Here is a 72089-nt window from a genome sequence, read left to right as displayed (position 1 = left end):
TGGTTTTCTTCCATCGGTCTAACCATCCCCAGAGAGCATTGGCCACCATCCATGAGTCGGTGTAGAGGTAAAGCTTTGGCCATTTCTCTCGTTCAGCAATGTCCAGGGCCAACTGCACGGCTTTAAGCTCTGCAAACTGACTCGACCCACCTTCTCCTTCAGTAGCTTCTGCAACTTGTCGTGTGGGACTCCATACAGCTGCTTTCCATTTGCGATTAGTCCCTACAATGCGACAGGAGCCATCGGTGAAGAGGGCGTAGCGTATTTCCTCTTTTGGCAATTGATTGTATGGTGGAGCTTCTTCCGCACGTGTCACCTGCTCTTCCTCTTCATCTGCTAGACCAAAATTTTCACCTTCAGGCCAGTTTGTGATGATTTCCAGGATCCCAGGGCGATTTGATTTTCCTATACGGGCGCGCTGCGTAATCACGGCAATCCACTTGCTCCAGGTAGCATCAGTGGCGTGATGTGTAGAGGCAGCCTGTCCTGACAACATCCACTTCAGCACTGGTAGTCGAGGTGCCAGAAACAGCTGTGCTTCTGTGCCAATCACCTCTGAGGCGGCTTGAACTCCTTCATAGGCGGCTAGGATCTCTTTCTCTGTGGGGGTATAGTTGGCTTCAGATCCTCTGTAGCCTCGGCTCCAGAATCCAAGTGGTCGGCCTCGAGTCTCACCAGGCACCTTCTGCCAAAGGCTCCAAGACAGGCCATTATTCCCGGCAGCGGAGTAGAGCATGTTCTGTATGTCTGGTCCTGTCCTGACTGGTCCAAGGGCTACAGCCTGAGCAATCTCATGCTTAATCTGGTCAAAGGCTTGTTGCTGCTCAGGGCCCCAGTGGAAATCATTCTTCTTACGGGTTACCAAGTAGAGAGGGCTTACGATCTGACTGTATGCTGGGATATGCATCCTCCAGAACCCTATGGCACCCAGGAAGGCTTGTGTTTCCTTTTTGCTGGTGGGTGGAGACATTGCTGTGATCTTATTGATGACTTCTGTTGGAATCTGACGGCGTCCATCCTGCCACTTCACTCCCAGGAACTGGATCTCTTGGGCTGGTCCCTTAACCTTACTCCGTTTGATGGCAAAGCCAGCTCCCAAAAGGATCTGGATGATTTTCTCTCCTTTCTGAAAAACCTCTTCTGCTGTGTCCCCCCACACAATGATGTCATCAATGTATTGCAGGTGTTCTGGAGCCTCACCCTTCTCCAGTGCAGTCTGGATCAGTCCATGACAGATGGTGGGACTGTGTTTCCACCCCTGGGGTAGTCGGTTCCAGGTGTACTGCACGCCCCTCCAGGTAAAAGCAAACTGTGGCCTGCACTCTGGTGCCAGAGGAATGGAGAAGAACGCATTAGCAATGTCAATAGTGGCATACCACTTTGCTGCCCTGGACTCCAGTTCATACTGGAGCTCCAGCATGTCCGGCACAGCGGCACTCAGCGGTGGGGTAACTTCATTCAAGCCACGATAGTCCACAGTCAATCTCCATTCTCCATCAGACTTATGCACAGGCCAGATGGGGCTGTTGAAGGGTGAGTGGGTTTTGCTGACCACCCCTTGGCTCTCCAGTTCACGGATCATCTTATGGATGGGGATCACAGCATCACGGTTCGTTCGGTATTGCCGACGGTGCACTGTCGTGGTGGCAATTGGCACTTGCTGTTCCTCAACTTTCAACAGTCCAACAGCAGAAGGACTTTCTGAGAGACCTGGCAATGAGTTCAATTGTTCAATCCCTTCTGTCTGTACAGTGGCTATTCCAAAAGCCCATCTATGCCCCTTTGGGTCCTTAAAATATCCATTCCTGAGGTAGTCAATGCCCAGGATACATGGGGCGGCTGGACCAGTCACAATGGGGTGTTTCTGCCAATCTCTCCCTGTCAAGCTCACTTCAGCTTCTAGCACAGTCAACTCTTGAGATCCCCCTGTCACCCCAGTAATAGAAATAGTTTCTGAGCCCACATGTCCTGATGGCATTAATGTGCATTGAGCGCCAGTATCAACCAAAGCCTTATACTTTTGTGGGTCTGATGTACCAGGCCATCGAATCCACACAGTCCAATAGACACGGTTGTCCCGTGCCTCTACCTGGCTAGAGGCAGGGCCCCTCTAACACTGATCCTGGTCATAGCGGTCAGAACCTTTTCTCGATGAGTACACCTGGGAGGTGCCCTCCTGTGGGTCAGATTCTTGCCCGTGGGAAACTGGGACTGCACTTACTCTCACTGACCTTCTTCCATTCTCCTTCAGTTCTTGTACTCGGGCTGCAAGGGCACGGGTGGGTTTCCCATCCCACCGTCCCATGTCTTCTCCATGTTTGGCCAGGAAGTACCACATCTCAGTTCGTGAGGTCTGTCCACTTCCTCTGGCTGGGGGGCGTCTGGCTCTGACTTCAGAGGTTCTCATTCGCACTGGTGCCACTTGGAGACTTTCCCTAATTTCCTCTCTGATCGCTTTTACCTCTGCAGGCAGCGTCTTGAGACTCTCAACCAATGTCTCTACAGCAGAAATACGGGCCTGCATTGGGCTGTGGGTCATGCTTTCATATATCCGGAGCTTATTTGCTACAGCGCCCACTGTTTCATGGTTCTCTTCCCTATACATGGATGCCAGGAAATCGGTGTATTCAGCTGGCCCCGAGCGTGAAAGGTCCCACCACATATGTGGTGTGCATCTGACCTTGTCAGGGTCATTATTGGCTTGCCCACCTCTTCCAAAAAGCACGTCCATCATTGCCATCTCCCTCAGACGTAAAATTCCTTCTTCCATCGTCTTCCAAGTCTTCCTAATATGATGTTCCTGCAGGATTTCTCTATAAACAAACTTCTCTCTTACACTCGTTAGAAGTCGTGCCCAGAGTGAAAGGGGCTTTGATTCCCTCACGAACACCTGTTCAATAGCCACGTCCTGGGCCAGAGCCCCCAAAAACCTGGCTTCAGCACCATCCAGTTGTAAGGTTTCACCCATAAGGTCCCAAACTCGGATCAACCAAGTCAGGATGGGCTCACCCGGGTGTCGAGCAATGTCTTTCCGCAAACTACGGAGATTATCAAATGACAATGACTCAGTGATGATCTCAGGCTCTGGGTCTGCTTGCTGTGGAGGTGCAGCAGCCCCCTCATCGTCTGCTGGATGGTCTAATTTGGTCTTATGTTTCCTTTTCTGAATAGGGGCAACTTCCATAGGCTTGGCCTGTCCTCCTGGTTTAGCCTCATCCTTTTCTCCCTTCACTGTGGCATCAGGGGTTTTATTCTCTCGCTTTTCCCCCTTCACTGGGCTAGGTTTCTGAATGCATTCTGGAAAAACCCTGGCCCTACCTTCAAACATTCTGTAAGCTGCAGGGATACAACCTTGCAGAAAAACCATAAAGAGCAAGATATCTCTGGCATCCAGGGAGAATTTAAACATCTCAAAAGCTGTTGTAGCAGACTTGAATGGGGAATGGACAAAGGGTTGGGAGAAGAGATTCCCCTTTGTTCCTTCCCAAGGGTCCGTACTATTATCACTGAATCCCCAGAGGTAGCAGCTTAGGTTGCGGCAGGAAAACAGCCTGGAGAGCACCACCCACATGACATCCAAAGGCATCGAATTCATGGCACCATAAATCCAGAGTAAGAACTCAATAATAATTGCGGCTATTTGAGTTTTGCTCATTGATTTGTTGATAAGACTTAAACCTGCCGCTCCTTTTGGCATGAATTTGTACCAACAAAAAGCCAATATATTATACAGGATGGTCCTGATGAACCCTAAGCTCAAGACCCACATGGTGCCACAAAATAGCAGTTATCCTTCTTTGTTTACAAGTCCCACACGTTGGGCGCCAAGAAATGTCTCGGTTTGAGGGGAAAAACCAAAATGTTTTACCCACAAGCAGGGGAGGGGCCTCCTCCACAATAATCACACCACTCTTTATCAAATTTAAGAAAAGGAATTTTAATACAAGAAGGATAACTGCTATATATATATATATATATGTAAACAGACTAGTGCAACCCACTTCCCCAACACCATAAGAGAAAAAAAAAAAACAACAACAAAACCCAGCAGGTTTTCCTCCGGGAGAAAAGGTTATACTTAAGTGTCCTTGTCACAGCTCGGCTGGCTGCAGAGTGAGTTTCAGTCCCTCTCCAGCGAAACAGACGAGCAGTGGGCTTTCAGATGGACTCAGTCTCTTCCCCCTGTGTTCCCCGTCCAAGAAGCCGAAAGGTACGAGCAACCAGCAGCAAATCCAAGGCAGGCAGCAGCACGGCAGGAAAAGGTGGTCCGAAGTAGGCAGCGGCAAGACAGCCAGGGAAAAACCCCAGCAGTAACCAGCAGGGCAGCCTGCCTCCTTGGAGTCCCCACTCCCCCCTTCCGCCAAGCCAAGACCGAGGAGAATATCCAAAAAAAAACCCAAAAGAGACAAACCTGCCCCCACCCCAGCGATCACAGTTAACTGCTTCTTTTGTTAACCGCTGGCCTGGGCAGTTAAGTGGCAGGGGAGAGAATTTACATAATAATCCCAAACTACAACAGCATTTAACAACATACACTTGTGCTGACAGAATGATTTGCTCTGTAGAGCTGAGAAAGGTTGGGAACAAGAAAATGAATTAATTGGGGAAAGGCAGACCAGTGGAAAAAGCTAAAATACAAATGAATCAAATGGAGTAGTTTCCAAAGTGCATAGATTTTCTATCACTAACTGCTAAGATGTTTCAGCCCTTAAAAATGTGCCTGATACATGTACTTAGGGTGTTATTAATTCAGTTGCTGCTGTAACTACTTTTCCCTTTTGATTGTTTTTTTCTGCCACGAACTACACTATAATTTGAATATATATATTGCAATCTAGTAGAGGACATAGTATACTATGGCACCTGGAGAGAAGCAATCATCTGTCCATAAGAAATATATACTAACACCTGGATCTTGAGATTAATTTCCATCATCTCATGGAATGTCATCATGTTATCAAAACACCTTCAGGAGTAATTATTAAAAATCCTGGATGTAGTGGTACCTTGTAAATGAATACTACATCCCAAACTGGTTCAAGTGGCAGCACTGAAGCTGCAACAGCTGGTTCTCATGGAGGATCTGACCTGACTAATACATAATTTTCCAAATAATCATGGTCAGAGTAGAATGCAGGTCACCAGCTGAGCTCACTTTCTGACAGCTGAGATAGAACTGGAAGACATTTTTTAATGACTGTCCCATCACTGGCTAGAGAACAGAGGAGGCAGCTCATGATCCAGTCCCACCAGCAGCAGCCTGTGCCCTCACCAGTCCCAAGACTGGCTCTGCTGGCTCATAACCCATGTATCAGTTAGGAGAACAGAACTGTTCTTCCTTCTCCAATTCATCGTGTGATCCCCAACCACATAATTCTCACTGTCATTCTTATATGTGTTATTTTCTAATACCTGTATGTATTTTTCAGTTATTACATAAATAGGACTTCTCCAGTGAACTGTGCTCAAGGCATTCTGCTGACTCACAGGCAGAGCTTTTCCCACAGGGATGTTTAAGTTACTTGAAATGAGAAGACCATGTTAGGTGAACAGCTTTTCTTTCCTGCCTGATTTCAGTTCAGTTCTGGCTACAATGACACTCTGGTACGTGCTCAGCTCCTCATTGAGTCTTGCTCCTGTTCCTGCCCTGTGGGTCGCTGACTCACCCCTGCTGGCTGAGTCAAGGTGTATGAATGGTTAGTGAAGGCTGCCAGCTGGACTAGTAGGAAAAAGAGTTGGGCCCGAGTTTTACAACAAATAGCAAAGCAGTTGAGCTCAGATGGCCTGTTCTATTTCTTGTCCTCAAATGAAAGTTTTCACTGTTCTCTCCACTCTTGCACTTTCCTTTTGTATACTTCTTTGTCAAGGTTTGAATCCCTTGTTCTAAAAGTGAACTGACTTGGGCAAGCACATGGTGAGACTGGGGAAAACCATCACCAAAAATCAAATAATAGCTTGAAGGTAAAGGCAAAGAATAAAAAACTATTGCTGGGGTTCTCACACTGCAGTTTCTTTCCCTTGCAGAATATTTACTTCCGCTGTCCATGTTGCCTGCTTTTGATCAGCACCTCATTTTGCTATTTTCTACACAATATGCAGGGACAGGGACATGATTGTATATCTGAAACTGTCTATCCATGGCTTTATTCCCATTTAGAGGTTACTGAAATAAAACACATAAAGAGCAGAGCTCTTCAAAGAGTGGCAAAAGATTATCAGTATCATTTTTCAACTGAGTGGGATTCCTGTGAAGTGCTTGTGACAGGGCTCATTTTGCTCAATATTCTTCACAACAGGGTAAAGGCTCTGTCCTTTCATGTATAATCCATCTCCAGTGATTTGTTGTTCTCTACAAAGAGAACCCTAGATTTCAGACAGGACTGTACAAATCTTACCTTGGTTAGCATCAGCAAATAAACCCATGGCTTTTTCAGCTAAAACACGAAAGTCTTTATTCCTTACACTGAGGATCTGATAAATGAATAATTTTTCCGGGCCCACATCCTCTGTTATTTGGGAGCAATTACACACACATACCAGTGGCTCACACAAATGAAAGAGAAATTACTGAAACATGATTCCCATTAATCAGGAACTCCAGATTCGTTCTGTGATTTTGGTATAGGACCATGGTTTATAGTGAGCAGAGGCTGAGCCCTCAAAACAGAATTTGTAAACATTAGTCTTCAAGACTGGCATGATGCTGTTAAAACTGAATACATTATGCAGCTGAAAGATATTTCTTGCAGAGCGTATATTACATCTAACTGGTCATTTCGTGTTCATACAATGTTTTGCAGCATTACCTGCAGCATTTTGTCCAATAAATTATATTACTCCAAAGTCAACATAAGTATTTAGAGATGTCTCTGCGTTGTTGCCTTTGGAAATTCAGGTACCATCCAATGACAAACCAGCTTGGTTGCAAAGAATGCGTTAAAAAATCCTGTTATCCTGAAGTCAGTAAGGAACAAGAAGGGCAATTTTTCTTTTTCCTTTTTTTTTTTTTTAAATGAGCACCTGCTCTAAAAGAAGCCTCTTCTGGCCTTTTCCCCCATGCCACACTCATTGATTCTTCACCTCTCTGATCCTGTCTATTTCTGCTGTACAGGCAATTTTTAAACATATATGTTTTCAACAATCAATGCCAATGTTTGCCCTGCAAAGGCCTGTAACTAAACTTCCTCCTCCAGCAGGAGTTTACCTTTGTTCAGAGCTTGTTTTTATTCTGACAAGTTCTTGTTAGAGTGAAAAGCAGGAATATGCTTAGGATCTGCTGTTTTTCTGTGCCACTATAATCTAGCAGGTAGACTGATACACTTGAAAGTTATGTTAGGGATAAAATCTGCAGAAAACCAGTATCAGATAGAAAGATCACTCGTCAGGAATCAGCCCAATAAAAATAGCAATAACAACAGTAATACATAAGTTTATTTTATTCTATTAGTAATTGACATTGTTACCATATTATTCAAAGTTGGCTTTAATTAACTGCACATCTCTTTTCTTGTGTATTGCTCCGGGCAAATTGTTAATACCTCATATCTGCTGTCGCTACTTCTTCTGTTTGCTTTATGATTTCCTTTTTCTTTCCTTGTCACTGTCCTCTCCTTGATCCACGGCCTAATCTGAACCTTATTAATCAGTCTTTTTTCCTGCCATACATGCAACAGTATAAGACTTGGAAATTTCAATGCATAAACCTCTGCTGCTGTTAATTTTTTGGTGTGGTCAGTGGTCTCCTTTGGTTTTTCAGCATTAGGTCTTTGGTAGTGTCCTTTCAAATGAACCCTTGTGATAGGTTTTCAATTTTTATGTTCTCTCACATGTAGACTTTGAGTACTTCATGTTCTTTTTCATAGGTCTCACCTTTATCTATAGCTCTATTTGTACTCCAAATGTTCTTCAACTGTTATCCCACTACTGTTAAGGTATAAAAAAATGAATCACCTACAGTGCTTGCACATGTCAGTAGTTTGATTCAATTTTGCTGATGTCTGTGTTCTTCATTACATTTGTAGGAATCTGCTTTTCTGATAAAACAGTCTTTGCAGTTAATTTTTTAAAGAACGCATTAAGGGCATGTGCTTTTCCCTCCTGCTAGAGTCTGCAGCTAAGATGTGACAACACTTTATTTTTTACCTTTCCTTTAATTTCCATTGTGGTTTCATAACTTCATGATATAGAGCAATTCAGAAAGCCAACATTACTGTATTTCCATTTCATTTGCTCAAGCCATTTTTCCCTTTCTGCCCCATTTTCATTTGTCAAGCATCCTAAAAGAACCATCTTGTCTTGACATACCATTCAAAAGTAAGGGAGAAACAAAAACACTAAGAGAAAGAAACTGCAAAGCTTTATCCTTCTCCTAAATTAGGTCAGACTGTAGGAAGAGTTGGTAACTTCATGAGAGATAATCACAGAATGCTGAAACAGCACTTTTCTCATCAACTTAGGCCATTATATCCACAACAGCAATACTGTTGCTGCCTCTCTGCACTTTGCCCTCTCTCAAAGAGCATACCTTGAAAGCAGTTCTCAAAGTCTCTATACCACTACTGCATAAGGGTTAAAAAACTTAAAGGCTTGTCACCTTGCCAACCTCTCTCAGTTAGTGAATGCTACTACAAACTCACCTCTTTGATCACTGCTTTTATTAAGGTTTCTGAGGCCTTGCTATGTCACACACACGATTTATGTGATTTATGGTTCTGCAGAAGGTCCTATTCCAGCTAATTTTTTTTTTGGCAGAATTTCACTGAAGTTTTGCTTGCTTTTTATTTCGTTTTAATGGTTTGTTTTGTTTTTCTTTGTTCGTTTTTTTTCTTTTTCCTTGTCTATCTGTTGCAGTAACCTTCTTATCTTACTGGAAAGAAATCATTAGGCTGCTTGTGTTAACCTTTAGGCAGCTTGTCTACATGCCTTGTGTATGGAGCTCACTCCTCAGCTTCCCTTGATCCACAGTGCTCTCCTGCTCTTCTCATTTAGACATGGGTTATGAGCACTGCTTTCTGCTTGCTTCTTCTTGGGGTAAGCATAGAAACCCAGTAGTATTCAGGATCCAAATTCATGCATACAGCTTGAAGCCCTTCATCTTTGTATGTTATCTGGATTTAAAGTGCTGTTTTTTAGAGGCTTCTGATAGCTGAAACAAATAGTAGCCTAAAAAAAATTCTAAACCCTATATTTTATTTTATATATATATGTATACACTCACACACAGAGTCATTGCATCACTCTAGATAACATAGGAGTATGTCACCAGTCACACAAAATTGTAAGATTGGGCACAACCTTCTCTGTTACAGGCATTTTGGGTTCTCACTCTCCACATTCGTAAGTATTTTCTAAATTCAAGTCAGATTACTCAATGCATCTGTCATCTTGCCTCAGCAAATGTATTGATTGTGTTTGGGGCACAACTCTGCTCCTTCAAAGACTCACAGCCTTGTCATGCTCCATCCAGCTCTGCCAACCAGCTCTCCTGAGTAGTCCATTCCCATACATCTGTCCAGATGTTTAGCTTGACAGGTGGAGGTGGGGTGGAAACAATTTTGAAATTTCCAAAGAGATATGGAAAATTTAAGTCAAATGGTTGAGATCTAGAAAGAAAGAAGAAAAAAGTAGTGGAAACCAGAAAAAGATTTCAAGTATTTCTCTTCAGTTTAGGTCCTCAGCAGTAAACACATAGTTTGTTTCCTGTGCCGCCTGTCTCTATATATGACCAAGAAGATGAAAATTGAATTTTATTTAACAAACTTAATTTTATTTCATCCAGTGAGTCACTTTTATCTGCCTACTTATTTTTATGACTCCCTTCACAATTGTATATGTAAACCTCTCAAATAATTATGGTTTGTCATCACAACACTTCTCCAAGGTAGAGAATTATTATGAGCTTATTGTAACTGGAAAACTGAGGTGCAGAGAAATTAGCCACTTGCACAAGGTCCAAGAAGGATTTTCAAACAGACTGAGCTTCAGTTCACTGACTTCTGTCTTGCATTTGTACAGGTGTATATATATGTATATATATATATAAAATATGTATATTAGAACACTTAGTACTGCTTATAGATACACCTATAGATACACCGAATTGGGATTCTTGGCATATGAGTCACAAGTTACGTGTATTATTCAGAGGTTTCATAGACAGGCATATGACTGCTGTTTATAACCCTGCTCTCCCAAGGGACATACACTAATTTGCAATGATGGAATGACCAGGGGGAAATAATATAGGTATTTGTATCCAAACTAATGCTAGGAAGATCAATGGTTTTGGTATCTGAATGTCCTCTACCTTTTTCTGACTGCACATCCCAAATATGTTACTGTCCTTCGCATATATCATTATATTTCATTACATATCCAGTTGTCATTACGGCTACAATAACTAAATGTGAAAGGTTGAAATTGCATTAAAAACATACTTTTTAACCCATTTCCATTCCACTAAAGATCAAAGCATTAAAAAAATTATAAAGTAGCTTTAATTTTCTGGGTTCTCTAGAAAAGCGTTTCAAGCCAAACTTAGCAAAAGTAAGGAACTACTTAAGTAATTTTTTTGTTCAACGGCTGACTTACAAAATGCCACTATCTTTAACATATTCATGTCTTAAATACTAATCAAAATAAAATTAATTTTAAATATTTGAATAAAAGTGAGGACTTTGCTGGATTGGAAAACTGAATAATTTATAGCATTTGAAATAAAACCAAATAAAATTCAGTAAAAAATAAGGTACTATTTTCGAGTTCAGCACTGGTAACTTTGCTCTGAAAAGGTGACAGCATTTGATTACAGTGCAGTAGAGAACATAAAAGTACCTTCTCTAAGCAGCTTTAAGTATCAGTTGCAACTGTTTCTTTCTGGAACAGATTGAAGCTGTTCTGCTTTTTAGATTCATGTAGGGCCTGAAAAAGTGTACAGGTGTTCACATTCTTTCCTGTTAATGAGTGTTTGAGTGCATTGTCATTCTCTTTTTCTCACTGACCCACCCTCACCAAAATGATTTCTAACCAGGTGACTAGACAGTTAATACATGTTGGTATTCTAGTTTCTATTTTTAATTGACAACCTCCAAATTTAGGGGCTCAGTTCCATGCTACACCTTGCTGCAGAGGGTCCCCAGTGCCAGGCTGAAAACACAGATGCTTATCTACAATAACTTTCCTCCATAGGCAACCATGTTTTTTTTTCTCATTTCATTTAAGTTCACTTTGTATGACTCTTCTTTGTAATTTCTAAGTATTATTGATGGACCCTGAGCATGAATGGCTGAGCATGAAGGAGAGTTAATTCTCAGATCAGAATCAGAATTGTTGTATTAAGGAATGACAAAGATTTTCCTTATCTCTTTGAAGACAGTTTCTGTTGGGTTGTGATGTGTCTCAGTGGTAAGAGTTGTATTTCAAAACAAGAGTCTTACAGCATTAGACAGAGACAGTTTTGATGAGCTACTGAAACATGCATTTTTGGGGATAAATACAGTTGGTAAAATCCTGGCCCAGTTACATTCAACAGGAATTTTGTTAGTAACTGCACTGGACTTGCAAATTCACCCATTTAAAGAAATGAAATTAATCAACAAGCCCTTTTTGTTGTTGTTGTCATTATTATAACATTTTTCTTACATAATTTTCAAAATGCGAAGTGACTGGAGATTTCAACCAATTTTCTTGAGCCTCTTGGAGTGTATGTTTCCCAAGGAGACCTCAATTCAAGCCCTAATCATTACCTCAAAACCTCTGTCTTTGTCTGAACTGGCCTGCTTGGGTTTTCCTATTGGAGACTGTGCTGTCCTCATCCAAGAGCACGTCACTGGGAAGAACCCGGTTATGGCATGTTCTGAAGGCAGCTCACCCAGGGAAGGGGGTGGGGCAGAGAGTCGGGTGTTTATTTCCATAATGGCCAATTGTGCAAATGAAGAACCTAATTATTCATCTCTCATGCTTAGTTTATGCCTGTGAATACAGCAAATGTATGTCAGCTGTGATAGAGAGGGCCGGTGGTCCCTGCTGCTCACTGAAACTTGTTGGAGTGGGGTCTGCTGTTGAGGTGCCCTTGTGTAGTACAAAGGGAGGTTATATTGTTGGGTACATTTTAATTTTTGCTGGTATTAGTCATAGCCTTGGTGACTCATCAATCTGGCTCACAAAGTAAAAACAGATTTACCCTTTATAGGGTTTGGCAGTTGGCAGATGATTGTTTCTCCTCTGTGAATCAGACTTTTATTTATTTAGTGTAATCAAGAAGGAACTGTCTGTTTTGTGACCTTCTAGGTTAGTGAAAGGGAACAAAGGATTTCTCTTTATTATTATTATTTTTTGGCATCATGCAGTTAGCAGAACAATGCAAAGCTATGATAAAGGATCATGCTCTGGTTGGCTGGCTGCTTGGACTGTAGCTGCATGCCACATTATTATTCCAGTTGGTCTGAGGAACTCTTTTACATGAGCAGAAATAAGCTATTTATGACAAATAAAGTAGAACCCATATGCTTTAGAATCAGTCAGGAAACACTGTTCCCTTTTAACAGATACCTAGATAACCATTTAGGAAACACTGTTCCCTTTTAACAGATACCTAGATAACCATTTAACACTAAGGCACTGAAAGTTCCTTGAATAAGTTCATTTGCTAAAATGGAAAAAAATAATAAGAGGTATTTGCAACATGCTTGGCTGTTGGACAGAGAACATCCTGCCAGTTTATAGACATATCTCATGCAAATTAAAAGAAAAAAAAATCAGATGGTAGTCAGGGACTGTGGTACGCAACTCAAGGACAGCAATCTGGATAACAGACATAAAATACATTTAGAGACTACTCAATGACAGTGGAGCTGAAAGAAATTAGAAAAGCTATGAATAGCTAATCAGAAATGATTAATTGGTTACTGCTTCTTATCCAGATAAGGAGAAAATGCCTTGGAAAGTTCATGTAGTTCCTAAACTTTGCATTTTGTTTAAAGAAAACGGCTTCACCAGGATGAAGCACACTTATTCACTCCCTGGGCCTGGCACTCTGTAGGAATTTTGCTGAGACCTGTAAATGATCTGCAATATGTTCAGGGAATGCCAACAAACATTATTCCTCACTGCAGCTGCATTTGTTACATAGTTTTCTAAACTGGTTGTTTCTAAATGTTTTTCCCTTCTGTATTTAGCTGGCAAACAGTTTCAAATGCCATGAAAAAACTTGGTGCTGAGAGAAGGTGCAGTGGGGCTCTGCAGGGCTGGCTGGCAGCGTGTGGGATGCACCTGCCATGAAGGAGTTACTGGCCTCCCTGATGTTGGTGGGACTTTGAACCCATGAGGAGGGGGCTTCTTGTCCTCACTGCATTTCTGTGCTGCTATACTGTGAAGGTCATAAATGTGCTGTTTTACTGAGAGCCTCGATTGAGGAAGGGAATGTTAGGAAGAAAAGTTAGAAAAACTCTAGTTCCTCAAGTTACATACTTGAAAAAGCACATTGCAGAGTAATCCACACTTCTTTTAAATCAGTACTTTCTAGGACTTTAAAAGTCTTCAGTGTTGAGATGGGGAAAATTCTGTTAGGTATAAATAAAGCTGACTGCTCAATTGCTTTAGCAGGGTTGGAGACATTGCAATAAGAACTCCCATAAAGAACTTCTTTATTAACAATAATCTGCTTCTTTATTAAGTAATATCTTCTTCTTTATTAGGCAGATCTCACTTACCAAGTTACCAAACTGAGAGTGTTTTTCAGCAAACAGTATGCTTTGCTTAGCAGTGTATGGTCAATGAGTAACATCATATGATCAAGGGATACTGCAGGTTATTCCTCACTGGGATTTGTAAAGGCAAGATAAACAGTCATCAGTGAGGAATGGTTTCAGTGGAAAGTGAGGCAGTGATATCTTGAGACCTCTTTCACCTCTCTGTTTTTATCTATTAAGGGGAAGATAAAACGATGGAAACCATGTTTGTTGGTTTGATTTCAAAGATGCATAATTTGATCTGAAAGAAGATTGATTCAATTACTATTTGAAATAAGTGAGTCTCTGAATATACATACTTCTATTCATTCTCAAAGCTATAGTGTTTTTGACTTAAAAGAAGACATACAGAAGTGTTTATCTTGAAGAACATACTTAGGGCACATTCCCAGATTCTTTAATCTGACCTGATAATACCTTGACACACTACTGTGGCCAAAATTTTAATTTGGCTTCATCTGAAATACTCCCAAAGCAAATGTTTTGGAATTTGACCTTATAAGTTATGAGATTACCTCTTACAAGTAAAATTATCATGAATACAACTGTATCTATGGCTCGGCTTTGCAAATGAAGATTTGGGAAGGGCTCTACCCACGTGGGTGTGCCCTTCGAGCCTGTGCAGTGGATTTTTTAGGTGAGGCACAGCATGCACAGAACTGGCCCCAACCTTTAACTCCTAAGGTTCATTTGCCACGCCCGAGCGAGCTTGGACGGTTACAGTGAAGTCCTCAGGACTAGAACCTACAGACCCCGGTATTCCCAGGAGGTCTCCCATCCAAGTACTAATCGGGGCTGATCCTGCTGAGCTTCTGAGAGCTGATGGGATCGGGTGTCAGGGAGGACCAGAGAGAAAATTACTTGCAGACACACAAGTGAACTTTCTTTTTCCACTTTCTTTTCTTCAGAAGTGTAAAACTCCTGAGCTCAGCAACTAGCAAAAATAAAACAATAAAAATAATACATAGTACTAGTTGTACTAGGGACTGTGTAAAGTTATAGTAATTGAAGTTGGCAATGTTCATGATTTGATTATGGCTTGCAGGATTTTTAGTGTTCTTCTTCAAGCCCTTTTTTCCTCACTTCCTTATGCCATGCTAGAGTCTCAAGTATTACTTAATAAAAAAAGATTCTAATCCACATAACTGTGTAGGAAAACCTTAAGAGTTCATAACCAGATAGAGAATAGAAAGAAGAAGACAGGTATTTTTTTCTTTTTCATTTGAGTCTTACAATTTTGAAGTCAACATAAAAGTTTATTTGTCCTTCCTTTGGATTTGGGGGCTATGTATACTAAGAAAAAAGCAGACTCGCTTCCAGACAAACCATTCTGTCTACATATACAAGATAACAAAGTGTGGGGGAAGAAAGCTATTGTTAAAAATGAGGAAATTAAGCATAAAGAGATTAAACTGCCAGCACTTTCAACACTTGATTATACAGATAAGGTCAGTGCCCAAGAGAGTGCAGAGACAGCCTGTGGGAGAGCTGGGAACTGACCCCAGCTACTCCTTGGGAAGGGACACAAGTGGCATCAGGTGTAAATGAAGCAGTGCTAAACAGTGCAAAACCAGTTGCAAAGCTTAGTACTTTCTTAATGAGTGTCATGTGAAAATCTCAATGGTCTGCCACAACTGTCTGTGCTCTTGTCTCTAGGTTACGGGACATAGATGTGAAACAAAAAAGCTCAGTTATTGTTCTTCATGAAATAGTTCAGTTTGGGAACTACTTGACACAGGATGCAGAGAATTCTCAAAGGTTGCACAGCATTATGGGAAAATTGAACAAGGCCATGGATAAGAAATTGGTAAATATTACCAAACAAAAACCAAAACTCCCAAAGTGAATCAAACAACTGACCCAAATTGATCTCAGGAAATCTAATTAACTTACATTTGAAAATGACTTAAGGGTGAGAATGCATTGGTAAGAATGCATTTCAGTGATATATCTTCTGTTTTCCATGTTTTCACACTCTTAGACATTGACTTGTCACTGCTGGAGACAGGATGTTGGTTTAAATCTGGCTTTGTTATGACCTACCTACAACTGTCCCATGGCTATGATGTTATGAGGGACATGCACTGGCAGCAGCTGGAGATCTAAGCCATCAGCTGTTGGAAGTTTTCTTAGATGCTATGTGGGTTTTGTGGCTATTCAATAGTTTCCAGAGATAGTTTTCTCCAGAATCTCTTATCCCTAGAAATAAAACAATTCTGCATGGTTTGAACTACTTTAGACTCTTTGTGAGTCATTTGTTGGGATTTCAGTGTATGGAAGGGGTCAAACGCTTTGTTAAAAAGGGTAGGCTGTACCACACTGGAAATTTTTTCTTCAGTATACCCCTGACATTTCTAAAATCTAATAAATGGCTATCTACAAATAAATAACATCTGCGTGTTATCAGCATAATCTGTCTTCAAGATAGAACATATTCATCTGGGTAGAGCCTGAAAGCCCTCCCAGGAATATTTCAAATCCATTTCCTAGGTAAAGCAAACAAATACTTCTGCCCCAGCCCTACATCCCACACTGACTCCTGCATTCACAAGGAACCCCAGTGACCTCTCTGGGTCCATACAGGCTAACCATACTCCAGGGCAGTGCATTACCTTTCAGAATTACTACCAATTGTCTTTCTGATGGGTGTACTTCAATTTTGCCACTTCTAATGAGAAAATTCAATTTAAATTAACATTCAGAAATGTTGAAATGTACAAAGGGTTTTAAATGAAAAAATTAAAGCCCCATTTTGAATATTACCATGTTTGAGGGAGATAGAAGAAAAGGCATGTGACACTTCCATTTTTCATCTTGATTCAACAGAGGGGAGTCTATGGTTAAAAAAATAAAGCTGGAGGATGAAAATAGAATGCTTTCCTGAAGTCTTTTACTCAGTCAGAGTTTACTCTTCCTAGTGACTAACCATGTGTGAATTATTCCTTCAGCAGACTGACTTATGGATTCACAATGACTCAAACTTACAATGTAATATCATCATTTGCCAGCTAAAAAAAAGGGAAATGTAGCAAACAGAAAAATCTTATTATTTTCCTCCCAAAATCGACTGCTGAGAGAGTCAGTAGTTCTTCAGGCTCCCATTTCTAATTCCATTTGCGTTCTTGACTGCAAGACATTACTGATTTTCAATGAACTGGTAGTGACTGACTGCTCCAAGAGCACTCCTAGACTGTTACAAATGCAAAGTTAAATGGGTTTTTAAGAAGTCACCCCTAAAGATTGGTTAAGCTGCCAGTTTGAAATGGGATAGGACCATATGCACAACCAGTCACTGCCATTTGACTGACAGGCAATTAAGATGCAATTGAGGCAACTGAGGTTGTGGGAATATGTAATAAGAATTCCTTATCCAGTACTTCACCACACTAAAAATATATATTGTGTCCAGGTTGTGATAAAAGTTTTATTTTATTGATACTACATGTAAGTTAAAAATATGGCCAGGTACCATGCAAATTTTACATCATCTATCTGTGTTTTACTCATCTTGTTTTTTTATGATCAAGCTTTCCGTATCTTCCTTTTGGCACAAAGTGAACTTCCAGAGAGAAAGACAAAAGATATTATCACTTTTTTTAGGGTTTTTTTCAGCATTCAGAGGATCTCAAGACCACACAATGGGGTCTCTGGCAAATCACAGAATATTCTGACTTGGAAGCGTCCCACAAGGATTATCAAATCTAACCCTTAAATGAGTGGCCACCCCAGGGACTGAACCCATAACCTTGGTGTTAGTAGCACCAGGCTCCAAACAACTGAGGTAATCTCAAATGTCAAATATAGTTTCCCACAATGCTGTGTGGCTGCTTTTTTTGAGAATCTTTAGCTTCAGTTGTGATTCACTTGTCAAGAAATTGCTTTGATATATAAGATCTATAAGAGATCATTGATATATAAGAACTAAAGAGCTGTGCTTTTCTGTTTCAACAAGTTATTAATTCATTTTTAGCTGAGACTCCATGTCTGGATTAGAGCTCCACTTCAAATATGCACCTACCTATTATGGCCTGAATTCTTTCCATCAGAGAACTAGGTATAAATTTATCACTGTAGGTGTGACAGCAATCTGCAGATTCAGTAACAGATAAGAAGAGAAGGAATTATTCCTCTCTGACAATTTGGTGGCTAAGTGTTTTCATCTCCTGTATAATATTAAAAAAAATAGAGCTCGAGAGGCTGATAACTTTTATTTTCTCTTTCTGCTTACTTGTGATAACTGAGGGATGTGGGCCTTAACTTTGCATTTAAATTATATCAACATTTTGGGCTGATAAGGCTTGCTGTTTTAAATGTGGTCTGTAAAATACATAGATTAAAAGTGAAATCAGCACAAACTCTGAAGAAATGAATGGGTAATTAACCTGAATTCCTTTGACTCTCTGAAAGTCAAGTGTGTAGCTGAAGCTAAAGAGAAAGAGAGAGAGGAATGAGTGGACAATTCACAGAATTACAGAACATGCCGAGTTGGAAAGACCCACAAGGATCATTGAGTCCAACTCTTAGCCCTGCACAGGATGATCCTCAAGAGTCTCACCATGTGACCAAGAGCATTGTCCAAACACTGCTGGAACTCTGCCAGGCTTGGCGCTGTGACCAGCTCTCTGGGGAACCTGTTCCAGCACCTATCCACACTCTGGGTAAAGAATCTAAGACTTCCCTGACACAACCCAGGCCGTTCTCTTGGGTCCTGTCACTGGTCACCACATAGAAGAAATCAGTGCCTGCCTCTCCTCTTGCCCTTGTGAGGACGTTGTAACTGCAATGAGGTCTCCCCTCAGTCTCCTCTTCTCTAGGCTGAATAGAACAAGTGCCCTCAGCCACTCCTCGTATGGCTTCCCCTCAAGGCCCTTCACCATCTTTGTTGCCCTCCTTTGGAGGCTTTCTAAGAGCTTGCTATCTTTCTTATGTTGTGGTGCCCAAAACTGCACACAACATTCAAGGTGAGGTTGCCCCAGTGTAGAGCAGAGCTGGACAACCCCCTCCCTCGACTGGCTGGTGATGCTGTGCCTGATGCCACACAGGACATGGTTGGTCCTCCTGGCTGCTGGGGCACTACCGACTCACATTCAACTTGCCATTGACCAGCACCCCCAGGTCCCTTTCTATGGGGCTGCTTTCCAGCATCTCATTCCCAGTCTGTCATATATCCAGGGTTGCCCTGTCATGGATATAGAATCTAGCATTTATCTTTGTTAAATTTCATGTGGTTGGTGGTTGCCCAGCCCTCTAACTTGTTGAGGTCTCTATACAGGTACTCCCTGCCTTTGAGGGAGTCAACAGCTCCTCCCAGTTTTGTATTATCTGCAAACTTGCTTAGTATTCCTTCCAGTCCTGCATCCAAGTCCTTTATGAAGATGTTGAAGAGCACAGGGCCTAAGATGAAGCTCTGTGGAACCCCACTAGTGACAGGTCACCAGTCTGATGTTATGCCATTCACTATTACCCTCTGTGTTCAACATGTGAGCCAATTGCTCACCCACCACATGATGCGTTTATCCAGCTGTGTGCTGGACATTTTGTCCAGAAGAATACTGTGAGAGTCAGTATCAACCTTTTACTGAAATCCAAAAAGATTACATCCACTACTTCCCTTGATCAGCTAGGTGGGTTACCCTGTCAAAAGAGGAAACAAGGTTTGGCAAGCTGGACTCGCCTGTCATGAAGCCATGCTGGCTGTGACCAGAAAGAAATGTCTAAGATAGTATCACCCTCTGGAGGTGCTTTAACCTCCTCTCTTAGTAACAAGCTGAGCTTTCACGATTAGCTTCAGTTTGACAACTTGCTCTTAAATGGTTAAAATTAGGTGAGATGCACCTCATCTTGCCATTATGTATTTTCACCCAATGCAACACCAAAGCATTTAATAGCAACCTTAAACGTAAGACAAGTGCCATAAATCTTTCTAAGTGTATTGCTGGATCAGGTCAAGAGCACTCATTTGTTTGCAGGATTAAATACTGTATATCTAATGGTGTTTAGCACTTGAAATTCCTATTGATAGCATTGCTTTAATGTGCAGTTACAGTTTCAAAATGTGAGGGCCAGATCTGAAAGGATTTATCACTTTACCGTGAATGCGACTTTACCAAAGGGAAGTGAAGGTGTAGAGAAAAGAGCTTGTACATCTCACATCTGGCTGAATACGAGCACCTGAAAGTTATTTTCTTTTGTGATCTGAAACAGTAAGAAAAAAGAAAAATACAGACAGTGAAGTGGGAATAGATTGAATATACAATTATTAAATTTACTTAGCGATATACTTTAGGCATCTACCTTAGGTGCAATTAAGAAAATGCAAGTTTAGGATTCCAGATTTCTTTAATAGTCCATGCGAAGAGACAGTCAAAAGGCCATTAGTTCCAGTAATATCCAATGTTACTCATTTTGCTATTTAATTGCAACATTAATGCCTGGTTGTTTCCTTGCAAGGTATAAAGTACACATGGAAAAATAAGATACTGCAAGAACACAGAGCACCTTTTTGAGCCCATTTAACTTTCCTGTAAATTAGCAAGCAAACCCTGCTTTCACTGAAGTCCTGTGTTGAAGCAACACACAAATGTTTTTTCACACTGTATTTACCATATTTTACAGTACCATTTCACAGCAATCTAAGTGAAATAAGTGTCCTGCATAAACTGTGTTGCATTTTGAGTATGAGAGGCTAAACTCTAAAGGTGTACATATCACAAAGATAAAATAGAAGTGTCTAAACCATGTTGTACCTTGACTTTTAATACGGTGAGTATAGCATGTTATCATCCTCCAAAAACAAATATGTTGAATTTGTGACAAATATACAGAAAATAAAATTTTGATTCACCCACCCAGTTTTGTTTCCAAAATGACCTGAAAGAGTAAAATACTTCTCTTGCCTATGTTACTGTTGTTTTAGGCCAAAGAGAGGATTTGTTTCAGCAGCTCTGCTCTGACTTTCATTATACTGTTTGACTCATTACAAATCTAGTCAAAACAAAGGGAAGAAAACAGTTCAGATTTTGAAAACTATTACATACTGACTTATTTGCAGCTTATATAAAACAGGACTTTGCATTTGCTTCTCTGACTCTAGTTGCACAATAGGTGTTTTTTGGTGCTGCTCAATCAAGTTGACTCACATTTTTTGTGAGGTTCCACTGCAAATAGCTTCATTGTGAGAAAAGTCTTGTCTAGAATAGTAGCCTAAATCTTCAGTCTCCCACGCATAGTGGGTAGTGAAATATCTGCTTAAGCCAGCAGATGTTGCCTGGTCAGTGCCCTAGAGATGTGTTCTAGCAAAGTAGAAATTTTCTGAGGTATGGACCAATTTCTTCACTTATATAAAGGGGAATGGAAACTACTACCTCCATCTACACTTTGATGTGAAGCATTGTCTATTAGTTTAAAGAAGTTACCTTATCCTTACACACTTATTAAAGTAAAATATGGATGTCAGTATTTCTGATAACTCACAGACTCGCCAGTTTGAGAGCTGAAGTCTGAAATCAAATGTCTCACAAGCAGCCACCTCCACCATTCTGAATAAAGAGTGGCAGCAAAGCAGGCTTGCTGCAGTTATCTGCAGGATCCTTTCACCACCTCAGGTATGGCATTCGTAGCAAAAACACAATAAAGGACATGTCAAAGAGGATCCATTTGTGATACACTCTTTTTAATGAGCCTGTTACATAGGTCTGGCCTTGCAGTGGTGCACTAGAAGGTGCAAAAGAGAAACATAAGTTTTTGCAGTAGTAGAAAGGGTCCAGAATCAAACCTGGAATTCAATGGTTTGGATCTTCACAACCCTTCTGACACCAGAGCCATCAGACTCCAGCATCCCATAAAGCTGAGCCTTTGAATCAGAGTGAATCAAATGTTTAGATGTGTGCTTCCATGCCTACATATCAGAACAAAGGATATAAAGTATGGCCTCAGCAACTTGAAGAAAAGTTCAGAGTTCCTCTTCATTAGCCCATCATATGTATGTGATTGTGCTGGCCTTGCGGAGTAGCTATAAAGTAATGATCTAATGTCAGGTCATGTCTAGGCACCTAAATAAAAAAGACCAGAGACAAAAGTAAAGCACTTTTCTCCTTATCACCCACAATGTTCAACAGTTTTTTCCTTGTTCTGTTTTGGCCATCTTCTAATAGCTCCTTCTAAGTTAACACTTAATGCAGTCTGCTGGACTAAGAGACAGTTCAAGGACCCCAGAGCAACATTCCAAAGGAAATCTCTTTTGGCTTTTCTTCCCAATACAGTTTTCTAATATTATTTTCCAGTCTTTGCATGATTGCTTATCTATAAATTGTTCCATGCTACTTTTCCAGGTGTAGAGTGTGTGCAGCCTCAATATTGTGCTTGAGGTAAGCTGCTGCACAGGCCGGAGAGTATGAGCACCTGGCAAGCTTTGTTTTAACCCAAGAGAAATGGTCAGTCACATGCAGACATTCTGGACAATGGGATTTCATTTCTAGTAAAGCAAATTCTTCCCCCACAACATTTTCTGACTTAAGCCCATTGGGCTGACGTAGAGTTCGTTTTTCTCTCAGTGGCTGGTATTGGGCTGTGTTTTGGATTTGCGCTGAAAACAGTGTTGATAATATCAAGATGTTTTTGTTACTGCTGAGCAGTACTTGCACAGAGCCAAGACCTTTTATGCTTTTCCTACTGCTATGCTGGCAAGAAGAGTGAGGTGCATGTGAAACTGGGAGGAGATACAGGTAGAACAGGTGACCCCAACTGACCTAAAGGATATTCTAGACCATATGGCTTCATGCTCTTCATAAACCTAAGAGAAGAAGAAGGAAGGAGGGGACATTTGAAATGGTGATGTCTGTTACATGAGATAGGGCCCTGCTCTCCTGGGGATGGCTGAACATCTGTCTGCCCATGGGAAGCAGTGAATTAATTCCTCGTTTTGCTTTGCTTGTGTGCACAGCTTTTGCTTTCCCTACTGAATTGTCTCTATCTCAACCCAAGAGTTTACCAGCTTTTATCCTTCTGATTCTCTTCCCAATCCTGCTGGTGGGGCAGTGAGCAAGTGGCTATGTGGTGCCTGATTGCTGGCTGGGTTTAAACCTCAACAGCCCGAAAGAAAGGAGGCCCTCCTAAACCTGAGAACTTTCCCCCTGTACTCAGCATTGGTAAGACTGCACCTTGAGTACTGCATTCCATTCTGTGCCCCTCATCTTGAAAAGGACATGGAAATACTGGAGTGTGTCCGAAGAAGGGCAACAAGGCTCATGAAAGGTTTAGAAGACATGTCTTATGAGGAAGGCTGAGGGAGCTGGATTTGTTTTGTCCTGAGAAGAGGAGGCTCAGGGGGTAACATCAGTGCTCTCTACAACTACCTGAGAGGATGTTGTAGTGAGATGAGGGCCAATCTCTTCTACCATGTTTGCAGTGAGAGGATTAGAGGAAATGGCCTTCAACTGAGTCAGGAGATTCAGATTAGACATTAGAAAAAAAAAATTTTCACTGTTAGGATGGTCAGGCTTTGGCATAGGTTTCCCAGGGAAACCATCATCCCTGAAGGTGTTTAAGAGGTGTCTGAATCTGGTGCTGAGTGATGTGGTTTAGGGGTTACAGTGGTAGGTTGATGGTTGGACTTGATGATCTTAAAGGTGTCCTCCAACCTTGATGATTCTATGATTTTATCAGTCAGTTGAATTGTCTGCATACTGGTATGTGCACACAGCTGGCCAGGTCTCACTTCTGTACCTCCCCTCTGACAATTTTCTTGTAAAGGTCTGTTAGTAATTATTCTCTATTAGCAATAGGAGATGTGATGGCACAGGCTTTGTGTAAAAGAACTGTGCTTGCAAAATAATTATACCTTCATATTTCTTGTCCACTTTATGTGAAGCGGAGAATCCTGTGAATATAATTTCCTAGATTAGATGACTCAGATCGACTGTTGCTTCAATTGTGGATGTCAGCCCTATCCCTATGAATTACCTCTGCTAATGGGACTGAGACCTGTATACCACCATGAATGATGAATGCTGGCAGGGTCCTTCGAGGTGGGACTCAAAAATTCTGCATCCTATTCCCTTTCCACAGACTTCTGCAGCAGGAACCTCTTCTTATCAATTTGAATGATGCAATTTTTTTCCTGAACTAAGGGAAATAGTTGTAATAGGTGCTGCTATAGCAAGCAATGCTTAGAATCAGGCAATCTTAATGAGACCATTTGGGATTATTTTGGATTAAAGTATGTTGGGTTTTTTAAAATTTGATTTTATTTATTTATTTAAAATGTTGTCTTCTGGCAAGTCAATAAATAGCTGCAGTTAACCCAGTATGCAACCTAATTGGCTGAACTAATCAGTAAAAGTTACCTGCAGTAACAGCATCAAGGTATTTCTGAAATACAAGATACTGCACTTTGAGCCAAGATTCAGAGCAGGGGAGTGGAGTGGCAGCATACAGTGAGAGCCTCAAGGCCCACATGTAATAGCCAGGTATTACTTGCCACAAAAAACATCTATACTGAGTTTAGTGAAACTGGAATGCTGAAAACACAGGCAGTCACTGGGAGTAAATATTTACCACCTTTCATCTGCAAATTACTTTAAAGTTATTCATTGGCTCCAGAAGATTCCAGAAACATTAGTGTTGTCATTCTCATTTAAAAAATGAGATGACAGGATTAGGAAAAGTAGTGGCTTAGCAGTGAAAGGAACTAAAATCAGCCTCAAAATGAGAAGTTCTGGTCCTGCATGACCACCACTAATTTTGTAACTAGCACTGAAAGTAAGTGTGGTATTGTTATCTTTCCCCAAAAGTGCATTACTGTCATTCTAATGAAACTAATTAATGAAGTGGTTAGCTAAAATTAGCATGCTTGAAAGTAAGACTTTCCTGTCCTTTATGGAGTTCACACTTTATATTACAAAATTGCTTTTCTGACACAATCAAAGCTGGCAAAAATTTTACTGAATTTGATCCTGCAGTTTTGTTTTTCCCTCTGCATTTTCCACTATAACTAGTTGCTAGTAAAAAAGTTTTATTTCCTCCAAATCACCCACAACATACCCAATAATGCACCTTTCCTTGCTATGTAGAAACAAATTCTCAGCTTAGGGTATCACATTTGGGTCAGGTTTGGATACAGCACAGACTCATCCCTCTCTGGAACAGTGTGTGCCTTCCAAGTCTGGTCAGACGCACGTTGTACAACTGCGCCTGAAGGCGAGTGGCAGCAGTTTACATTAGGATCAGAACTGGGCTTAGGACAGTGAGTTCAAGAAGCATGAGAATAATGCTTCTTTCTTTAGCCATCTCCAGGCTCCACCCCGTTTCTCAAAATTGCTGGACTACTTACAAATGTTTAAGAGAACCTCTGTGTTATTAGAAGAATGTTTACACTGACATGCATTTCAGATGCAGGCAGAACTATACAACCAAGGCCCACCCCAAAGACAAGAGCTGTGCTGTATTATCAAAATATGTACTGGTTTGACTCTCCATTACCATACAAGGCAGCTCTGCATTCCGCCTAGTATCCTTTTATTACCTCCTAAGTTTTCCAGATCACTGACACATTTCTTAAACTTCATGGAATGATTACAGGCTTGATAAATATAAAGCTTGGCAGTTTCATATGGGAATGTCAAAATGAAGATAAAAAGTATTTCAGAAAATACTATTAAAACGATTTGTATAACTGCACTGCAGCTTTAAAGTTTACAGGTCCAATAAACTTTACTGGTTAGAGTGAACCAAGCCTCAAAATATCACTGTGAAGTTGCTATTACACCCATCTCACATAGGATATTAGCCAAGGAACAGAATGACCAAGGAATTTAGACAATGTCCTGTTGCATTCACCAGAGAACTGGAATTAGATGTCGGATGTTTCTGCTTTGCAGTCATAGTACATTAAACTATACCGAATCCTTATGCATTTAGACAGGAAGAAAGTATAACAAGTATTACATAAAAAGGATTCCAAACAGCTTTTACCGATAATCTCCATGCATTATGAATAAATCAGAGAGGGCTAAGAGTCCTTTTGTTTGCTGTAATTAAGAAATTTGTAGAGGAATATTCAGTTTTAGAGATAATTTCTCAAATATATTAAAACAAAACAAAACAAAAAAACTAAAAAGAAAGAAGAAGCAATGAAATAGATGAAATTCCACAAAAGTGGCCTGAAAAGCTTCTGAATGTCTATCATACAGAGAGTTTTTAAAGTGAAAAAGTGCACTGAATTCCTGGAATGAGAGTGATGCTGTTTGTATTCTGCCCACAATGTTCTGGCTTCCTATTCTGGAAGGTCATTAAAATGTTTTCTAAGAACTGATGAACTGTTTACTGATTTTGTTCTTACTGATTATTTCTGATTTCTCTCCTAAATACACTACCAAATTTATTCATTAAAAATGCGTCCAAGCTTGTTTCAGATGGAACTTTAAGCTACATTGTTGGCTTTTTTCATTATTTTCTTTGATGAATATCTGTGTCCAACTGAGACAAGACAACCCTCAATAGCTTCCATTGAGTCAAACAAAAAAAGTCAATATGTAAAATTTAACTGTCAGAATGTGTAATTTTTGAGTCCAGAACTTGAAGTGTGGTAAAGGTTAGTGCCAAAATACCAACATGTTGAACAGTCAGTCACCCCACCAAAACACACCAGTAGGAAATGCTGCAAATGCTGAACATGGATTTTTCTTCCTGTTCTGGAGCTTACTAGCATCAGATAGAAATGGGTGCAGACCACACTGAAGTGCTAGTTAAGGTGCTTTTGGAAAGGCTCTTCTGACTGAGTCATGTGTAGATGCATTTTCTGTGTAGGCGGTTTGTGTGTGAGAGAGACAGAGCAGCCTCTTCTCCAGGAACCTCAGCCAAACTTGGCAGAGGGATGAAGATCTAATATTAAGTTCCTAAAAGTTTTGAAAAACTTGTAAAACAAGTTTTGTCTGTTAACGCTGAACCTCTGCTGAGCTTCAGCCTCTAAAAGGCAAGAGAAATTTCACATGGATAAATGAGATCTAATGAATTCCCTAACCATGGGAAATGCTTTAGTCATTAAGCAGCAGAAAAAACTCAGGCTGGAGTTTTTGCCTGTATGGAATCTCTGCTGCCTAGTAAATCTAGATGACAGAAGTCATAAATACATTTTGGAATATGCTTTCCCAATAAGATTCTCTGAAGTCTGCAAGAGATAAACTGCTGCAGCTTAATAAAATACAATTAAATTGTCAATTAATCCCAAAACCTCTGGGAGCTACGCTGCTTTGGTTCAAGTACTTGGGAATGCTTGTTCCCAGTTCCAGGATCCAGCTGCATCTCTGTACTGGGGGCTTTGGACTTCTGTAGGGAAGACACTATGGAGTCATGATCTCAGCTAAAGGGAGAAATGGCATGTGGTGGGTACCTTTTCAGTAATGTGTGACAGTGAAAAACAGAGCAGGCCATGAGATACAAAGAACCAAATGACATCTGCTGTTGGAATAAGGAGGTTAGTAACTATGACTTGGCTGGACAAGGCTCTGAGCAACTTGAATTTTAACCACAAATTTTACTCTGCTTTCAGCAGAGGATCAAACTAGATGATCCCTAGAGGTCTCTTCAGTTTAATTCTTTCTGTGATATTATGAGCTCTCAAATATTGATTTCACAGTTAAAAGATAGGTAATTAATTTTCCTTTTATGTTGCTTGACTGTTACCAGGGCATGAGCATCTGGCCTGGATCTATCTCTGTGTTTCATTTCTGATTTGATTTCTCAGAATCAGAAGTGAAATTCTTTAGAATCAGATCTAACTAGGAAGTTCACAAAGTTAATCTCAGAAAGCAGACCAGTATAGTGCATAAAACCATTATCACACAAAATATTTTACTATTTTTATTTGAGGCACATCTATTAAACACAATTTAAGTGTAACTGATGACTTTTTAGATGTAAGTGTGCAGCATTAGGAGCGTGGATTACTGCTCAATCACAGAATGGGTAAGGTTGGAAGGGACCACAGTGGGTCATCTGGTCCAACCTCCATGCTCAAGCAGGGTCGTCCTAGAGCGCATGGCACAGGATTGTATCCAGATGGTTCTTGAATATCTCCAGTGAGAGAGATTCCACAACCTCTGTGGGCAATCTGCTCCAGTGCTCGGTCACTTGCACAGTAAAGAAATTCTTTCTCGCATGCAGATGGAACTTCCTGTGCATCCATTTCTGTCCATTGCGTCTTCTCCAATTGCTTGGCACCACTGAGAAGAACCTGGCTCCATCCTCTTTTGACCTTTCCTTCAGATACTTATAGACAATGATGAGGTTCCTTCTCAGTCATCTCTTCTTGAGGCTGAACAGTCCCAGCTCCCTCAGCGTTTCCTTGTAAGACAAATACTCCAGTCTCTTAATTATGTTTGTTGCCCTTGACTGGACCCACTCCAGGAGATCCATGTCTCTTGTACGGAGGAGCCCAGAACTGTACACAGCACTCCTGGTGTGGCCTCACAAGAGCTGAAGAACAACCTTTCCTCACCATCTGCCCCTTGGACACCCTATTCTCCTTATCTCACAACCCTGGTTATTGCAGCCTGTTTCCAACCCTCATGTTCTGATTTCTACCCCTAACAATTAATTCTTTTCTAGAGTAATTAATCTTTATGTTTTCTATCTTTTAATAGTCAGTCAAAATTATTTCAGACTGCCTGTGACTTAGCATTATCCCTCCTGACTTACTGCACTTTACCCTCCCTCTATTCTCCCACTCTACTCATGTTCATTCTAAAATACTTCCCATTTGCCTGCTCCTCCTATCCAAATTCCTGATCACACTGCTTTCCACTTCTGCAATGCCTCCAGGACTTATGGTCCTGTCCTCAGCTTACTCCTTTCTTAAAGCCTTCCGAACATCTCTCCTCTTTGAGTTCAAAACTTATTTTTCTGCTGTTTCTCCGGGCCCTGCCCTGTGGGTACAGCAGCCCGTGTGCTGAGTGCAGCACAGACGGCATCTGCTGGGGAACTGAGGAACATCAGGTGGTTGCTTCCAATAGCTCAGTTACTGCCAATATAAAAATCGTCTCCATTCATGTAAACAACTCATTCCGGGCAACCCATATATACTCCTGATGCTTTGCTGTTACACTAAATTTTGTTAACAAATGAAAAGTTAACAAATACATGAAGCTTGACTAGTTTCTCATAAACTAGGTACAAGTTTTCTACAACAATGCTGGGCTTGAAGCCAAATCTGAGCAACTGCTGGGCCTAATTTGCAACAGAAACATCCTCTTATTGCTTCTTTTTTCACTTGTTTAGAGGGAAGACAATGAGAGAAACTGATCTGTTAGATTTTGTTGTGATTGCTCAGCAACCGCTAAGCGCAGCACTGCTGCTCTGGTGGTGGCACACTGAAGCAGGTGCTTCCTCGGTGCTTACCAGAGGCAAAACGTGTCTGGGTCAGCTTTTTTGAGTCAGGCAGTGATCACAGTGATCTACAATCCCAGCCTCGTCCTGGCTCACACGGTTTTGGATTTGTATTCCCTAAAGCTCCTTACCCGTGGTTAATAAAGACATGGAAAAAAACAAACGTGTTATTTTCAGTACTTGATGATAATGCTTTCTATTTAACACCTACTTCTAGGACCTCTTTGGCAGTACTTAACCATATTAAGTAACATGCTTTGGCCTTATACTTAATTAACATACTCAAATTATTTACTGAAGAACTGAGTAAAGGCACAGTTAGAAGGCCCTGGGCTATAAAGTTTTTGAGCCTTAGTACTTTGAACCAATAGGGTAGTAGTAAATGCAATACCAGAACATGGGTGAGTGGTACCACCTTTTTCAAGTGTAGAGATGCTCTAACTTGTACCATTGGCAAACAATTTTGCAAGACAAAAATCACCAAATCTGCTTCTGTGTACTCAATGCTGACTGCTAATGACACAGCAATGCAATTGTAATGGTGCATTTCAGCTAATATTAAAAATCATTAGCTGTATATGTGTAGTTTGGGTTGACTGAAATTCTTAATGGCTACAGTCTACCTACAACAGCTGGTGTGAAGGGTGCCTACCTGGAGTTAACACCATAGCTTGATGGCTGGGACATTCTCCCAGAAGGTGTGAGAGAATTTAGAGCTGGAACGCTTGAGGACAGCCTTGAATCCAGACTTCCCACTCCAGGAAGCAAATAATACATTCATCCAGAGACACAAGAGGAGAATAAACCCCCCTGTGTTTCACACCAAAAATTATAATGAAAATAATGTTTGTGCTCAATGGAGCATGGTGGGTAAGTGGGGATCACCTGGACTGTCAGTTCTAAAACAAAACAGGGTACTCCACAGTCCTGACATATGAAGAGATGTGGACACATAGCAAAAGATTTCCTATTGGCCTCTCACAAGCTTTTTCACCTCACAAAAGCATTCATTTATACTGATGTGAATCAGACTGGAATCTTCTCTGACAGTGTTTTGCTTGGACTGGGAAAGGAGGCCACGTTGGCCCAGAGGTATGCTTTTGCAGAGATGATTTTCAAGATGGCTTTCCACTGAAAATGCCACAAGGTATAGGATACTACTGGGGTAGGAGAGCACACCCAGGACCTGAGGATACCCTACCTCAGTTCTGGATTTCTGCCCTTGAACTGCTACATCCTCATGGCTAGCTCACTTCATCCTGTCCTCTTAAAACAGCCGGTGTGTCCCTGTTCTCTTAGAGAGCTTACTGCTCATTGAAGTATTGACTCTTTCCTAGACTGCAAACCTCCTCTTTGCCACCTATTCCTACCTGTAACATCTCAAACTCAAGCAAAACGTGGCAGAGGCTGTTGAGCAAATTGTTACGATTCTGCCACCCCCACCTCAACAGTTCTGGGAACAGACAGTCTAGAGCATCCAAGATCCTCAAGTTAGTTCTGAAAGCAAATACTTCTGTGCTAATGGTCATTACCTCAGAGAATTTTTTTTAACACACCACTAGTCTGTGTAAAACTCAAAACCTTGGATTCTGCAAGCAAATGAGAAGTTACTGTGTTGATTGCACATTAGTATGTATTTTAAGAGGCACAAACCCCAGACTTCCAGAGGTAAAACATATATATAAAAGCTGCTTACAGCATGTTTTAGTTTTATTTCTAGTATATGTATAATCACACTAAGTTTTAGATGCAATCCAAATTTCAGTAAGAATTACTGGTTATTACCAGAATATAAAAATATTTGTTACTAATTCAAAGATGCATTACATAGCTTTATTCTTTTCAAATTTTTGCAAAGCTTTTAAGTCTTGTTTTTACAGACCCACAGGATAACTGTTCCTTAAAGAAAAAGATTTTGTTGTTAAAATGAGTGCCAATAAGACTTTCTTACCAAGAAAGTTCTATTCTTAAGCAAATAACTTCCATGTTCATAGAGTTCAAAATTTCATTTGCAAAGTATGTATTTTTATTACTGAAGTATGTAAAAGCCTCCAGCTCCTATTCTTAGCTTACTAAGATAAATAGATCCAAAGGGACCTCTTATAATATAGCCAAAAAATACAAGAGGAAAAAACTCGACACTCAACTGCCAATAATTTTTATTATGACAGTGACAGAACAAAATCTCCTTAATGCTTGTTTTGCAAGCTCCAGTATGTTGACATACTCACAGCTAACACCAAAAGCTTATCTGCAGGAACACAAATGCCTTCCGAGCTCATTACAAGAACAGTTTAGCGCCACCTAATCATCTCCTGATCTACACAGCAGTATCTTTGTCTCCCCTCCTTATCACCTGCACTGTTACACTTGACCTTCCATGACATGATGATTTCTGATTACTGCATGAACAGAAATTAACCTTTGGCTGTCCCACAGCAGAAACACCTACACGCATCAGGTTCCAGGGAGAGCCAGAAGAGATCAAGCAGTCAAGGCAAGATTCTCAAGAAAAGGGCTAGATAAAGCCAACATGCTCCTAGGAGAGGCACGAAAAACATCAGTCTCAGAATCTGATGGACTACTGAGATGTTTGGTTTGACATCAGTTTCCTTTGCAATTCTGTCTTGATGCAATGAGTAAGCCCTGAGGTAGCTCCTGCTCACCCCTTTAAGTGAAAATTACACAATAGTACAGTTTAATAAACAAAACAAGATTTAAAGTGAAAAGTAAGACTTTCATCAGTGCAAGCAATCACATTAGGGAGAAAACTGCTGACACAGGGTGGAAATGAAAAGGCAGGGAAAGGTGTACAAGAGCTTTTCAGAGTTCTTTATAAAAGTCAGTCACATCTTCAAGAGTAGATATTAGTGAATGGATGAGGACAGATGTAATCAAGACACACAAAACCCAGTCACTATTAAGCCATCCTTATAGATAATCATTAAATAAGACTTATCCCACCCCCACAAACAGCATTCTTGCAGCATGGCCTGTAAAGGTTAAAGTACATAACCTGCCACAGGTTAAGTAGCACTTAAATGGAAAAACCTTCTCTTACTGAGACATCCTGGTTTTCCTCGGTTTAAAATTGCAAATCTGGCAAGAATACAGCCTCATTGGTATAAGCCAAAATACATATGCTTTTCCATACACCCCAAGGATCCCTGAGAAAAACTGTACAAGGATGTAAAACTTGAATCTTAGACAACACATGTAGCACATCTCACACCAGTGTCTTGTTTTTGCAGTACTCAAAGGAACACAATGTACTACATTTTCTCAGCAGATTAACTCACCTGTGTGAATTCAAAATGCAATGTCTTAAAAAGTTTGTGAACAAGAAAAACCCCTAAGTTCTGAGTTGTGTATTTGCTGGAACAAGACCACTGTTTTGCAGCTATAAGCACATCAGCAATGTTACACAAGACCATAAGCATACAGTAACACAGGCCTTAAGTATTTTGGAAATAACATCCAAGTTAAAGTATGGAAACATTTCCCTTCCCCTTTGCCTCCCCTGAAGGGGATTCAACAAGAACAGAATTAGTACACAACTTAAGTGAACAACACTTATTTTATTTTTAAGTGTTCCAATACAGCCAAAATAAAACTTAAAAGAGCTGAACATATGACTTGCATAGATTTCTTTTAAATTATCTATTTTGTTATTTTGTTTTTAGGCCAAAGACTCCCCATTCACTGTCTGGCACAGAGATAACTAAAAAGCTTCATCATAGGTCTGTAATTATTAAGAAAAAGAAATAGCCACACATTTGGTTTATCTAGTAAGCAAAGGTAATTCACAGCTGTGAAATTTTTCACTCAAATACTGAAGTCTTCTGGGAAAGGCTTCTTTGTGCTTTGGTTAAGAGCTTAGAAATCAAAAAGCTAAGCAGGATCCTTTTGCAGAAATACATTCTTGGAAATGCATACAGTATTGTGTGCCATATCCCTCTGACAGAAGGCACAATTATTAAACGAACATTCATGAAAGAAAATAGAAGCCAGTTCTGAAAGGCTAAGAGTGACAGCCACTACTCCTGGTGGATTTTTTTTTAAAATCTAGGCAAGACTTGCTCTTATTTTCCAACACCAGCACCCTCCACTCAGTACATACTTTACTCCAGTATTCGTAAAATTAAAACTTTTCAAAGCATTGTAAGAAAGAAACATAAGCCAACAGAGTTTTCTGCTGGTGGGGTTACTTTCAAAACTAGGTGTAAGAGTAATCACTATCCCTCAAGAACCCATGTGTCAAAACCAAGCAAATAATTACACGTAAGTGGGGGTTTATTTTGTATCATTCTTGCTGCATACTTGAGGTCAGGTGAACAAAGCTGTATGTGGCAGTAAAACTGATCATTTTGTCTGAAGTGCTTGATGAAAGCGGGGAAACCATAAAAATGATAAATTTGTGAAACTAGAGGTGAAAGAGTTACATTTATCATACAAACCAAGATAAATTGGAGCATTTTCACACTGCCTTGTTCCATTAGACAAGATGCAGCAAAAAGATCCCACACAGTGAAGAGCTCCCTTAAAGCGTATATAGTTCATAACACATTTTTTCTGACATTTCTGGGATATGAAGTAATTTGAAATAAGACTTAGGAACATCATTCCAAATAAAAAATTGTAGTATTATGGCTAAGGTATTAAGATTACAAAGAAGGTTTTTGTCATGAAAAAAAAATCTTTGGGAAATGCTATTTAACACTTTCAATAACTTTAAATGCCCTGATACTACGTATTTTACAGTAGAAATGCAAGTGCCTTTGGAACACAACAATGCTTGGTTGGTTCTGTGTATGTCTTCTCTTATGACATCATCTTTTTCTTACATTCCACCGAGCAAAAAACCATCCCTTCCACTGGCATGAACTTCTGGCCAATTAGACACTTGCTGCAGCAGGAACACAAGAAGCATTCCTGAGTAGCATGCCAGTTGAAGTTGTTGTATGTCACACGCTGAACTTCTGGATCTATAGCATTATGACAGCCTTGACAGATCTGTTTAGAAATAAAACAACATTTAATGAAGCATACACATGCTCTCTTCAAGTCCAATAAAAGCTGAAATTCTCAAATGTTTTTGGAAAAAAGAAGTGACAAAAGAAGCCTTTTAAATAAGTCTCCAGCTTTGGTTTTTCTTTATATTTAAAGCAGTGTTCTAATTAGATTCAGCTGAGGATACAAAATAATAAAATTGACACAAGAAGTTATTTGCTGGTGGGGCTAAAGAGAGTTACGATAGTTGATTTCACAATTTCCAAGTAATCATAAAAAACTGTTATGTCAAACAGCATAGATCTTCATATATTAACCCTATACATTTGAAGAGATTAGTTACAAATCTTCCTGTGTGTTGACAGCTGTACAGCAATACCAAGTAATTAAAAGCTATTAGAAAGTCTTGGACATAATTCATCTTAAAATCTGGTTGGTCAGAAGTTATCATTCAGACCTCAAGGAAATTAATGTTTTAGGAAGAAAAAAAAAAGAAGCCTCTCCTCATACCTACCTCAGATTATTATTAATTGTCAAGTGGAGATAATAGTTTTTCCATCTATTAACTATATAAACAGTTTAGATGCATATTAGGCTGAACTCCCAACTAGCACCCAGCTAACTGATAGGTATGAATGGACCATCATCTCAGATTAGTTTTCATCATAATCATGAATCAAGAACTACCACTCCTTTCCAAACTTCTAGCTTTATTCTGTCACTCACTCTACTTTATAACTCGTGTGGTTAGAAATACAAAGAAACAAAGTACCTACAATTGCAGTTGCTACTTCAGGCTTTTACCATATCAGCTGAAGTTGATTCCCACCCACCTCAATGAACTACAATTGACAAGCACTAAACATTTAGCACCAGCATCACTTATTTTCACCTACTTTGCTCCTTCTGTTACCAAATCCTGCTTCACCAGTGGCTAAGATCAAGGTATTTTTCCAACTTTCCCCCCTTGGCAGTGGCTTTTATTCAAGTTTATGAATTGATAAAATACTTGCCTAAGGTTGTTTGTTGGTTTTTTTTAACAAAGGGGAAAAAGATGACTGACTCAATCGTAAACATACATTCCATTTATAATCTTCAGATATTCCCACATCAGCTGGAAATGTCAAGCTCCATAGACATATGTTCCTTCTCAGCACTAAGAAGTTTGTAAGGACCTTACCGCAGCGTGGTTCTTCACATAGCAGGATTTGCACACTGGCTTGTCATTCATCATTACATAGATTTCCCCAGCCAAAACACAATCACAATCAAAACAGCAGAAGTGTTTCAGGTGCCAGTTTTGACCTTCCGCATGAGTATATTCATTGCTGAATATTAGCTGTGAGAAAGACATAAACAAATAATACATTCAGTTGAACAGTAGCTCTTCTAGTCAATCTAGCCTTAGGACGTTTTGTAGTTTGCCAGGAACTCCTAGTGGTTCCATCACTGTTTGACTGTTTCCGAAAAGCCTCCATGCGTTCAATGCCAGAGGCCCCACGGGGATTGTTCTCTGTTGCTGCCCAGGGTCGGTTCGCCACCTAGCGCCCCTTATGAGGAAAGAGCTGCACAACTGGGACTTGCCAGAAGAATTTGTCCTCACGTATCACATCCGACATCCCAGTAAATCGTGCAAAATACCCACTAAATCCAAACCAAACTATAGGTCTTCCTGAACGTCCAGTGCCCGTATCAGTTTCAGTTATTTGCAACTACTATCAGCTAAAATTGGTGAAGACATATCATCTCACAGCACTGAAATGTTTTACTAAAAACATTAATCAGTTCTCAGGGGAAAACTTGTGCACTGAAAGAAAGATTATTTCCTACCTCATCACATCCAGCACAGCGGGGTTTTTCACTATCACAATAATGTCTTCCACAGTACAGGTGACCATTCTTCCAGAAATAGATCATGTCTACTAGAAGTTCACTGCAGGTGCAACAGACAAAACAAGCTGGGTGCCACAATTTGTCATATCCAGCACGTTCAGCATAGACAGCTGGGTCACCTTCCTTCATATTCAGTTTGCAGTGATAGCAGGACTGGAAAGAGGTTATTACCAAGTTAATTATGTCTTGGAGAGGTAAATTTATAGAAATTACATATTATCAATATATTGAATGAAATCCATCTTTCTAGACCAAAATGAAAGCATTAGTTTACTTCCATGATCAGACAGTAGTGGTACAGGATGTCATAGATGAGGTTAACTAAGCAATCCAAAATGATGCACATTCTACTGACATAGCATTAGTACTGCTTAAAAGGATTATTTTATTTTGCCATATTCATATTCTGCAATTATAGTTCAGTTTGTAAAAAAACAACAGGCATTAAAAATTCATGTTATGCTCTATAAGCCTTACATACTGAAGAACAAGGAGAGACTACTGAGCCTTCATCAAAGCTAACCAACTAGACTATGACTAGAACACATGACAAGAAAGTGGCTGTACATACACGTTGTTAAGAAGATCAAGCCCTGTCTGCATCACTGGTGAGGAAAAAAAACCTGAATATTTCAAACAAAGCTGTGTTCCAGAGATGCCAATCACCCATGGCTGTTGACCAACAGCCCATGATTAATGATCTTAGTTCAGGAGAGTGACTCTGGAAAAGGGACTACAAAATGTACAAACACAGGTACACTACACATAGTCTTCTGCCTTATATCTGCTTATAGAGAGGATTTGTCATCAACTCAAAAAACACAGGTACTTTATGTTACTGAACCCAATTTTTTTTTTCTACAGTTTAATCACTAGTTTGGCATTTCCTGCACTACAGCTGGTGTGTGGACTGGGCTGAACATCCTGTAAAGGTTTTCCTCTATGACTCACATCACTAAAACCCTAGAAACAAATGTCTTTAATGGTGTGTGCATATAAAAATAAAGTCCTCAACTGCAAGGCACATTGATCCCAGACTCAAGACAATTTCAAAATATACATAGAAAGATGCCAAAAGGGGAGGAACAACAACTTGCAACAGAATGTAGGGAAAATAATGAAAGGAAAAGTGTAAACATATATGTATATAAAGTTTTGCAACATTTCTTTCTACTTTAGACTTCATACTCCAAGAGAGGTCAATTGGAAGGTTAAGGAGCTGCACAGATACAGGTGAGGGCAACATGATTCATTAACCTACTACTGACCTAGGTGGTTAAAGGGTACATAAAGAAATTTACTTCTTTACAAGATGAAAATATACTGAGTAACTATTTTCCTTTTATTCAGCTTTCAGTCATGGTGAAAGATTCTTTTTAAAGACAGAGACAATTATTATAAGTATATTTAAATTAATAGTGGAGACCTGGTTCTTAGTGTTTTGTTGTAATTTTTTTCAGGTTTTAAAGAACAGCAGTCAATTCCTAAACAAAAATTAGTTTTTCAAAAGATTCTATTTACCATAGCTACAGGAATACATGCTTTCAGACTCAGTCTGAAAGACAATGTACAGGAAAATTTGATGAGCCAAGATGCAGAACAAATTAAAAAAACAAAGTGTAGACAAAGATGACATTTCTTCTGCTAAATATTTAAGAACTCTTCTTTGTATTGATTTATTTTGAACTGTTGAAGAGAAATACAGAGAATGCTAAAGCATGTAGCTGAAAAAGTCTCACTGCAGAAATCACCACCCCCCCAAATACTTCAAAATAATGTATCTGAATCCTGATTATTTAGCCCAGTGTAAACTCAGTACCTAACAACAGATAAGCAGCTCAAATATTCACTTACACTATTCAACACTTCTAAGCCTCTTTCTAAATCACTGCCCTCTGTGATAAGATATGCCTGGCTTAAACTGTAGGAAGAATACTCAGGTGTTGGAGTAAGGAAAGTTTGGAAGTGATAAATAAGTGTAATGTTAAAACAAAGAACCTTTTAATACAATTACTCAAGAGGACAGAGTGCCTCCTGCCATTGATTTAATGCAGTCCAAGGCAGTTGGCCAGCAGGGTACAATACAATGTGTATATTTCTGCAGATCTTCCTTGAGGAGGTAAGTCAAGAATTGCTGTGGTGAAACTAAAGTAAAGCAGTAGGAAAGGCTGATTTGAGACAAAACAATAACCTCATCAAGACATGATAAAATAACTTTTTAGTATCTTAGATTCTCCATGACTAGATAATGGCAAAAAAAATAATCTTTAGAAATTGGGTACAGGTAACCAAGTGGCACAGCACAAGACTGATCAGGTTAAGTGCATGCATTCAAAGCTAAAACTTGTGCTGATTTTATATTTCACATCAGAAGTTTAAAAACAAACAACAAACACACCAAAAAAGCACACCACACTCCCCAATAGCATCAAAAGCCATGTTTTACAGCCAATGCTAACAAGCAAACCTTTTTCTCCATCTAGAAATTGTATATTCATATTCCGTAAGTAACCTGCAGACAAATAATGTTGGGGATTCCCACATATAATAGCAACATTTCTAGAAATCAAGTTACAGTAGCTTTAGACGCTCTTATGTGCATGTCTATCTCCACTTAACTAATTTAGTGTCACTTCAGAAACATTACCCAGCTTGATTTGAATTAAAGCTATAGTTTTCAAAATCTCAATGAAAACTGGGTAGTTTTACATACCTTGATTTTCACTGAACTAATATAAGGCAGAAATCAGACACCAAAGAAAAAAATAGATAAGAAAATGGATCTGAATATGAAAATAGGGCTAGTCAAAACAGCCATTATATGGCTTAACTTGTTAGACACAGGATGGAGAGGTGTTACTTTATTTTCTATTAGTTTAATTTAATTTTAAACACAATTTGTCAAGTGGATAATTTTGGTGCTCTTCCAGAGAAGAGAAAACAGGCTTCTAAAATGAAACTAAGCCCTTCAAGAGGAGAATGTAGCAATTAGTCCATTAAGACTATACCAGTTTTTTCATTATTATTCTGTAAAAGTCACACTACTACACTATCTCCAAGCTAACATGTTTTCATTCTTGATCCAAAAAAAAACACCAAGGAAGTCATTTGCTGAAATGCATTAAACACTGTCAGAAACCAGGGATCTGTGAAGACATTCACATTTTCCAGTTCCTCTTCTTGCTTTCCCTCCCCAGATTTTCACTGTTCCAAGTTAACAAAAAATTTAATTGGGTTAAAAAGACCAAATAGAGCATTCTGATGGTAATATACCTTATTGCTTTATTTTTCCCTTCTATACTTACATACTGAGATGCTTTTTCACCTGAGGGCTTGTCCTCCATTGCTCCTACAGCAGATGAGGTGCCTCTGTCACCATTGTCCAGGTTATTCTCATCAGCAGCTCTCACTTCCACCTCACCAGGGAGCTTGACATCTCCTACACCAAGTGCTTCATTTTTGTACTTCTTCACAAATTGTTCCATCTGCTTAACTTCACTGGGGGAGAGCTCATGGCATTTTGAAGGATCTTGATCGTGAGCAGGCAGCTGCTTAGCCAACTGCTTCTTCCTGTACTGCGCGCCTTCTGAGCCAGCAACAGGCTGCTTCTCCTTTGGTAGCATCTGCATGTACTGTCTAGCCTGAATCAGGAGGAATTGGTTATCAGATGGCACTTCAACTACTGACCCATTCTCTTAAAACAAACTCACAACTAAAATAATCTTTACTGTTGTTAGTGACAGTCAAAATTGTCAAAAACAAAGTTCTTTCCATACACACTAAACTCCTGAAGCACAGTAACAGAGATAAAATAGAGCAGATACATTAATTTTCTTCTTCCCAGAGTAAAAGACATTTTAAGCTTTTTACAACATAGAGAAGAGAGTTATTACTTCTCGGAGTAAATAATATTTACACAGCACCTTGCCTCTATCTGTAACTACTGATCATCAGTATACTCTTAGAAAAATAGAATCTGAAGTAGTCTCTCTGGGGATTACAGCCCATTGAAAAAATAACTCTAGCCAAGTAAGGGTAAAAGAAAATCCCTCTGGTTTTAATAAAGTAATGACAAGCCTACAATTCAAAGTAGCAACTGAATGTTAAGTAACAGTCAATTCAGATGCACAAGGTTTGATTAATTCACTGAAAAGAGGTAGGCAGAGGTAACATGATTCTGGCATGCATCACAATACTGCAGTAGAATAAATTAATCAAAGTTTGAAAAGTGAAGCAAAATCCTCAGAAGGCTAGCTACCATCTCATCTACTTCAGCTGAAAATATACTGGAAGAGAGCTGCTCTTTTAGATGTCAACATTCACCTTGTTCTTACCATATACAGTAAAAGCTATAAGCAAGACTAAGTGCTCCCCTTTAAACAATGACAAATTGATGCAGCTTCACAGGGTGGCTTTTTTTTCCTTTTTTTTTTCTTTCGGCCTTTAAGCCCACACTTCATTCAAATTTTTCAGGTTTATTAAAAAAAAAAACAAACCCCAAAAAACTGGACTCCAGGGACTTAGCAGATAATTCTTAATCCTATCCATTAAAAGCCATTTCATCTCTCCAATTTTTATGAACTTCCACATACAAGCATCCATAAAGCAAAATGACAGAGGCAAGACTCATTGAACAGACACTGTGTTTTCAGTTTGGAAGAAGAAGAAAAGAAAACTAAAAGAAGGAAAGTTATCCTTCTGCTAAGCTCTACTACTTTATCTCCCATCAACTCCTGCCTTGAACATGAAAAAACAGTGAGTTGGACTTACAAGTGTCTGATTCGGAACAGGAGGAGCCCACTCATAAGTTACAGTATTGATGGATATGTTCTTCTTGGCTGGCACTGGATTGGTCAGTATCATTACATTACGTTTATACACGGGATTGCCATCATTCTTGAGCTTTGCAATAAGGGTCGTGTATTTTGTATCTTCAAAGAGTTTCCCCACTTTCCGATCTTCCTCATTGCTTGAGAGGATATCATGCTCTTCCTGGCCACACTTGCAGTTGCGGCATATTTTTCTGAAATTCATGGGAACAGCAGCAAAATTAGCGTCTCAACTGAAAATGACATCACATGCCAGCTGTGTGTGTAGTAACATCATCCAAACCCTTGTTTTCAGTGCTTTGGTTACAAAATACTATTTCCTAAAAAATTAGGGAACTTGTTATTCTACACTACTTCAAACACCTCTTTCTTTCTCCTGTTGTATTATTTACATTATTTACAGATATTGTTATCAGGTATCAGTCAACAATACTAATGAATTTTGAATATGCTACATCATTCCTTCAGTTACAACTCTGTACTGATCATACACATACACGTCCGTTATCAGCCACCTATCAGATTTATTCTATGTTAACTTAGTGCATCTACATGATTCCCTCAGCAGTAACTTATTTGGGCTTTTAGTTTCTCAGTTGCTTTTTATACACTCAAAGTTACACACACGATACTATTTCTTCATATGTATTTCACTGTATACATGGTATTTGGTTATCACAGGGGTGCTATCATGTCGAAGTAAGTATTTCCTAGAAAGGAAAAAAATGCATTTAGCCATATATACAGTGTAACTGCACCAAGTTCTCTTCAAAACATAGCATTTAAAGAGGAGATGAAAGAAAAGTGGAAAGCTTATATGGGCAAAGGCTTTCAAACAGCTCTGAACCAAGTCAGAGTTACTCTGGCACATACTGGAGAGAGAACTTGCCCAGATAACAGCCTTAAAAGGTAGAAGCATATCTACTTACTTAGATATTCTTTCATATACAACACATTTCAACTGCTGTGATTAAGGGATATGAGAAAGCAATTTATTACTTTAGCATAACTAAACAATTCACATATAATGAACAGAACCTTGGATTAGACAAGCTAGTTTATTATTTATTAATAGTTTCCCTAGAACTTCAGTCCAAAGCAGTCAGCTACAGTACACTGAAACTAGTGAAGCTGGTTGTTAATTAAAGGTTCTTACTACAGACTAAGAAAACAGATCAACCTTCTGGATCTCTAGAGTCTGAAGAGGAATAAGCAATATTTTATCCCATTATTTATCCTTCACACAGCAAGTAGCATAAACTACTATGTATAAACTGCTTCTCAACCCTGAATTGTGAAAAACCCATTGAACTCTCACATTATTCTGCATCTTACTTTTAACAGTCTTGAAGGCAAGGTATTCTCCAGAATGTGGAGAATGCTGTCACAACTTATGTCAGAGTATCTCAGGATGTCAAAGGAAAATCCTCTAGATTGTTGCCATTACCCATGCTCCCCAAGGCTCCCTTGGATCTCAGCCACATGAATACATTCATAAAGCTGCTAACAGCCAAAAAAAGGTCTTTTACCCTGATCTATAATCACTCTTCTTGAGTAATTGCCAGTACTAGAAGATATCTAGCTGGCATTACACACAACTCTTCCTGAATAGTACTGTTTCCAATTTAGCTCTACCTTCTTCAACTAAGTTGCCACATCAGAATCCTGTCTGTTGTTACTCAGAGTCCCCTCTGGCAGAATTACTGGCCAATTACTTCTCTTAAAAACAAACTTGGCTGGTAATTTTTTGACTATGATACAGCTGTCTGTCTGATAATTGATACTTTATCTTTGGTGTTCACATGTTAACTTTGAACGTGTCAGAAAAAACCTCACTTGCTGTTATATACACAGACATATACATGAACACATATGTATAGAGAACTTTACCTCCTTTGACTCTATCAAGACAACAGGCAGTGAGAATTTCTTGTTCTCTTCACCTGTACTGTTGAAAACATTTCACCTCTTCACTTGAGGACATTCAGCAAGATCCCTACTGAAGGAGGTGTTAGGGAATCCTGCTTACATGTTCACAGCTCTCTAGACCTCAGAGCATGGAAATATTCCTCCACACAAGTCTCAGCAATTTGGGAAGCTCTTCCCATTCATAACATGGAAAACGGGAAGGAAACTTCACAATCTGTGGTATTAAAAGGTGCTTATCACTGTAAGAGAGCTCTAGTAGAAAAGTGCCTTGCTTCCAGGTCTCGAGTCAGTAGAAAGAAGCGGCAAGAAAGGTTTAGAGATTCTGTCCTCTCTCAAGCAGTGAATTCTTGTGTCAGGACATCTATTGAGAGCAAATATCAAAAACTTCCAGTCCCTTCTCCAAAATCAAATGTCAACCATCCTCCTACTTTCCTATGTTTTTGGTGCACGAAGAGGAAAATTCATTCTGTTCATGATTCTTCCTATGCTGGCTCCTAGTGACAGGAAGCAGCAGATGCAAGCACAGACAAAGACTCAACAAATACCTGACAAGTCCTGAGGCTTGCGCCCTCCATGCAGAAAGACTAACCTTTTCCTGTCACAGAATGGGTAAAGTTGGAAGGGACCACCGTGGGTCATCTGGTCCAGCCTCCGTGCTCAAGCAGGGCTGTAGTAGAGCACATGGCATAGGATTGCATCCAGATGGTTCTGGAATATCTCCAGTGAGGGAGACTCCACATCCTCTTCTGGGCAATCTGTTCCACCGTGTGGTCACCCACACGGGAAAGAAATTCTTCCTCACATTTAGGTGGAACTTCCTGTGCATCAATTTCTGCCCATTGCCTCTTTCCCTACTGCTTGGCAACACCAAGAAGAGCCTGGTTTCATCCTCTCATCACCCTCCTTTCAGATAAATAAAGATACATAATGGCATTGATGAGGTCCTCTCTCAGTTGTCTCTTCAAGGCTAAACAGTCTCTGCTTCCTCAGCCTTTCCTCATAAAGAGATGCTCCAGCCCCTTAATCACATTTGTTGCCCTGTGCTGGACCCTACTCCAAGAGCTCCATGTCTCCTGTACTGAGGAGCTCAGAACTGGACACAGCACTCCTGATGTGGGCCCACTGGGGCTGAGCAGAGGGACAGGATCATCTCCCTCAACCTGCTGGCAATGCTCTTCCTAATACACCCTAGGATACCATTGGCCTTCTTGGCCACCAGGACACTGCTGGTTCATGGAGAGCTTGTTCTCCCCACCAGGAGCCACAAGTCCTTCTCTGCAGAGCTGCTTTCCAGCAGGTTGGCCGTCCAGCATGTACTGGTGCCTGTGGTTATTCTTCCCCATGTGCAGGACCCTGCATTTGTCCTCGCTGAATTTCAGACAGTTCTTCTGTGCCCATATCTCTAACCTGCTGAGGTCTTTTTGAAGGGCTGCACAGAAGTTTGGGGTATCACCCACTCTTCCTGGCTTTTTGTCGTCTGTGAATTTGCTGAGAAGGCATCTGCCCCTTCATTCAGGTCTATGATTCTATGATTCCTTCTGTTATGTTTTCTTGGTATTAATGCAGCTACAGTAATTGCAAATGCTTTGAATTGCATCTCAGTACTTGCCTGTCAGTGGTATTACCAGAGAATCTTAGAGTCAACTTAAAGCTCTCCCTGCCTTCCAGGGCTTTTATCTGTGCAGAGAAGCCAGATACTGAAAAAGGTCATTTGCAAGTTTAATATTCAAGTTCCCCAGGAGCTTTTTAATATCTTGGCAAGCCACAGCAAAGGCCATTATAACTTTCTGGTATATATACAACCAAGATAAATCAGAATCTTCCCTCCCACTTTTAACAACTTCTAACTCCTGTCCCACACTTCCCTCTAGTGGGAAATATGTTCCCAAAGAGCAGCATTTCCCCAAGAGCAGTAGTCTTGCCCTGCTGAATGTGTGTGAGGCTGTTTTGTGAACAAAGTCTAACACTTGAATTAAGATGACACTTTCTGCTGCAGCTTCTACACTTGGACAGAAGCATGATTCTGTGGGCAATTTTAAAAGCAAAAGCTATTAACTCACTAAGATAAAGCAGATAATTGTTAACCATTCAGTTACTCAGTTACATTGTAGACCTTGTTTCTCATTTTACTCTTCAGCTTACAACATTGAGGCTATCAGAATTTTAAAATTCAGGAAAAAATTTTACTTAAGGCTTTTGTTTACCACCATTTTTATACTAGCCCCATTTACAGTTCTGCACCTCTAAAACCTTCCTACAATAGTTTGCCAAAGTTTACAGCACGAACGTCTTAAATAGCACTTGCCATCTCAGAATAGATATTATCAAAACACTCCCAGTGTAGAGAAGGGTGTAGCAACTCTGTAAAACTCTGCCATTACATGGATATACTTGGATTTTTTGTGCCCTTTCCCATCTAACTCCCCAGAGGAAGGCTGAGGCTCTTTTGTACGGAAATACAGAAAGAAACTACACGTCAGCTCTTTGAGGAGCACCATTTCCACGTATCAGACCAAGAGCTGCGTGACGTGCTGCAGCTCCTCTGCTCCCGCCAGGAGAGGGCAGTGTCCCCCTTACACTGCCCGCAGCAGCATCGGGGCCGGCACACGCCGCTGCTGCCTCACCCACCGCGCTGGATCAGGCTTGTACAGGGGTCACTGTCTTCATAAAACCCATACGGTGCTGTGCTTTGGTCTTGTAGCTAAAACAGCCCTGAGAGCACTTGCTGGTTCCAAGCACTTCTGGCACAACGTCACGGCTTCCTTGTTTTTGGGCTCTGCCCCTACCTCATCAAGTGAAGAAGCTGGAAAGGGGGGGCACAGCTGATTCAAGTTGTCCACAGAGATACTGAATACTACATAATGTCATGATCAGCAGCAAGACAGAGGAGAGGTAAAGGATTCAAGGCAGCAGAGTTTCTGACTGCTAAAGTAGACCCTGCTTGGAGACTGGCTGGGCATCAGTCTGCTAGTGGGAGGTGATTGGCGACTGCCTTTGCATCATTACTTTTTCACCCCTCGCTTCACCTCTTGAACTGACTTGATTTCAACACATGAGTTTTCTCACTTTTGTTGGCCCCCTACTGTGATGTGCAGACAGGGAAGGAGCAGCTGTGTGGGTGTTTGGTTGCTGGCTAGGTGCAATCCTCACCCCGTTATTCCAACAGTGAGTAACAGTTTCTCTAACTACAATGCTTACTTTGACACTTGCCTTTTACAGATGAATTAACAATAAAATTAGTGATTAAACTTGAACCGATTTTGATAATTCATGCTATAGAGACAATACTCTGTTCCCTGTACTACAGTTTGTTTCTACTTAAAACAGTTTCAGATTTTAAGACTAACAACTAAGTGAAAAGGTATTTGGGATCCATCATTTTCTGTTCAAGTGGCAGACTCCCAAAAATATCTGCATGATTCAAGGCATATTTTCCTTTCAAAATATCTACACAAAACTGAATTAAGACTTCACATTCACACCCTCCAGCAGCAGCTCTGCTGGTGAAACAGCTGTTTTCTAACCCATTCTTGAATTGTCTCAATTGCTAACTTTTCAGCTGTTTCAAAGCTATGTGCCACATTTGTCTGACACTTTGATGAAGCTTCTCAGAATACTGCCAGCCACCTTATTTATCCAGTCTAGCCTATATAGATTCAATTTCCAAACAAAATGTTATCTAAATTGTCACTAGTTTTACATCTTTTTCCTTACTTGCTCTTTAGTCTGCTGCTGCCTACAACTCTTGCTTTCTAGGAGAGACAGTGTTCTGATGTGCTATGAATTCAGGACCTGGCACAATGAGCCCTAGCCATAAGAGAATAGTGAAACACATATAAAGAAGAAGCTGGCAATTAACAAGTCTATCACTGAGAACCAAGCAAAAGAAAAAAAAAAGCAAGAGAGGGTGAAAAACCAAAAAGTTAACTGGACTAATCCTTTTTCCTCCCTGATTTGTGATTTCCCCATCTATCCTGGTGACTATGAACAAAGACCCTTCAAGTAGAAAGCAATACAATTTCTCATCTAACCATGGATAAGTAACACGATTTACTCCTGCATTTTTAAATTCTCTTTTAATATATTACATACACACATTAACTGTGTTGTGCTTTATTTTACTAGTACTTCTACACAACTTCCTTCAGTGACTCAGTGCATTGAAAAATTCATTCAAAAAATTAATAATTTCTTTTATCTTTAGATGATCACATTTACTTATTAGCACATTGCCACTTCTTGCTCCCTATCACTTTTTGTAAATTGTTTCTATATCTACATATTACAGACACATAATCAACAAGCTATATTCTTATCAACTTTTACAGCAAGCTTTTGCTGGGTTTGTTTTTGTTTGGCTGGTTATTTTCTAAATGGAGTCTCATCTACAGGCAAATGTTTCGGCAAAGACAAAATCTCCTAGGCCTTATCAGCACCTGAGGCCACAATGGCTGGGATACAAAGCCTACCTTAAAAAAAACCCCCACAAAATAAAACTCTACTGCAGATACAGTTATGGCTGTAGCTTAACAGCTTTGATGAAATGTAATAATTTTCACTGATAGCATATGCCAGTAATAATTTTTTGCTTTTACGTTCTTTTCAGGTGTTTTCCTTTCAGAGGGACTTTTTCTTTAAAAATCATTACTACTAAGCTACATCTTAAAGCACAGCCAGTATAAGTAAACTGGGCCAGCTACACATATATGCAGTAATAATATACATATATACCTTTTGTTTCAGTAAAATAAGAAAGGTCTTAATGGAAAACAAAATTTCTGCCCAAGTAATGGCTTAGACCACAGCACAGACTACTGCTATCCTCAACTCATTGGTTTATAACAGTGCACCATCCAGCTTACCTGAACTGTGGCACTTCTTCCCCCTCTAAGTAATTTTTAGCTGTATACAAAGTTCCAACATATTTTCAAGATAATTTTACCTAGAATCTCAGATCAAAGCTTATCTATTTAGTCAGGAGTTGAGAAAACATTTTATCACTGAGATACAACATACTTCTTTGTTGTCATTTCTCTTACACTAAGGATAGGCATGTTTTTGTACAAACTACTTCAACTACTTAGTCAGCTAAAGCAAATGCTTAAGTACTACCATTTTTTTTTCAGTGTAGATGAAACATATGTTCTCAAGTGATCAGATGCTCAAACACAGTTGTAATGCAACTGAGAAGCTTTGGCCCTGAATCTTGTCAGCTTTTTAAAGCATCTGAATAGTTCAGTCAAAAGACAGAAAAAAACCCAGTTACTTAGTCATTTGCAAACATGTGCCAAGGTCTGCAGTGCTGAGTCACAATTCAGGACACATCTGGTGTCACTCACCTCCAGAAATGAAGCTCAAATCCTTCACACTTATCCTTGCATTTTAAGCAGGGGGCACCAAATCCTTCCTCGTGGCCCAAGCCCATCTGTGCAGAGAGCAAATTGAATACAGTCAGCTTCAAGAATTATGCAGCATGAAAAATCTTACTGCTGTCTTTATAATCTGCAATCTACAGTTCAAGTAAAAGATTAAACATTCAACTAAGCCGACATCAGGACAGCATTTTGCAGTCCACTCACCTTCCTATCGTACCTACGTAACTAAGGGTTCACATGAGCCTGTTCACAGAGTTGAGCGAGCAGGAAAAGCCAGCCTTAGCCTAAACCAAGTATTTATCTGGTGACTCGTCTCCCCAGCCGAGCTTGCAATACAATCATCACACAAGGGAAGGAGCAGATTCTTTGCAGCCCTTTCTTAGGTTTGAAGCGGTGAAACCACAGTGAGCAAGGCCAGAAGACCTTATGTCAAAGGACATTTAATCCAGCTGTCAGGACAAAGTGATTTACAGTATAGGCCTTGGCAAAATACAGGAGATTAAGAAATAAACAGACCCCACATTTTCATTTCTTTAGGAATAAAGCAAACAACTAAGCAATTAGTCTAATATTGCTAACTATATTTGAGACTATACTCTTATAGTGATTGAGAGCAGCACATACCCTTTATAATTATGTTTTAGCTGGACTCCTATCAGCTTATTTTTTGAAGGAAAGAAAATTGGCACAGTTAGCAAGAGCAGTGACCTTAAGTGATAGGTAAAGGGTTTCACTGTGAAAAAATGAAAAGGACAGATGACTGATTCATACCAATCAATGCAGAGGAAATACAAGAGAATATAAAAAACATTGCAGAGGGCAAGGGCCAGGTATTCAAAGAATATGCCAACACATCAGCACATTCAACTAACAGCCACTTGAAGTTTGAGGTGAAAATCATACTTCAAGCACCGTAACTTAGGCAATCCTATAACAATAAAGTGTCTCACTCCAGCTCTTTAAACTTTTGAGAAATATTGCTCTTAAGTCAGATAGATGAAGGACACAGAACTGCGGCCACCGTTGGGTGTGCAGGCTCATGCCCAACAACTCAGGGAGGAAGTCATTCCCATATCCTCACTCACTGCTCCACAGAATGAGGAGTGCTCCCAACTAGCTGTGAGTAGTTGCTGTGGGAGGGATGGCCATCAGCAAGGAGACAGCTCACCTGCAGCTTGGCTTTTACCATGAATGGAAACTGAGCTACAGCTGACAAGTTCTGGTACTAATCTTAGTTCTGGCAACAATAACAGGTTAATTAGATGTGGTGATATGGTTTTATTAAGCCTGCCATTTACTGAGAAATTGTATGATTATTGTTGTATGTACAAACATGTAACCAGCTTAACTGTTTTTGTCTAAAAGGAAAGAACAGATTATTCACAAACCATTTGCTTAATACAGAACACATGGTAAGATGCAAGGAATACCACATTTTCAGTTATTTTATAATTCAAAGAATCATTGCCTCTGCAGTCATTAGATATCCCTGTGGAAATTACAAAGCTTGCCTGCAGATCGTGATCTGCTTAGAGAAAAGTGATACTTTGGCAGCTACTAAACTACTGCTTGCAACTGCAGGGATGGACAGTGTGACATAAAATTATTTCTTCCATATCTGCAAGACAAAATACAAGCCTGCTATAATCACGATGACATCTTCATCAGCCTAAGGGCTCAAGAAGTTCACATACTATAGGTGCTAATCTGAAGCCAACCAGTAGACATGTAAATAAACATAACTTTAAAGATTAAGCTCTCCATCAGTTACACTCTTGTCTAAGCCAACAGGTTAAAAGTTCACCTCCACTGAAGATGAGCATTTATAGGGGTCTTATCTGGAATCCAGAGCTCCTTGATACCCATACTGTACCTCATGCACACACACACCCCACAAATTACAAAACAACTAAGTACTCTTGTCAAGTTATACTCAATGAGAACAAGGTGTTGGCCCAGACGTTCTCCAAAGAGAAAGAGGAGGCTAAAGCAGCAGAAACTGCCTTTTCTTTGTGGGGGAAAGGTTGTTTTTTGTTTGGTGTTGTTTGTTTGGTTTTTAAAAATCACCCTACCTAGAAAGTTGTTAAACTTAAAATATGCTTGCACTGCCCTAAGAAACAAACAAAAAAAACCCCAAAAAACCCCCATCCCCCCTGCCAAAACCAAAGACAAGATTAAACTCATTCTCTCTTGCTGCTACTTCAGCGACAAACTAGCATTACTACTTTAAACTTGGGCTCTCCTCTCCTTTAAAAAGACTGGAAGGGGAAGAAATTGCAATAATCTTACTAGTGTTTTAATTAGAAGACTTCGAAATCTTTAGAGTGTACTATTTACAGTGCACAGAGAAGTAGCCTTGACATTTCAAGTAGTCTGAAAACAGAATCTAAAATGCAAGTAAGAAAATGAAAATTTGTTTTCAACTTTTTAATATATTGTTTGACGTTTAAGGTTCTTTAAAAGCTAAAAATACCTCTTCAGAAACAAATTAAGGAGAGGAAATACATGCTGCCTAAATGCTCCATCCAGAACAGTCTCTCTCCAGACTGCAGGGACAACAATTAGCCAGCCTACTTGCACCTTCACAACAAGCAGTTTAAGTGCAGATTTCTTCCAAAATACAGGATTTCACATTCCCTGGCCAGAAACAGAGCACATCATTAAGTAAATGCTTATGCAGCTTGAGACAAATAAACTGAATTTGCAAATGAAATAGATTTGTTTTGAAACCAGTTTTTTACTTTGCTGTGAAACAGAAAGGGGACGACCTTTTGGTACAGAATGTCTGGTCACCTTACGGAAAAGGCTGAGCTCAAAACTAAGGGGCATACTGAAAACCAAATTAGCTTCGATTCCAGATGCAGACACAGACTCAACCTTTGTTCTGACAGGGAAACCATGTGGCTGCTTCCCGAAAATAAAGACATACAATAACAGTAGCACACAGTGCTTTCGAGTTAGGCTATCTAAAAGTCAATGCATGTCACATATTCCTCCAGAGTCCTGTAACAGCACATCTTTCAGCTGGAAGAAAGCATCAACCTCTGCTTTGACTGTTTCTTCTTCAGCAGCCAATTCTGCTTAGTTTGGGTAAATCAGAAAGCCCAAAGCTGCTGTGTACTACTGCTTTGCTGCTGCCTGCATCTATCCCCAGGTCTTCTGCAGGACATGGTCAGCTCCATGCTGGAGCACCCAGAGATACTGAGCTGGCTGATCCCCCACTGGAGCAGGGGGGAATCCATCTTCCCCATAAAGGGAGCTATGGGAGAAATGGCAGATAGGTCAGCTGGAATACTGCCAGAAGAAGGTTCCTGTCTGTCTACTGCCATTAATTTTCATTTAACAGAAAAAGCTATCCCAAACCATCTGGTATTACTAAAGTAAGACAGATTTAAATACTTCGAGTATAGAAGATGCTATAACTATGATCGAGATCATCCGTTGCATGCTGCTTTCAAGATTAAATAGAACTCAACAGCAAAGAATTTTAAAAGGTTACAGCTAAGTGAGAATTAGCGAGAGACTGCCCTGAGTCAGTTCAGACTGGAATGCTGTGACAAAAGTTGGCTGTCTTTACAGTAAGGAGTCATGAGAAGAAGCTTATTACCATCTTAAAAAGCAAAACGATCATATTTAAGTGTCCAACAGTTTGTTCAGATGCACAAGAGAAACACAGCAGTTCCAATGAAATAACAATAAACCCTTCTGATAAGTCAGGTTTAAACTAAGTTTATTGCACATAAGCAAGAATGAAAGTCCAACTTTCCCTCTCCTATTAAATGAAACCTGCCAGCAAATGCTGAAATCCTGTGTTTTAGAATATAGATTTCAGAACTTGCACGCCTGAAAATACAGTATATTTCAGAGACCACCAGACAAAGATCTCCCCACATGAGACTGTATGAAAAAAACCCAAACATGGATACAAATGGATTACGCACGTGGAGGTAGATTGCCAGTTTAGTCTGCAGGCTGAAACAGGTGCAGTTACGTTTTGTCAGCTACAGTTTCTGTTATGTGGTAAAATATGGATAAGTTTGTTCCTACATGGAATAAACTGTGCCACAACTTCTAGTGTTGGTAGAAAAAGAGTAATTTTCTAATGGACAAAGGATTAGCTTTTTAATAGTTAAATAGGTACAATGACACACAGCAAGATCATTGCTGACAGTTAGAGAACAAAAATAAGTCCTAAAAATATATATAAAATCACAGATTAATTAAAGCCTAGTTTTAAAAAGTAGTTTTTAAAATAAGCATAGGTTATTTTAAGTTCTAAGGGTTGTCTGGAGCTCACCCAGTTGCTCACAACAAACAGGGGCAACAAAACCGTATTTGCCCAGGGTCTTGTACAGATCAGGTGCAGGTTCAACGGCCTACTACAATATTGGACCACATAGAGGAATAAAAACAAACAAAAGGATCTATGTGTAATCAGTACCTTTCACATTGCAGCTTCTGCCCACTGTCTTTCAATATTATCATTGTACAGTGACTAGTCTGGTTCTGCCTAGTCTAGTCTGTCCTAGGCAGATGGGCACAAACAATATAAAGGGTACCCTGATAGAGCTCCACATGGAAGTCTAATTATTTTAACAGTTATCATTCAATAGTCATCACACCCAGCACAAACACAGCCCTCAAATAAAGCCAGTTGCTCTCATCTTTCTGCCCTTTACAAAGGAGGCCCTGGATGCAATGGTATGTATGTATGGCTTGGCTTTGTGAACGAAGATTTGGGAAGGGCTCTCCCCACATGGGTGTGCCCTTTGAGCCTGCACAGTGGATTTTTTAGGTGAGGCACAGCGTGTGCAGAACTGGCCCCACTCTTTAATTCCTAAGGTTCATCTGCCACGGCTGAATGAGCTTGGACAGTGACAGTGCAGTCCTCAGGACTAGAACCTACACACCAGTATTGCCAGGAGGTCTCCCATCCAAGTACTAACCAGGGCTGAGCCTGCGTAGCTTCCCAGATCTGATGGGATCGGGTGTCAGAGAGGCATTTAAATGCAATGGTAGAACATGGTAAAAGACAAACCAGTAACAAAACACAGAAGTTCCGCTTGACATTTCTATGTTTCCCTCCCACAAGATTTCTTTTAACCTCCTCAGTCCCACAAAGACCAGAGATATCTCAGTCCTCAGCTGCTTTTCCTTCCTTCCCCAAGGGGACATTCCTGAACCACCAGACAGGTGAACTGCATTAATCCTTCACCTTACCACAGGCAGGAAGACACAGTACTGGCACTCAGCCTTTGCAAAAGACTGAAAGGCCCTTCCAACATTCGAGATCTCTCCAGAATTTGAAAGGATGCGGCTATACAGTGAGACTGGTGTCATTAATGGACTGCAACAATTAACAGTAAGCTAGCCTCAGATTACATCCGTAAACTACCATTTTTGCATGTCTTTCTCCTTGCTCTTCAGTACTTCAAGGGCAGAAATGAAGAGACACATGCTAAAGCTATTCTTAGATTTACCATAAAATCCCAGGAATCTTCTGGTTTGAAGATGACCTAAGTATTGATCTGTTTGAGTGGGAAAACACTTGTACAGCACAACAGATTTCTAGCACATCCTGATGTGCTTTAGGGACTTTCAAAGGAGGGAAGGTAAAGCAAGTGGCGTGGGGAAGACACATTCATTAGGAATCTCATGTGCTGTGCCTGCATTTTTGGTGAGACCTGATCTTGTATCACAATATTCTGTACTATCAGATACCTTCTGTAGTAGGAAAACACAACAAACTGAAAATTAAAGTAAGTTATGGCACATTAAGAACAGAAGAGCGCTGACATTTCTTAGGATTCCAGAATGAAAAAAAGACCAAACCACTACAAAAGACATGTTCATCTCTAGACAAAGCTCTTACAAAAGTTTGACTGATACTGTATGAGAAGAAAAAGTGTCAGATCTGTAGCAAAACACAGTATCCATGAGCCCCTCTGTATTTGTTCTTATTTAACATGTCTTTAAAATTGATGGTAGGTCTGACCCTATTTTTTTAAAATATGTAGTTGACTGGAATTAGGAAGCTTGGGTAAGGAAGTCCCTTTTGCATGCCAAAAAGTGGTCACATCCAAGAAAAATATTTGAAAGATGATCCAGGCAGGACAGCAGAAGAATAAATCAAGGCGCTGCAGTAGCTTATGATAGTACACAAGTATTAAGAATTAATTTTATTATGATGTCTTCAACAAACTATCAAATAGCTCAGAATCTAAATATTTGAGACAGTGCTACACAGTGTATCATCAAAAGACTAAGAGCTATTAAAGATATCCCAGCTGGATAGAAAAACAAGTGTTGTTTATTCATGAAGTCCAGCATTACACTAGCTAAGTTTGAATGCAGCTGACACACACTGTAACACCATCTATAAACCTCCAGTACAACACTATCCATCTCCCAGTGCTGCAGAGGCATTTTCACAGTATTCTGTGTATTTGTTTTGACATCAGCATTCTTACCCAGTTACATCTTTTATAACATTAGGACCTGGAAACCTACTACTCAGTTTTTAGGATCTTTAGCCATGCAGAAAAGTGCATGCCTTTTTCCTGCTTTTAAAAGCTGTAGCTTGACAACCTCAGACTAAAAACAAGGCATAACAAAAGCATTAGAAAAAATAATTAAAAAACCACACAACAGAAGCACACAGAGTAGTACTTGAATACAATTAGATCGTGTGTAAACTGGAAATGCCACGATTCCCTTCACACTAGCCCTGTTCATGTGACCAAGTTTAAGACTCTAGAAAACAGGTGTGACAAACTTCATCTTCACAGCTGTACTTTCTGCAAGTCTCCAGCAACTAAAAGAACCTCATCAACTCTGTACATTCTCAAAAAGTATATATTAGTGGGTTTTGTTCACAGACCCCTATATAAAATACACACACACATATATATATGCATACATCCCATACACATAAATATTAATTATATATATAAATGAAACATGTATATCTATTTAGATTGTAAAATACAATTTTAAATTACACATTCTAGATACTTAGATCTATGCCTTTACATCTGTAAACTTTGTATCTGCTAGGAAGAAGCCATTAATTTGCATGACATGTTCAGTATAATTCTTGAGGTAAAAAAAAGTGGGTTTAACCAACTTTTACGAATAAAATTTCATTGACAGTGGCTACTTGCTATTACTTACTACAGGAAAATTAAAACATTTTTATCTAGGAACAATTGCAGAAGCAGATCTTTGTTACTTTGAGCTGCAATATTCTATTATTAAATAAGTTAATTTTCCACCTCATTAGCTTATAACCATGCCATATCAAAGAAAAGTTTCACCTGATCTTAGAAACCATGCAGTCCTACACTCAGAGTTTTCTGAGCTGCTATTCAGGCATTTCATGGTATTTTACAGTCAGACTCCTGGGGAGCACCTCTGCTTCAGGAAGCAAAAGAAAACCTCAAAAAGTTTAATTCAACCTTGCCATATTTGCCAAACTGATATAGAGGCATACTGGACAAAAAAATCCCTAGGGGTGTGGATTCTGATAGGTGTTCCAGAAAACTATTCACATTTGAACTTTGATGGGAAAAACCCCAAAACCACTACAGCATATGCAGGAAGCAGTTACTCAGTTTCCTTGTTAACAAAACTGAAGTAGTTGTTCCTCATCTCCAGAGACACTTTCCTCCTTCTATTTGCAAGCAAAAATCACCTATGGATAAAACTCCATTTCCTTGATCGTACTATATGTAAGAAACAGCAAAAAAGCTGTACTATAAAGGGTTCCCATGGCAGTAACACCAAAACAAACAGTGATCTCAACAGGAAGTGCAGCCCAGCAGATATTACTAAATCATGCTTTGCAAAACACGAAAAAGTTGACTTTGCTCCTGTACATACTTTATTCACCATTCATTTATCAGACCATTACAGTTGTTGACTTAATGTCTAAAGCATTCCACGTTTGATTTTCCATCTGTAACAGAACAAAGTAAGTCTCACCCCATAAAAAAGAACCACGCAGAAATTTCACATTAGAGAAGTTGCACCTCTTCCCCCCAAACACCCCTTTCCCTTCTCCATCAAAGTTCTTTTTATAAAGCAAGTATTATACTGTGAAAGCTTATACAGAACAAATTCACTGCCAGTGTCTTATTTTCTCTAGTGAAGCATGAGACCATGCTGCCAGCAGGACTGCAAAACAGGACTGTGACCTGCTGATTCATTTTACCAAGTTCACAGAGGTGACAGACAGGGCAAGAATCCAGACTGTTAGAACAAAGTTCTGCTAGAGTCTTCAACACAAAGCATTAAGTCTTCATTTTCCCTCAAAGCAAGGTTTGAGAACACAGCATATATTGTATTTGGGAGAAACAGTGGTCTGTTTGTTGCAGAAGCACTTCTCAAGCTGAAGCTGCTGTTTTTACCCCTCAACTCTGCTGTGCAATGTCTTTTTATACACAACACTATCTTCATGATCCTCAAATGCAAGAGCAAATCCAATTCCTTGTGAGAAAAAAGGAGGAAACTGTAGGGTCACCCTTAAACTCCCCATCTCCTGTAAATGGAAATTATAACAGACAGTAAGATATCAGACTTACTATTCACAAAGCAGCCTAAAAGACCCTATTCACTGCCTAGATAGTTGCCGGTCATTTCATGTCTCTGAGAAGCATGGTGAACTGACTACAAAAAATTACACATTATTCCATATATTTGGATATGTTCTACAGAAAGTTCATGCTGAAATTTATTTTTCTGGCAGACTGTTGTTGTCCAGAACCTAGGATTCAGAGCAAGAGAGACATCTGGCTACACAGAAGTATTGGTTCTTATAGACAACACTTGTTAAGACATCAAGATGAGTTTTACAGCACATAAAAGAAACTAAACAGAAGTTGTTAAATTAAAAGCCTGAAGTAATTGTGTCCTCAGGCTCCTCACAGCCAAACACTTAAGAAGGATATATTCCACAGGACTGTTGTTTTTCCATCACAAGGCAGCAAATATATAAGCTACCCACTGCTAAAGAATGGATTAGAAATTGTGTCATGTGGGTCAGTAGCTCTTCCTGCTGAAGGACAGGTACAGTGGCTGAGACCTACTGCTCTCATATTGGAGGGAAGCAATTCCAGTCAGATGAACTGTGCTAGAACTGTTTTGGGGAAAAAAACCCCAAACCCTTTATCAACAATGAAAACAGACTTTCATGAAGTGCTTTTTTTTCCTTCATACAAACCCAGACATGTAGATACATATGTATGTAGCAGTCTTTCAAAGAGACAATGAAGAAGCTCACAACTAAAGAATGGATTCATGTATTACTGACACTTAAGAGAAACCTTAGAAATGTCACCTTGGAAACAACATCTATTGAGTTTTTCAGAAGCAGAAAGCATCCAAATATATCATCCACTGTGGTTATATATCAGCAGTTGTGGGCAGGGGAAGGAATTTTTTCTACAGCATCAACTGAGTGTCTGAGTCTCCACCCCACATGCTGCTCCACCAGGCATTCATTTCCCTCTGCTCTGCTGAACACTGGGACTGTATAAATTCAGGCTCCGAGTTCAGAAAAGCAACTTATTTGGGCATAATGTGACAATTCCTGCTTTCTTCTGCCCAGTGTTCTAGGAACTTCCTACCAAACAGAGAGGTTAACCACTGTCTAGTCCCTGATGTTTACCTCTGTCCAGCAATAAATAGGTACAAGTCACTACAAAATAAAGTTACATGAGGTAGCAAGTACATTTTGTAAAAGGACTCAAGTTATTTTGCTCCAGGGTGCAAAAGGCGCGTGAGAACCATAACGTGGTAAAGCAACCTATTGCTGCTAACGGACTAGAAAATCTGACACAGACATCTCTAGCTCAGGACAAGTTTCTCAAAGGCCAAGTAGATCACTGGTTTTGATAAACCGAAAACTTCTCAAAATGTTCTTCCACTTTTCAAGAAAGAGGAAAATTTGGCAAAAATAGAGAAGCAAAAAGATAATAGAACAAACAGTTTTGTTGAGAATCAGAATTAAAAGACAGGAATTGAAGACACACAGTTATTCCAGGGTTGATCTGAACTGTTACTCATTCTTTCCAGGGCACAAAATCTAAGGTCAGATTAAGTAAATATTGGTAGACGAAAAGAGAAGGAAAGGGTTTGGTACCAAACACACTGGTAGGTATCAAAGCTTCCCAACTCTCTTTGCAGCAACTTATCACAGATAAAGTCTGTCCTCTTAGAAAATGAACTTCACCCAAGTTACAAAGAGAAAGAAGATAAGGAGATATGATCAAGAGAAGGGAGATGTGGGAAGAACATAAGTAGTCTTCTGAACATACATAGAGTAGAAACAGAAAAAGTTTAAAGTTTTTCCCATCACAGACACGTCTGAGAACTAATACTAAAGCTGAACAAAATAGAAATACAAATAACTTGCTATAAACAGATCTTTGCTGGTTTCTTTTGTGGTATGAGCTTCTGTGTCTGTCTGAGAGGGTGCAGAAAAGTCTTCAGGAATCTTTGAAGATGATGGAGAAAAGATGACTAAAGAAAAATTAAGAAAAATAGTCAAACTTACAACACACACAACTAACTAATTACAGTGCAATTTAAAGCAGATGTTCAGCAACTACAAGTTTACTCAAACCAAGACTCAGCAGAATTTTATCAGTCATTTCACACTTTCTCGATAGATTGAGAAATTCTGAATAGGAATGCTCTATCTTCCAGAAATATGCATCTCTCATCTCCTGGAGTTCAAAAAACTACCAGTGAACAAGCTCCTTGATGCCATCAAGTTTAATAATATAAAGTTTAGATAATATAAACAAATCTACTCAGGAAACTTGTTTTCATTACGTACAAGGAATCACACGTGGGGAACAACCCAGTGCATACAACTCGCTTCTAAAGACAGGGACAGTACTGAGCTACACCCATAGATACACTGATGGCCAAATATTGACTGGAGGTGAAGATATGTAGTTTCTCCAAGCCAGGATCCTCATCCAGATGACATTACCACCTGAAGCAAGCTGCAACTCAAGGCTAACCTGCTTCACTAGGATTCAGCCTCCATGAGTAGCCTTCCATACTCCACAACTACTTCCATACCCGACGCAGTTTCTAGCCTGCAAGGATACAAAAGTGCATATGCGTATTTTAAAACAAGTTGCTATCTTTAAATACAGCAGGCCAGGAATAAACCCCACGCGTGCTCATACAACACACATTTCACAAGACTAGTTTTCATATATCACTGAGAGTTATGTACAGATTTAACCCATGTTAACAAATAACATTCCTTCTGCCATTATCAAGTAGTGTCAAAACAGATGCTGTAAATAATCTCGATGATTTAGCACTGCATTTAATTTGGAAACGCACTAGAAGCAAAAATTTAGATGTGAATCCCACATGAGGTCAGTTTTACATCGAAAGTTTTAAACAGTGAGCTTTAAAGAGATTCAATACAATTGGATTAACTATTGCTTTCTATCACCTTAGGCTTCTTGCCAGTTTGACTCCAAATTAACTAGTCAATATGCCTTTCAAAGAAAGATAAACCCGTCGCAGGTTTCTTAGGTGGGTAGCTCATAAGAACGCTGACATGACACTTGTAAGGAGCCAGTCATATCATAGGTGAGAAACCAATCTCCAGCCCATCCACAAACAGTGTTTTGGCTGCTCGGAACTTAAGTTTCGTACATACAATAAGCTACATACAATAAGCACACACATGAAGACAACTATCAGCTCTGAGGGGTTTACTGTGGGGGGGAATACGTGTTTGCACTTGCATGACAAGCCAAGGGGATGTCCCCACCTGACCACACAAACTGCGGCGATTACCTGCGGCCGGAGCAGCTCAGCGTTCTGCTCGCCAGGGGCAGCGGCAGGTCACGGCAGCTCCCCTGTCCCCGTCTCTGTTCCCCGGCGGCGGAGCCCGGGCTGGAGGGGCCGGGAAGGGCCGACCCCAGCGCCCGGGGGCGCGACCGCAGCACAGCCCCCGCGGGGTGCGACAGCGACGGGGCGGGTCCGCCGATCACCACGGAGCGGGCGTGGCACGTTCCCCGCGGGCAGCCTCCCTTCCTTACCTTCCTCACTCTGCTCTCCAGGTCCATGGCGGCGGTGCTCGGGTCGGGTCGGGTCGGGTCGGGTCGGGGGTCCCGCTCCGGTCGGACGGAGAGGCTGCCGCTCGCGCGCTACGCGGCGCTCAAACTTCCGCTGCCCTGCGGCAGTGGCTGCAACCGAACAAAGGCCGCGCGGCAGCCAATCGGCGCCCGGCTCTGCCGGCCCCCCAGCCAATCGGCGCCCGGCCGCACCGGCCCCTCAGCCAATCCGCGTCCTGCCGCACCCGCGGGCACGGGTGTGAGTCAGCCCCGGCGGGACAGGCAGGGCGTGTGCTGGTGCAGCGCTCGAGTGCAGACACCTGGAGAGGCGGAGCCTCGCTTAGGCTGACAAAAGATGAAGGCTCGGGCTGTAACGAGGGTGTACCTTTGCGGTCAGGAGGGCCAGTGGTATCCTGGGGTGCATCGGGATACGGGGGACCCATAGGTCGAGAGAGGTGAGGCCACATATGGAGTGTTGTGTAGAGTTCTGGCCTTCTCAGTACAAGAAGGACAAGGAGCTACTGGAGCAAGTTCAGCAGAAGCCACAAAGGTGATTAAGGGTCTGGAGCCATCTCTCCTATGAGAAAAGTCTGGGAACTTGCCTTTTTTAGGCTGGAGATCTCATTGTGTGTTATCACGTTTTACAATTGAAAACTTTTCATTCAATGGAGCAGCAGTTTTTGTCTCTTGTTGGCACTGGGTGAATATTATTAAAAATTTTAGACTCAGATCCCATTCTTCAAACTCATGTGCATGTGTTCAGTCCTGGGATGTCACTGATAATATAAAATATATTTTTTCATTCACCTGCAGAATCTAATCTTTTCTCTCCAGACGTAACAACTTTTCTCAAGTAGATCTTAGGTCATTTTGTTTCTTCCTCAGAAGCTGGCTATTGAAATATGTCCGCAACAAAGCAAAAATGAGACTAGGTTTGTTTGTTGTCTGTTAACTGGTGAAAGCAAATCTCTGGCTTTTCTGTTACCAGAGGTGTATGTCATGTGTGTGTTATGGGCCACCTGCTCCTCCAGGTGAATCTGTGTAGCTGACCTTGCCCAAGAAGTTCAGTACAAAACTAAGAGAGGGTGGGCTCAAGCTGCACAATAGAAAAAAAATGAGAGAACATCGACCATCAGGTGATGCTGCTGTGCTTAGTGCATAGGTCTGTTCTGAACAGAGATGAATAATAAGGGCTGTTGCACATATTTTTAGGTGGTTCATTTGGAAATTTTGTTTTCTTCCCCTTCTGTTTTGTTTAGTTTAGTGGTTACTTCCTGATGATTGAGGTGTAAAAGACAAGGGGAAGTTAATAGTGCCTGAAATGCTGGTGTATCTGGTATATGGTTGAATATCGTCAATTCTCATAACTTTCTCAGACTAAGATCAAAGGGTTAAGCAGGAGATTATTCCTGTTCAGTGAATGTTCTGTCAAATGATCTAACAATGAAAAATGCCAGCAATTACAAAGAATAGCTGTGTACCTTTGACTGTGGTAAGCTGAGAACTGAAAATATCATAGTCCTCATTATATGCATTTCATATGGGAATGGATCTAAGTGCATATTTTCATTTTAGGAAGCTAAAAAGTGAAATAAAATCTTGTATGATTTAAGCATATTTTGCTTATTCTTATCTTCCTGAGTATAATAGCATAACAGTAGTTTTGATTATGACATTTTTCTTTTGTTTCACTTACTAAACTATGACACATAATAATTTCTTTTTCTTGTATTTTTCCTAAACCTCCTTAGTTGGAGTTACTGTGGTTGTGATTTGTGCAGTTTTCAGTTGTGTCATTTAGTACCTTAACAGCCTTCCTATCTACAAATTTGTATAAGAAGCCTACAAATTCATATATATAATGGAAAATGCAGACAGTAATATAAGACTTCTGTTTTGCAAACCAGCAGATTGCTGTTGGAACACTCTTCCTCTGCAACCTGGATCAATAAAGAACACATTTTAAGATTCTGTTTTCTGTGTTTTCTCTGGCTTTAATTTGTCTGGCAGAAATGACTTCTTATTCTGTGAATGTAATCCTGTATGACTCTTCTCCTTAAGGATTCTGAAGTTTCCAGGAGCACAGTATTGACATGTGCCTGTTCACAGATCTGGGCTTTATCATAACTATCTAGGAAATACTGAATACCTGATTTGAATATTAGTATTTTCTAAAGAAAGGTCAAGATGCATGTCAGCATTAACTTTCCCACAACATGTTCATGAACACGACAGGCAGATGGGAAAAGGCTAATACTTCTACCATACACACTTCTTGGAACATAAGAATGGATGATCTGTCAGATCACTTTGCTGGTTTTTCGATTTCCTTTTCTCTCAGATACCACAATGATAAATGTATTTAGAGTAGCTATATTTCTCCAAACATTAGATGTGTGGATTATATAGATGATTTATAGGTCCATCCTTGAATGCAAGAAAGGATAGCATCATAGTGACTTAGCAATGCTGAAAATTTGTTTCTAGTAAATCTTTTATTTAATAAACAGTTCTTCTGTTTATACTTTTGAAGCAAATACCTCAGATTAGCTTTCAGTTGGATTCTTCTGGTTGTACTGTTTACTCAGTACTTCATATGTTAGAATTCATGACACTGTGCTTTTAATATTTTTTGTAAGTATAACCTGATGTGTAATATAAGTATAAGGAGTCTGTCTTGCCTCAAAGTGACTTAATACACTAATTTAGTGTTCAAAAAACAGTTCAGTTTGAGAAAGGAATAACATTTGCCTTTTTGTATCCATTTGCATAAAACAGGGGAATGTTACATGGGATGCCTTGTGGTGGGTCCAGTAAGAACCCAGATGGGAACTTGGGTGCAGAAATCAAAAGTTGCAAGTCGCAGGGCATTACTGATTATCCAGTTCCCAGGGAAGCATATACTTGGTTCTCCATTATACTTTAATTATTTTGCTTTTTACTGTCTCAAATTTGAGATTCTGTGAATGTTAGTATTGACAGGGTAATTTTGTTAGTTGTTTCATGCTTGGCCCATTGATGATGTAGAGACTAAACTTCACTGTACTTCACTCTTCAGAAAGGCTTAATGAGTTGGGAAGTTTCAGACTGTGCATGAAATAGAGGCTGATTTAAGGGCCTTATGAAGTTCAGTAACAAGTATTGCTTTTTAAAAAGAATATAGCAAGAAGAGGCTGCACCCCTTTTTCTATAAAACTCGAGTAGATAGTGACTTCCCCCCAAGCTGGGATGCAAGGATGGAAACTTTCCTCAGCCTGATGGGGAATCAAGCTACAGCTTCCATCTGTTAGGACTGTGGCCTAGCTACCAGACTTTGGCTACATAGTTAAATGAGATGTGTTAACTATGCTTTTGAAGTAATGCCACTGTACAGAAGAGAAAACGGGATCCACTGAAATAGTGATGGAGTAGATCTATCTGAGCAGGTTTCTAAGCAGATTCCGAAGACCTACATTGCCCAGATATTGGGTAAACCTGCAGTTTTACAGAGGATGACTTGTTATCCAAAGAACTCTTGGCACAGGCTAGAGTCATGCTCTTGTTCTCCTTGAATGTCCCTGTGGCTTTTCAGTTCTTGAAACAGTGGCTAAGCAAAATGGTGAAAAAATATGTTGTAGCTTCATGATTATGGCATTTGCTGGGAAAATCAGAGCTTCCTTCAATCAGAAGAGAAACTTGAACCTGTATTTTCCACCTTGTGGACAGTATTAGGGGCATAAAGAAAAGTGGAGAAAACAGTAAAAGAAAAACCTCTTCTAAGAGGAAAGAATAAATTGTTCTTGGAAAGAACTGGAATAGGAGGAGGCTGTGTTTCCCAACAGACAGAGATATTTTCTATGAAGTGTGGGTGATTCAGCTAAGTTGGGAGACAGCTGCTTGCTGACTATCTTTTGTTTTTTGCTCAGTGTGCTTCATGACTTGGAGTCTGTTCTGAATTATGGGACTGCTCCATGGACTCTGTGTGCCTTAGGTCCCCCTGGCATAGAAACCAAGCATTATAATGTGCAACTTTTAGGCTTTTAAGGAATTTATTAGATATAACTCAGAAATTATGTACTAGGGAATGGAACTAATTCTTTACTCCATCTCTGCTTTGCAGTCCCAGTCACAAAATCAATAGTTACAACCATGCCACCCTGAAAATGGTTCCTTCATTATTAAATCTCTAATTGAGGTAAATTTACTTAGACCAAAAAAAATCCCAAAACAACCAACCAAACCCCTCAATATCTACCCCAAATGAGTCATAAATTATATTATAAAAAATTAGGCGTATGGCAAAGGTCTCAGTGTCCAAAGGCAGAATTTTGAAACTAGAAGTATTTAGAAATTTTATGACAAACAGTTTTTTATTTTGTCATGAGAACAGAACAGTTCTTTGAAATCAAAACTTTCTGCAGGAATTCAAACACTAGGAAATGGTATTTTTTTATCACAGTAGAAAACACGGGAAAGTAAGTTCCATCTCATCTAGGATTAAGGTATTTACATGGGTTGCACAAGACCAATATCTGATCCTGCTCTGCCTGGCTCAGACTAGAAAAATGTAACCATGGTAAGTGCTTTCACTGTGGGAGTAGTTAGTTCAATAAAGGGCAAAGGCTGTTTCTGTCAGGTTTCTCACTTGGAACACTCTTGGTTTCATTCCAATGCAATGCAACACAAATTTTTATTTATACTCTCAAAAGATTGAGGGATAGGAACTAACGTCCTATAGAGGTCTGCTGACTATATAATGATATGAGCACTTGTTTGGCTTCTTTCCCATGCAAGAGAGCTCCAGCACAGTTCTATGCTTCTCAAGATTTTCCATTAGTAATAATTCACATAAAGATTGTATATGGCTAGAGAGGGATAACTTAAGAACCATCTGGACAGAATCATAGCAACTCTTTTGCTATAATGTATATTTAATAACTCCAGCCTAGGCTTGCAGAGATGATGTCTAACACTATTGAAAGAAAGTAGTTACAGTATATGAGATCATAGTTTTAGACTACAAATGCCAAAGAACATTAATAGGTAATTGAATTCTTTATGTGTCTGTTCATAATTACTGTATCTTGTGATTCTTGCCACCCATATCTGAGAAAAGCAAGCAAGTCTTAGGAAACAGGCACTGATCATCAGGCTTTCTACATACTGGACTCCTTTTAGAGCCATCAAAAAATCTTCTGGCTTGGCTTTGCAAGTAGAGATTTTTCTCTTGACTGGATTGAGGTTGTCTTTAGGATCATAGGTCTCCAAGCTGTCACTCTGATAGATCAAGCACTCTTGCTTTTTCTGTCCCTGAACAAATTCACTCTTACTCAACCAAAAAAGGTACCCACTTGAGATCTTACCTTGTAACTTACATCTTGTCAAAGGATTAGTCTCAGTGGGAATGTTTTATAGTTCCTGATGGTATGTATTAAGGAATAAAAATTAAAATTAGGAAAATTATGTAAACTACAATAAGTAAACTCCCTGCTTGGGTTTGCCACTTTTTTTTTTTGGAAGTCCTGGTAGATTTTCTGCTGCACTCTAATGCTTCTTCACATAATAGTGTCAGTCAGATACTAATATTACCTTGCTATGACTCTAGCACTTGCTGTCTCTGTTGAAGTACAAATTTAGGCCCTAATCCAGCAGATGAGAATGCTAGTTGAAATTCCTAAGTCAACCACAGAGAATTTCCCTACATTTGTGCCTTCATTTAAAATGAAAAGGTAATTTATAACTGTGGCATGCAATTCACTTTGGCTTTCTGCTGTTTGACTTGGAGGTCTTTGGTGTAGAGGTTTGCTAGCTCTGAAATAGATGAAAAGCATGGCTCAAGAGGTCTGATCTGCAGGAGTGGTATTCACTGCAAAAAAAGGTGACATTGTCTCAAGAAGTAGAGCAAACTGCATTTTCAACAAATAAAAAGAAGATTTCCCAAAGGTTTTCAGAAAACTTGATTTCTTTTCCTGTGACAAAGTGCCTACAAAGGCACTTTTATGTGCTTACTGCATTTGGTCTTTCTTAGGCTTTGTCCTACGAGTAGTTTGCCTATGTGTTTAGCTTTACACAGCCACATAGTGCCGTTGACTTCAAATGGTTTAATGGCTTGCATACCATGTATTTTGGGGAGAAATGAAAACATTTTCATGTGACTGAAAAAATTATTCACTAAAGGTGGTTATGTAGCTGAGGAGAAATTACAGAAGACATCTGGTCCTATCTATCAGCCATTTCTGGTAAAGCTGCAGTTCTGATTTTTCCTCCTTCCTTCCTTTCTGCCCTTTGCCCAGTCTTGCGACCTCCCTTGTGCCATCTCTGGTCCTTCTCTGATTCCTTGAGTAGTCAGTTCAACTCAGTAACCAGAAGAAATGTATTAATCTTTTCATTATTTAGTTTTCTGTCATCTTTGTGAGCTGAATTGGCTGTGAAATCAAACACCAGAGAGAGGAGATGCAAAAGGGCACACTGGTATAGCTGAAGGCAGAGAAGTTCTCATGGATGTTCAGAGTGAGGAAGCCAGATTATTGTAGAAGCAGAACTGGGAGGACTATTAAATACAGTTGTGAGACAGCTTTATGATAAAATGATGCCTGAAGAGATTAGGGATTGGATCTTGAAGAAGGATAGGCAGAGACAAATGTGGAGTGCCTGTTGTTCAGGAGACACTCTAGAATTCATGTCATCTATCCTGTATAACTAGGAAGCTGTTTGTCATATGTACTGCTGACAGAAAGAAGTCTGTGAGTCCCAAAGATTATCAGCATGTCTGAACCTCTTGAAGTACAGTACTGTCTAGATTATGGCTTGTTCAATAGGAAGTAGTAGAATTATTGCAATGTGTAAGCTAAGGACTGAAAACTAATTCACTGGTCAAGCACTTAGCTCTAATGAACAATGGGTATGTTGCTGTCTCAAGAGCTGTTGGTTACAATATGATGCATGAGTGCTGAAGAAAACAAACTGTTGAAGTTGTGTCTCATTTTGCCTTTTTCAGTTCTTTCTCATTTTCCCTTTTTCAATTCTTCATTGCCTGTATAGAGTATTTATTTTGTGTGTATTAGGCCTGAAATATTACAGCACAATTTCTCACAGCTGTTTTATATGTACATCAGTTGTACTCCTTTCCTGGTGAAGACTAAAGGATTCATAAGACGCTAATAAAAAGAAGCAGTATGAACAATATGGTTCATCAGATTAGATATTTTAATATATTTTCCCCTTTCTATGTATGCTTTTTCTTACCCTTTGCTGCTCTGTTATTTGGTTTCCATCTTCTCACTCCCTTATATGGAGTGACTGAAATCTTAGTTTACTTTTCTCATCCATGTTTTGCCTTCCATTCTTGAAAAAGGTATTTTAGTATAGCTTCATAGCATTTTGTATTTGTCTGTTACTAAGGGAGCATATACAAAAAGGTACACAACAAAAGTCAGCATTCAGTATGGCCATCTACGTGCCTGCCTCTCAATGCTTTTTTCATTCACTTCTTTGCTTATTTTTCCACCACAAAAATGTGACAAAATACAGTACCAATAGCCAAGGCTAACACTTCCTGGCACAGAATCTATTTTCAGCTTGTTGTAACTTTATTAAGCATCAACTATTTGAGATGGAAGTTTGCTGTTTCACATCCTACCCATCATGATTCTTCTTGTAAAACTGTTTATTGTTATTTCATTTTTGGTTTATTTGTTTTCATTGAGGTGCAGCATTAGAAGAAAGAAGGAAGTTGATTTTTTTTTTAATGCCAGATAATTCAGGTGTTTCGTAGAACACGAATAGTGGAGAATATTTTGCCTTCTATTGCCAGAGTTAAAAATTCTCTGAAAATTTTTCTGACAGCTAGAGTCTCATTTTGGAGCAAGTTTGAATAGAAGTTAATGGCCACATCCAACAAACAAGCTAAGTGGATGTACTGGTCTGCTTTTGGATAGGTTTGTGGTTAGGGCCTTCAGCTGCAGGTGAAGTATGGGATGTCCTTGTCTAATACTTTTCCTTTTTATACTGAATCTCCCACACAAATCCTGTAACCTCTGGAGTAAGCAAGCATTCTGTCTCACCAAATACATACTTAAAATGTTTGTTTGGGTTTTGTTGTTTTATTATTTTTAATAAAGCCTATTTGTCAGGTCCAGCCTAGCTTCATAGATACCATCAGAGGTTGTAAAATTGCCTTTTTGTTAAATCAATTATTTCCTCCAAGACTGCATCCAGCTGTAATTCTAATATTTCTAATCTGTCTAATGAATACTTGAAGTTTTGCAGAAAGTAATTGTGGGGTTTCTCTTTGCATGTTTTGCAAAGAACAGATGAATTTAATTATAACTTTATAATAATATAAGCTTCTGAAAAAGTGTATTCTCAAAAACTTCTCAGTTAGGTAGCTCAGTTTGAAACCTGTCAATACCAAGTAGTTCAGCAACTATTCACCCTAGGCTAAGAAACCTGAAAAGGTTACAAGACTGAATAATGCATTGGGAGTAAAAACTTTCAGTAGAGTCAGCTAAGATTCTTTAAACCTTACTCTTTTGAAACATCTGATTTTTCTGTATCTCAGTATTCATGTCTAAAATACGAAAAATAACTTCCTTAAATCCATATGATATTTGAAAAACAATGAATAAAAAGTCAAGAATCTGAGAGTTCCGTATGCAGCAAGGGGTAATTTCATAAATACCTAAAACAGATACATTGCTCTGGAGTAATTAAATAGACACTCAGTTCCAACATGTTATTATATTCTACTGTTATTTAAGTCAAATAACTTATATTTATTATTTCTTCTGGGTTATCTTATCTTTCCTGTTGAGGGGATGCTTTGTTTAAACCAGGTAATTCACTTAAGATTTTGATACACTGTGATTACTAAGAGAAGTTTTTCTGTCATCAGTGTGCTTTGCATCATATGGCCAGCTAAATCAAATAATGTCATGTTACGGACTTGTTTTATCAGTGTTGCCATGTTTTTAAAGGTCTGTTCAGCACTGCAAATAAAGGTTTCTTTTGGTAGAAGAAGGCAGCATTTTCCTTTAAATTCAATTTGCAATTCAAATCATGTCTTCAAAATAGGATTATCAAACATCAGATCTATGCAGGATTCCTAAAACATCTTAATGCACGTTGTCAGTCGCTTATCACGCATTATTAAACAGTTTTCAAAAATCACAATGCTATCATTGTAATTAGAAGCCTCTTGATATTGTACTACATAAGTGGCTTGTTAATCTGAAAAGAAAATTATTAATAGAAGGGTCTTAATTGCTGTAATTACATTAAAAGAAGTCTTGTTGTAAAGCCTAAGAATGCTCTAGTTGTTTTACAGACTTTCATGTCTTTGGTTGATCATTATGAAATGCCAGTGATTTTAAATTAGCTTTCAGAGATAATTACAATCTAAACTGTAAACCCCATATTAATACAGTATAGGCTAAGTATATCTTCTGTTTTGAAATTCTGGTATAACTAAGGATAAAATTTTACCATGATTGCTATGCCAATTTTTTTTTCTGGGAGAATTTATTACAATTTTCTTTTCTGTTTTGCAGGGAAGATGAATCTGGTGAGAAGCAGATCATCCAACTACATGAGATTTTAGAATTACACAGGTGGTAATCTTGGCATACTTCAGGTGTCAGCGAAGGGAAAGTGACACTGTTTTCAAAATGCTTGTATTTTGTAAGTATTTTTAAGGCTCCCACCAACTGAGTTTGGAAAGCCAGATAAGATTTCCAGAGCTGCTGCTGCATGGATTGTTTGCAGTATGTCCACTCTCATTAACAGAGTTATTGTCACAGCATACAAATGATGGAGGGGGAAAAAGAATATTTCACAGGATCATTCGGATTGGAAGGGTGCTCATGCTTAGATGAGCATACCTCACCATGCCTCCTGGTCAGATCAAGATCAACAATCAGACTGTATTGCTCAAGGCTTTGTCCTCATGGGTCTTGAAAACCTCCAAGGATGGAGTTAATGCAACCCCTCTGGGCAACCTGCTCGAGGGCTTAATTATACTTCTAATGCTTTCTTTATTTGTATGAAGAGATCCCATCTTTCAATTTATGGACATTATTTCTCAATTTCCCACCTCAACTTAGTAAAGAGCTTGACTCTATCTTCTTTGTGGTCCTTAAGTTACCCTGAAGCTGCCTCTTCTGAAGAAGATAAGCAAGCTCAGCTCTCTCAGCCTGTTTTTACAAGGCAAATGCTCCAGTCAGTGATGATCTTGACGGCTCTTTGCTGAAGTCTCTCCAGTTGGTCAATGTCTTCAATGTACTGAGGAGCCCCAAAATGAATGTGTGGCCCTACACAGTGGGGGGCCCCACTGGGAGTGGTGTATGAGTGCCAAGTTGAGGTGATGAGTCACTTCTCTTTACTTAGTGGCTGTGGTCTTTTTTTTTTTAATCTTCACAACCCAGTATGCAGTTAGGCTGAAGAAGCAGGGTTTTTTTTTACCAATTGTGGTTTAATCCCAAGTGGCAACTGAGCCCCAAGCAGTTGCTCACTCATTCCCCCTCACTGCTATAGGGAGGGAATCAGAAGGATAAAACTGAAGAAAACCCATGGGTGAAATAAGGACAGTGTAATAACTAAAAACAAATTTAAAAATGTAAGCTAAAAACCCAAACAAAGAAAAAGGAAAATAAAATTCCAGAATTTTTTCTTGATGTAAAAGAAAACAATTACTCACCATCAACTGGCTGATGCTCAGCCAGGCCCCACCAGTTTTATTCCAGATCATTTATCATATGATCTGCAATATCCTTGTGGTCAGTAGGGGTCATTTGTCCTGGCTGTCTTCCCTCCAACCTTCTTGTGTACCCTGCAGCCTTCTCACTGGAACGGGGAATATCAGGAGCAGAAGAGTCTTTGACTTTGTGTAAGCACTGCTCAGCAGTAACTAAAACATCTCTGTGTTACCAATACTGTTTTCAGCACAAATCCAAAACACAGCCCCATACCAGCTACTGTGGACAAAATTGACTCTACCCCAGCCAAAATCAGTAGAAACATCGAGCAGTTCATCTGCCTAGACTATAATGTCTCAACATAGATACAAGACTGCTGTGGAATATCTTCTCAAGGCCTTGCTAAAGACAAAGCAGAAGACATCCACTGTTCTCCCCACATCAGTAGATGTTCTTTCTTTGTAAAAGGCATTTGGCACTGTATTTGTTAACTCTTGGTATAACCATGCTGCCCATTCCCAGTCACCTTCTTTGCCTTCTTGTGCCCAAAAGTAGCTTTCAAAAGGACATGTTCTGTGATATTCCGAGACCAAATTGTGTCTGACCAGATTCCTGTTTCTCAGATCAGCAAGATCTTAAGACGAGTGCAACATTAGCCTTTCTTCAGTCATCTCTCTCGATTTCTACAGTCTTTCAAAAATAGTGTGAAGCAGCCTTACAGTGATAATGGCAAACAATCAGATGCGTATCACCTGATCCCATGGATCTGTGTGGTTAAATACTTCTTAAAGATACTTGACTGTATTGCTTTCCACTGCTGATGGTTTCTTCTTAAATACTCTCTCTAAGCACAGAGGCCAGGATTAAGCACCTGGCCAGGTGCAGACTGAGGCAAAGGAGGCATTGAATAACTCCCCATCCCTTCACGTCCAGGCAGTGTTTCTGTATTCTTCTTAGTAGCCTGTCCTTTCTTCTATATAATGCATTTTTTACCCTGGAGTTTATTTGTGTTTCCTGTTTAGGAAAAGAAGTCTCCTAAAACATTTGATCATTTTCCTGAGTATTAAGATAGACTGGATTTGCACTTGGAGGTTTACCTTAATAGCCTGCCAAGTCTTTTGATCTCCTTTTCGCTTTCAGAGATTGCTCCCACAGCATCCCATCA

The 72089-nt window shown here is 39.8% G+C and overlaps 1 protein-coding gene across 2 annotated transcripts; it reads right to left on the bottom strand.

Moving 5' to 3' along the window:
- Window positions 1–31317: 31317 nt before the first annotated feature.
- TES (testin LIM domain protein) lies at window positions 31318–60369 on the bottom strand. 2 transcript variants are annotated; one of them, XM_071552444.1, is made up of 7 exons: window positions 60240–60369; window positions 48130–48215; window positions 40803–41055; window positions 39338–39673; window positions 35970–36185; window positions 35320–35478; window positions 31318–34142 (listed from the first exon to the last, which is right to left on the bottom strand). In XM_071552444.1, exons 1-7 carry the CDS (start codon window positions 60264–60266, stop codon window positions 33951–33953), a joined length of 1269 nt encoding a protein of 422 aa, XP_071408545.1. In that variant the 5' UTR covers window positions 60267–60369; the 3' UTR covers window positions 31318–33950. The 2 variants fall into 2 exon arrangements, with proteins under 2 accessions (XP_071408545.1, XP_071408546.1); XM_071552445.1 differs by lacking the exon at window positions 60240–60369 and adding an exon at window positions 59995–60086.
- Window positions 60370–72089: the final 11720 nt, after the last annotated feature.

The sequence above is a fragment of the Pithys albifrons genome, chromosome 3 (genome assembly GCF_047495875.1).
Source record: "Pithys albifrons albifrons isolate INPA30051 chromosome 3, PitAlb_v1, whole genome shotgun sequence".
In the NCBI taxonomy this organism is placed as follows: Eukaryota; Metazoa; Chordata; class Aves; order Passeriformes; family Thamnophilidae; genus Pithys; species Pithys albifrons.
Note: the sequence above shows the minus strand (reverse complement) of the source record. Positions and strands in the feature narration are given on the sequence as shown.

Coding starts and splice junctions, on each gene's coding strand:
- TES (XM_071552444.1), bottom strand. CDS start 60,266: ATGGACCTGGAGAGCAGAGTGAGGAAG. Junction 39,674..40,802: donor CTGTTCCGAATCAGACACTT/GTAAGTCCAACT, acceptor CTCCTGATTCAG/GCTAGACAGTACATGCAGAT. Junction 35,479..35,969: donor GCTGTGCTGGATGTGATGAG/GTAGGAAATAAT, acceptor TCTTTCTCACAG/CTAATATTCAGCAATGAATA.